Below are 72,089 nucleotides of genomic sequence, written 5' to 3' on the forward strand. Positions count from 1 at the left end.
CACTCCTCTCTCCTTATTGTCTCATTATTATCCAGTATGTTAGTAGCTTGTGAGTCTATTTATTTTGTGCCCTTATCTTCATTCTCACATGCTATGCCTTGCTTCCATTCTTAGTGATTAATCAGTTTGTTGCAAGGAATGCCTCGTCTATAAAATCTAGGGGGAGTGTTTTCCCATATTGTGTGCTTTGCAGTCCATGGCTTTTCTCTAAATATGCAGACATCAAGGGGGAGACTATCTCTAATTAATAGATTTTAAGTTTGCATATGTTATTTTTTATCCTTTTGTGCAAATCATGTATTGTCATCACTCCACCAAAAAGGGGGAGATTGTTAGGGCATATTTCTCCCTAAGTGGTTTTAGTGATTGATGACAATGCATGTGCAGACTAATCGTGTGCATTGAGCATTTCAGATAATTCATGACTAGGCACAAGACGATTTGGTGCCCCTCGGAGTATATCAAAGACGGTTGTTTTCTAAATTTCTCTTTGGTGGATTTGAATCATAGGAAAGTCGTACTATTAAGAGGGGGTCCGCTTCGAAAAGGTTTGGGTGGAATCAACACGTACACATATGTTCTATTGCACCGCCTTTACCTCGCTTCAATGGAGCTCAAGCTTGTTTCCCCCTGTCTGTGCAAAGTGCCAGCGGTAGTACCGCAGGTGTCTGCGGTAGTATCGCAGGTGCCAGTGGTACTACCGCTCTGTGGGCGGTAGTAGTTTTTTTACTACCGCTCTATCGGACTTTTGCACAACCGCAGCCTCAGCGGTGGTAGGCACGAAAGTAATTTTTTACTTTCATGGTTGGTTGATCTACCGTGCGGTAGTAGCGCTCCTAGTAGCGGTAGTACCGCTTTGCTCGGGCTGTGAGTGGGGGTAATGGTTGGATTCTTTCCCCCACTATATAAAGGGGTAATCTTCTCCAAGAAGACTACCTCTTACGTCCCCAAGCTCCATTGTTGCTCCAAAGCTCATTTTCGCTCGATCTCTCTTGCTAGCCAATCAAACTTGTTGATTTCCTAGGGATTGGTTGAGAAGGCCCTGATCTACACTTCCACCAAGAGATATTTGATTCCCCCGAGTAATCCCTTGTGGATCTTGTTACTCTTGGGTGTTTGAGCACCCTAGACGGTTGAGGTCACCTCGGAGCCACATTCCATTGTGGTGAAGATCCGTGGTCTTGTTGGAAGCCTCCAAGCTTTGTGTGGAGATTGCCCCAACCTTGTTTGTAAAGGTCTGGTCGCCGCCTTCAAGGGCACCACTAGTGGAATCAAGGCATCTCGCATTGTGTGAGGGCGTGAGGAGAATACGGTGGCCCTAGTGGCTTCTTGGGGAGCATTGTGCCTCCCCACCGCTCCAATGGAGACGTACTTCATGTCAAAGGGAAGGAACTTCGGCAACACATCCTCGTCTCCACCGGTTCCACTTGTGGTTATCTCTTACCTTTACTTTGTCCTTATTATTGTTGTGGTGTATTCCTCGCTTGCATTAGTTGTTGTTGTTGTTAGCATCATATAGGCTGCTCACCTAGCTGTTTATCTAGAGAACCTTTTGTTGCTAACCCTAATTTGTTAAGAAGAGCTAAAATTTGTTAGTTGCCTATTCAGCCCCCTCTAGCCAATCATATCGATCCTTTCAATCTGACTCATCAACCTCGTCGGCCTTTAGATTGTCGGTGGTGGTCCGGATCCAGCGCATCCAGGCCCGCCAACACCAGCTCCGATGCAGCTAGAGGAGAGCATGACACTGGGGAAATTGAAGATTTTTATGAGGACGGGGGAGCTTGGGGAGGCAGGCGAGCGGCAACTGCGACGGTGGATCAGGAGGCAGCTGCGGTGGTGGACCCGGGGAGCAGGGCAGCTGTAGCGGGTAGAGCACGACGGCTGCGGCGGCAAGGGGCAGGGAAGCTGCAACTGTGGGGAGCAGCGCAACTGGGGCTTGTGCCGAGAGAGGACGACGAGGAGCGTGGGTTTGGTCGGGAGAAACTAGAGGGGCTTTTGCAAAATTGCCCTCATGATAAGAATTACGAGAAGGATTGAGTAGGTTTTAGTGATAAAGACATGTTTTGTGCATTTTGAATGTTTTGTTCAAGTTTAAATGAAAGATTTCTCCATGGACAACTCCGTCATGTACTCTATTATCCATAATGTTGTTTCCCTGCATTTTTCATATGTTTTTTCATGAGGTCAGAAGGATGGACTCATCTATGAAAAAAGATGTCAGAAATCTCAACCATTTTTGCTTGTATAACTTGTCATCACCACAAATATCTAGTATCATTTTTTCATGATTTTTCACCCTTTTTCATTTACGCGGTATATTTCTAGTGGCGGACTAAACCAAGGAACCTTTAAGATTAACTTGGCAGAAATCTACAACTCAAGGTAATGTTTTAACACTCCTTTTCACACCAGTCCTTTTTTTATTTGTTGTCTATAGTTGCTATATTTTTTAATGCATGCGTAATTAGAGTTTGTTTTGTCGGCATTTTTACTGCCACACATGGAGTTGCCTAAAAAGATATATGGAGAACTATCTTTAGGATTACAATAAACAAGGAACTCCAACTAAGAGTTTTGACCAGTCGTGCACATACATGATTTTTCCTGAAGTCACACGGTTGCCTGGTAGGTGTTGGAAATATGCCCTAGAGGCAATAATAAAATAGTTATTATTATATTTCCTGTTTCAAGATAATCGTTTATTATCCATGCTACAATTGCATTGAATGGAAACAAAATACTTGTGTGGATATATAGACAAACAATGTCCCTAGTAAGCCTCTAGTTGACTAGCTCATTGATCAAAGATGGTTAAGGCTTCCTAGCCATAGACAAGTGTTGTCACTTGATAATGGGACCACATCATTAGGGGAATGATGTGATGGACAAGACCCAAACCATAAACGTAGCATGTGATCGTGTTATTTTGTTGCTATAGTTTTCTGCATGTCAAGTATACATTCCTATGACCATGAGATCATGTAACTCACTGGCACCGGAGGTATGCCTTGTGTGTATCAAACGTCGCAGCATAACTGGGTGAATATAAAGGTGCTCTACAGGTATCTCCGAAGGTGTCCGTTGAGTTAGCATGGATCAAGACTGGTATTTGTCACTCCGTATGATGGAGAGGTATCTTGGGGCCCACTCGATAATACAACATCACAAACAAGCCTTGCAAGCAATATGACTAAAGAGTTAGCCACGTAATCTTGTATTATGGAACGAGTAAAGAGACTTGCCGGTAACGAGATTGAAATCGGTATGGAGATACCGATGATCGAATATCGGGCAAGTAACATGCCGAAGGACAAAGGGAATGATATACGGGATTAACTAAATCTTTGACATAGAGGTTCAACCGATAAGATATTCATAGAATATGTAGGATCCAATATGGGCATCCAGGTCCCGCTATTGGATATTGACCGGAGAGTGTCTCGGTCATCTATACATAGTTCTCGAACCCGCAGGGTCTGCACACTTAAGGTTCGGTGACGTTTCGGTGTAGTTGAATTATTGATGTTGGTAACCGAATGCAATTTTGAGTCCCGGATGAGATCCCGAACGTCGCGAGGGTTTCTGGAATGGTTCAAAGACAAAGATTGATATATAGGAATGTTGCATTTGGCTTCTCGAAAGATTTCGGGCATTACCGATAAAGTACCGGGGTGACGAATGGGTTCCGGGCTTTTACCGGGAGGGGCCACTCACCCGGAAGATGACCTAATAGGCCCATGGGTGGCGCACCAGCCCTTAGTGGGCTGGTGTGTCCAACCCAATAACCTATTTCGTCCAAGAGTGCAAAAGGGAAAAAAGGAAGGAGGTAGCCATGTAGGAAGGGAGTCCTCCACCAAACCGAATTGGAGGAGGACTCTCCTCCTCTTGGCTATGCCGACCCCTCTCCTTGGAGTAGGAGGCAAGGCAGCTCTCCCTCTTATTCCACCTATGTATAGTGGAGGTGCTTTTGGCACCCCAAGCCATAGTGCAACCCTCTCTCCCTCCACAACTTCTTGACACCTCGTAGCTAGTTCGCTATGGCACGACGAAGCCCTGCCGGAGTAGCTCCACCATCATCACCGCCACACCATCGTGCTACCGGAGAATTGAGCTACCTCTTCGTCTCTCTTGTTGGATCAAGAAGGCGGAGATCGTCATCGAGCTGTACATGTGCTGAATGCGGAGGTGCCGTCCGTCCGATACTAGACCAGGACGGAGTTCATGGGACGTTTGCGATTCGGATCACGAAGACGTTCGACTACATCAACCGTGTTTCTTGATGCTTCTCGCTTAGCGATCTACAAGGGTATGTGGATCCGATCTCCCCTCTTGTAGATGATCATCACCATGATAAGTTTTGCATGTGCCTAGGAATTTTTTTGTTTCACATGGCATCATGAGCTAGGTTCATGCATAGATGATATCTCGAGTAGAACACAAAAGAGTTTGTGCGTGTTGATGTTCAATTTGCTTCCCCCCTTAGTCTTTTCTTGATTCGGCGGTATTGTTGGATTGAAGCGGCCCGAACCAACATTACTCGTAGGCTGACGAGAGACCGGTTTCATCGACTAACATGCAACTTGTTGCATAAAGATGACTGGCGGGTGTTTGTTTCTTCAACTTTAGTTGAATCAGATTTGACCGAGGCGGTCCTTGGAGAAGGTTAAATAGCAATTTGCATATCACCGTTGTGGATTTGCGTAAGTAAGATGCGATCATAGTACATACCCATAGCAGCCACATAAAATTCGCAACAACAAATTAGAGGACGTCTAACTATTGCAGGGTATGCATGTGATGTGATATGGACAAAGACATGATATGATATATTGGATGTATGAGATGATCATGTTGTAATAGTTAAAATATCGACTTGCACGTCGATTCTACGATAACCGACAGGAGCCATAGGGTTGTCTTTAATTATTTTGCGCTTGGTGATGCTTTGCTTTATCGCTAGAAGTAGCTTTAGTAGTAACATCATAGTTAGTGCGGCAACCTTGATGGCAACACGATGATGGAGATCATGGTGTGGCGCTGGTGACGATGGAGATCATGCCGGTGCTTTGGTGATGGAGATCAAGAAGCATAAGTTCATGGCCATATCATGTCACTTATGATTTGCATGTGATGTTAATCCTTTTATGCACCTTATTTTGCTTAGGACGACAGTAGCATTATAAGGTGACCCTCACTAAAATTTCAAGATAAAATTGTGTTCTCCTCGACTGTGCACCATTGCGACAGTTCGTCGTTTTGATACACCACATGATGATCGGGTGTGATAGAATCTACGTTCATATACAACGGGTGCAAAACAGTTGCACACATGGAACACTCGGGTTAAACTTGATGAGCCTAGCATGTACAAACATGGCCTCAGAGCACAAGAGACCAAAATATCTAGCATGAATCATATAGTTGATATGATCAACATGCAGATGTTCACCATTGAAACTAAACTCAACTCACGTGTTGATCGGACTTGAGTTAGTGAATTTGGATCATGCGACACTCGAATGACTAGAGGGATGTCAATTTGAGTGGGAGTTTATTAGTAATATTATTAGCTAAACTCAATTATCTTGAACATAGTCTAAGTAATCTTTGCAAAATTTTATGTTGTCGATCAATGGCTCGCACAGTAGAAAACCCTGAATTTTAATGCGTTCCTAGAGAAAGCTAAGCTGAAAGATGATGGAAACAACTTTGTTGACTGGGCCCGTAATCTGAGGTTTATCCTCATGGCTGCCCTAAAGCAATATGTCCTTGATGTTGTGCTAGGTGATGCACCACCCGAATCAGTGACCCAAGACATTTAGAATGTGTGGCAGTCGAGTAAGGATGACTACTCATTAGTGCAATGTGCAGTTTTGTATGACTTAGAACCGGGACATCAAAGACGTTTTGAACGTCATGGAGCATATGAGATGTTGCAGGAATTGAAGTTTATCTTTGAGAAGAATGCCCAGATCAAGAGGTATGAAACCTTTGATAAGTTCTATGCTTACAAAATGGAGGAGAACGGGTCTGTCAGTGAACACATACTCAGAATGTCTGGGTACTCTAACCGTCTAGCTGAGCTGGGGATTGCTATCCCTCAAGAGGCTATCACTGACAGAGTTCTTCAGTCACTACTACCACCTAGCTATAAGAGCTTCGTTTTGAACTATAACATGCAAGGGATGAATAAGTCACTTGCCGAGCTGTTTGCGATGCCGAAAGTCGCTGAGTTAGTAATCCAGAAAGAACATCAAGTATTGATGGTCAAGAAGACCACTAGTTTCAAGAAAAATGGCAAGGGCAAGAAGGGTAACTCCAAGAAGAGTGGCAAGGCTATTGCCCCTCTGACGAAGAAACCCAAGGCTGGACCCAAGCTAGAAACTGAGTGTTATATTGCAAGGGGACTGGTCACTGGAAGCGAAACTGCCCAAGTATTTGGCCGATAAGAACGCGGCCAACGCTAAACAAGGTATATTTGATATACATGTTATTGATGTGTACCTCACCAGCTGTCGTAGTAGTGCATGGGTATTTGATACTGGTTCTGTTGCTCACATTTGCAATTCGAAATAGGAACTACAGAATAAACGAAGGCTGGCGAAGGATGAAGTGACGATGCGCGTGGGAAATGGCTCCAAGGTTGATGCGATCGCCGTCGGCACGATCTCACTTCAGTTACCATCGGGATTAGTGATGAATCTAAATAAATGTTATTTAGTGCGTGCGTTAAGCATGAACATTATATCTGGATCTTGTTTATTGCGAGACGGTTACTCATTTAAGTCGGAGAATAATGGTTGTTCTATTTATATGAGTAATATCTTTTATGGTCATGCACCCAATGTGAGGGGTTTATTCATGTTGAATCTCGATAGTGATGATACACATATACATAACACTGAGACCAAAAGATGTAGAGTTGATAACAATAACGCCAAGTTCTTATGGCACTGTCGCTTAGGTCATATTGGTGTAAAACGCATGAAGAAACTCCATGCTGAAGGAATTTTGGAGTCACTTGATTTTGAATCACTTGACACATGTGAACCATGTCTTATGGGCAAGATGACTAAGACTCCGTCATCTAGAACAATGGAGTGTGCAAGTGACTTATTGGAGATCATACATACTGATGTGTGCGGACCTATGAGCATAGAGGCGCGCGATGGATATCGTTATTTTCTCACCTTCACTGATGATTTGAGTAGATATGGTTATATTTACTTAATGAAGCACAAGTCTGAAACGTTTGAAAAGTTCAAGCAATTTCAGAGTGAAGTTGAAAATCATCATAACAAGAAGATCAAATTCCTACGATCTGATCGTGGAGGTGAGTATCTGAGTTACGAGTTTTGTGCTCATTTAAGACAATGTGGAATTGTTTCACACTTGACACCGCCTGGAACACCATAGCGTAATGGTGTGTCCGAACGTCGTAATCGTACTTTATTAGATATGGTGCGTTCTATCATGTCTCTTACCGATTTGCCGTTATCGTTTTGGGGCTATGAATTGGAGACAACTGCATTCACTTTAAATAGGGCATCATAAAAATCCGTTAAGACGACACCATATGAACTATGGTATTGCAAGAAGCCAAACTTGTTGTTTCTTAAAGTTTGGGGATGTGATGCTTATGTCAAAAAGCTTGAGCCTGAAAAGCTGGAACCCAAAGCGGATAAGTGTGTCTTCATAGGTTACCCAAAAGAGACAGTTGTGTATACCTTCTATCTCAGATCCGAGGGCAAAGTGTTTGTTGCTAAGAACGGAGCTTTTCTTGCGAAAGAGTTTCTCTCGAAATAATTGAGTGGGAGGAAGATAGAGCTTGATGAAGTTGTAGAAACTTTACTTCAACCAGATGATGGCGTAGGACATAAATAAGTTTTTGTTGAAGCTACACCAGTTGAGGAGGAAGCTAATGATGATGATCATGAAACTTCAGATCAAGTTGCTATCGGGCCTCGTAGGTCGACAAGGGCACATACTGCTCGAGAGTGAATCCTGTCTTATAAATCTTATTGTTAGACAACAATGAGGCTACGAGCTATGGAGAAGCAATGGTTAGCCCATATTCCAACAAATGGTTAGAGGCCATGAAGTCCGATATAAGATCTATGTATGAAAACAAACTATGGACTTTGGAAGTATTACCTGAAGGCCGAAAGGCCATTCAGAACAAATGGATCTTTAAGAAGAAGACAGACACCAACGGTAATGTGACCGTCTATAAAGCTTGACTTGTGGCAAAGGTTTTTTTTTCACGAGTTCAAGGAGTTGACTACGACGAGACTTTCTCACCATTAGCGATGCTTAAGTCCGTCAGAATCATGTTAGCAATAGCTACATTTTTCGATTATGAAATCTGGCAGATGGATGTCAAAACAGCGTTCCTTAACGCGTTTCTGAAGGAAGAGTTGTATATGATGCAACCGGAAGGTTTTGTCGATCCATAGAATGCTGACAAAGTTTGCAAGCTCCAGCAATCCCTTTATGGACTGGTGCAAGCATCTCGGAGTTGGAATCAGTGCTTTGTTGAGGTGATCAAGGCGTTCGGATTTATACAAGTTTTTGGAGAAGCTTGTATTTACAAGAAAGTGAATGGGAGCTCTATAGCGTTTCTAATATTATGTGTGGATGACATATTGCTGATTGGAAACAATGTAGAACTTTTGGAAAGCGTAAAGGATTACTTGCATAAAAGTTTTTCAATGAAGGACCTGGGAGAAGCTGCTTACATATTAGGCATTAAGATCTATAGAGATAGATCAAGATGCCTAATAGGACTTTCACAAAGCATATACCTTGATAAGATTTTGAAGAAGTTCAAAATGGAACAATCCAAGAAGGGGTTCTTGCCTGTGTTACAACGTATACATTTGAGTAAGACTCAATGCCCAGTAACTGCAGAAGATAGAGAAACGATGAGTGTCGTCCCCTATGCTTCAGCCATAGGGTTTATCATGTATGCAATGTTGTGCACTAGACCGAATGTCAGCCTTGCCATAAGTATGGCAGGCAGGTTTCAAAGTAATCCAGGAATGTAGCACTCGACAGCGGTCAAGAATATTCTGAAGTACGTGAAAAGGACTAAGGAAATATTTCTCGTTTATGGAGGTGACGAAGAGCTCGTCATACAGGGTTACGTCGACGCAAGCTTCAACACTGATCCGGATGACTCTAAGTCACAAACCGGATACATATTTATTCTTAACGGGTGTGCGGTAAGCTGGTGCAGTTCCAAGCAAAGCGTCGTAGATGATTCTACATGCAAAGCGGAGTACATAGCTGCCTAGGAGGCGGCTAAGGGTGTCTGGATGAAGCAGTTCATGACAGTTCTTAGAGTTGTGCCGAGTGCACTGGATCCAATAAATCTGTGTTGTGACAACACTGGTGCCATTGCTCTAGCCAAGGAACCAAGGTTTCACAAGAGGAGCAGACACATAAAGCAACGCTTCAATGCCATCCGCGATAACAACAAGGAGGAGGACATAAATATCTGCAAAGTGCACATGGATTTCAATGTTGCAGATCCGCTGACTAAGCCTCTTCCACGAGCAAAACATGATCAACACCGGAACTGTATGGGTGTTAGATTCGTTACATTGTAAATCACGTGAGATGTGATGACTCTAGTGCAAGTGGGAGACTGTTGGAAATATGCCCTAGAGGCAATAATAAAATAGTTATTATATTATGTCCTGTTTCAAGATAATCGTTTATTATCCATGCTATAATTGTATAGAATGGAAACAAAATACATGTGTGGATATATAGACAAACAATGTCCCTAGTGAGCCTCTAGTTGACTAGCTCATTGATCAAAGATGGTTAAGGTTTCCTAGCCATAGACAAGTGTTGTCACTTGATAACGGGATCACATCATTAGGGGAATGATGTGATGGACAAGACCCAAACTATAAACGTAGCATGTGATCATGTTATTTTGTTGCTATTGTTTTCTGCATGTCAAGTATACATTCCTATGACCATGAGATCATGTAACTCACTGACACCAGAGGAATGCCTTGTGTGTATCAAACGTTGCAACGTAACTGGGTGACTATACAGGTGCTCTACAGGTATCTCCGAAGGTGTCTGTTGAGTTAGCATGGATCAAGACTGGGATTTGTCACTCCATATGATGGAGAGGTATCTCGGGGCCCACTTGATAATACAACATCACAAACAAGCCTTGCAAGCAATGTGACTAAAGAGTTAGCCACAGGATCTTGTATTATGGAACGAGTAAAGAGACTTGCCGATAACGAGATTGAAATAGGTATGGAGATGGCGACGATCGAATCTCAGGCAAGTAACATACCGAAGGACAAAGGGAATGATATACGAGATTGACGAAATCCTTGATATAGAGGTTCAACCGATAAGATATTCATAGAATATGTAGGATCCAATATGGGCATCCAGGTCCCGCTATTGAATATTGACCGAAAAGTGTCTCGGTCATGTCTACATAGTTCTCGAACCCGCGGGGTCTGCACACTTAAGGTTCAATGACGTTTGGGTATAGTTGAATATTGATGTTGTAACCGAATGTTGTTCGGAGTCCCAGATGAGATCCAGGACATCACGAGGGTTTCCAGAATGGCCCGGAGACGATGATTGATATATAGGAATGTAGCATTTGGCTTCCGAGAAGATTTCAGACATTACCGGCAAAGTATCGGGAGTGACGAATGGGTTTTGGTGTTTTACTGGGAGGGGCCACTCGCCCGGGAGAGGACCTAATAGGCCTATGGGTGGCGCACCGGACCTTAGTGGGCTGGTGCGGCCAGTCCAATAACCTATTTCGGCCAAGAGTGCAAAAGGAAAAAAAGAAAAGGAAAAAAAGGGAAGGAGGTGGCCAAGTAGGAAGGGAGTCCTCCACCAAACTAAATTGGAGGAGGACTCTCCACCTCTTGGCTCGGCCGACCCCTCTCCTTGGAGTAGGAGGAAGGCAACCCTTCCTCTAGTTCCACCTATATATAGTGGAGGTGAGAGAGGCTTTTGGCACCCCAAGCCATAGTGCAGCCCTCTCTCCCTCCACAAGTTCTTGACACCTCGTAGCTAGTTCGGTACGGCATGACGAATCCCTGCCGGAGTAGCTCCACCATCATCACCGCCACGCCGTCGTGCTGTCAGAGAATTCATATACCTCTTCATCTCTCTTGCTGGATCAAGAAGGCAGAGATCGTCATCGAGGTGTACGTGTGCTGAACATGGAGGTGTCGTCCGTTCGGTACTAGACCGGGACAAAGTTCGTGGGATGCTTGCGATTCGGATCGCGAAGACGTTCAACTACATCAACCGAGTTTCTTAACGATTCCCGTTTAGTGATCTATAAGGGTATGTGGATCCGATCTCCCCTCTCGTAGATGACCATCACCATGATAGGTTTTGCTTGTGTGTAGGAATTTTTTTATTTCGCATGCAACGCTTCCTCATAGTAGGTACACATGTTGTTGCTAAAAAATCAACCTCAAGTTGCTCATTTTTTTAAGCACTAAGTTGGTTGCTGCGATGACTATGTATGAAATCATTCACCTCTAAAAATCCGCTTGCCGTTACACAAATCAGGAAATTAATCTATAAAAGTTGGTTTCTATCACATAGTCGGTTGCTTGCAAGTTTATCAACAATTGCGGCAAACCTTTAGAGTTTATAGCATAAATTATCAGCCAATAGTTGCTTACCATCCGAACTATGTTTCTTTAAACGAAGCAATCTATTTTGCTTGGCATTTGTTACTGTTTTCTATCCATGTACCAGGTCTATTTTCTTACATCACAACTTCCATGTGCACTATTTTTGCTTAACCATTGCACTACAATTGCCTACAAATCTGACAACAATTGCTATAAAACATCCGTAATTGACAACATCCGTTTGTAACAATACAGTTGCTCACCAGCCGCACTACTTTTGCTTAACTATCGCACTATAGTTGCTTAATTATCAATTTTTTCTTTAAAAAAAGGTACGTGTAACAATCCATACTGTCCTAAAGATTCAGGTTTAACAGATGGGAGGGTAGGAGAAGCACAATGAAAAAGAACGGGGATAAGAGTAAAAAGTCGCACCTCCTTCCTCTTGTTGACGACAACATATCTTTTTTATGTGTGTTACTACTGCTTTTGGAAGCAGTTTTCGATGCTCTAATGGTTTAGATCCATGACGATTTGGTCCTCACACGTAACTTGAGAGAGAAGAAGATGTGAGAGGGGGAAGGGGCAGGTGAAGAGATGAGGAGGTAGAGTCACGCGGTGGGGGGAGGGGAGCACGTGATTTGTGGGGAGGGATCATCTCAGCCTCTCAGTCGCGGGCGAGAAGCGCTTGGGGGTTGATCACGAGCGCAACTCGCTCTCCTTCCTTTTTTGTACGGGAAACCAGTACTTACCTAATCTAACCGGTTACCAGAAATCTTTATCCAACATTGAGTTGCTGCCTAGCCGTGTCCTTATAATTATATATTATCTAATATCAATATGCAAATTACATGCAATTTAGATCTTGCCAAATACTCTTAATGTGTTAGCAATTAATATGTTGTTTAAAAATATTATAAAATATTAACATGCATTGCCAGTAAAGAAAAGCAAAGCAATGTCTTGCATGCGATTGCCCTTTCAAAATATGGAAGTAGCGCAATTTTTATTTTTTTTTGAAAAAAGCCATTGACGTGATGATCGAATGGCTGTGAGGGCGTTCGTGGGACCTCTTCAAGTTTTTTTTAAGGGGAGACCTCTTAGAGTTATTATTATCATTAAAGAAAAATTGGGATCTTTGCACATGTGGGTCCCTACCAAAAACCTTCCCGGCCCCACCAACTCTAAACCCCCCAAACCCTCTCCACCCTCCTGCTCCGGCGTCGCCACCAACGAGCTCCACGCCTCCGCCGACGGGGCGCCGACCGCGCCGCCGGCCGCTGATTGAAGGTATGCGCCCCCCCCTCTCCCCGCTCCCGCCCCTCCCGATTCTGTGCGGCGCGTCCTCTGATTGGCATGGCTAGCGCAGCAGGCCTACATGGCGCTACGGTGTGGTCTCGGTTTCCTCGCGGGAATCACGGAGCTCCGTTCTGGGGACGAGTTGCGGGAGCTCGGCTTAGTTGTGATATTCTGATGCTAGAAGGAGGCCCCTTGTTTGGTATAATCGCTGGCTTTAGAGTGTGGGGTTTTAAGCTTGTTCTCATAGTGTTCGCACGCTGCTGCTTGAGATCGAGCGGTGTTAGACCTTTATCAAGTTATGTACTTGATCCTGTATTCTTTATTATGCCTCAGTTCTTGATTTCAGTCTCTATATCGGTAGAAATGTGATTGGCTTAACAGGAAAATCCTACTAGCTGTGACCCATTTATTCCTAGGTTCGTTTATATTGTTGCGCTTTTCTATCTATGCTAGTGGGAATGTGTGAAATGCATAAGTTTTCTTTTCAGTATTGTATTTGTCTTTATCATACGGGATGACCCGACCTTCTGAGATCGATGTAGATAACTTGTGTAATTCTGCAATTTCTTCGGCTTTTCACCCGTTCCCAGACGCAATGATTTGCAACCCGACGAAATTCGCAACACCACACACTTGCGTAAGGATCCTCCGAGCACAAGCAGTTCCCAATTCCCAGCGGAACAATAGCTGACGCCCAATTTTCAGTAGTAAATGCTCCCTATTGAAACAAACTTGGTGTATAGGAATTCAGATGAATGCTTGCGCGGTTCTCTGGAGTTTCACGATAGTCTTAAACGTTGTCTGACCTCCAAGCCACGATTTACAAGGGTATATAAAGACTTCTGGACGGTCAACATAAGGTTGGAGTCGAAAACAAACTGACCTATAACTTTCCTAACTCATATGACTCTGTTTTGGAAACTCAGATTAACACTGACATATTGTTTTGAAGATATCTACATGATCTCTTCGAGTCAAAGGCTAGCAGCATACAGTTTGGAAAGCACACAGATCCAGCTTTCCAAGTTGTATTTTTTTGGCCTTATTTGAAGCATGCATAAACATTCTGCACCTATTTCGGTTTTTGGACTTTCTGGCAGTCAAACCGAATCTCAAAAGGGAATACCGTGTTCCCATCTTGTGTTCTCGTCATTTGATGATGGCACCACTTGCCCCCACGTCTACTCGTGCACACCTTATTATTAGATGACAACATGTTCCACTCCTTGCTCATGTTCTCCGGTGCCTCGAACATGATCATGCAAAGATACAAGGATTTATGCAGTATAAAGTCCTCATCATTTAAATTGTCAAACTCAATTAAGAGAGAATTCAGCTGTTGTGATAGTAACTTGGCACGCAGGGCCGTACCCAGGTTCAACCATAGGGGTGCACAGGAGACCAGGTCCAAGAAATTTCCTTGCTACTCCCTCTGTCCCAAAATAACCGTCTCAACTTTGTACTAGCTCTAGTATAAAATTATACTAAGCTTAAGACACTTATTTTAGGACGGAGGGAGTATATGTCATGTATAGTATAGTGTGTGACACCCCGAAAAATTACATGTGGGACACCGGGTCTTTTTTCGCTAGGTCCACTCCTGTTGGCACGTGCTCTTGTTATTGGTCCAGTACATGGATCATTAGGTTTATCTTGAATAGCGACTTGATCAGCAACATGAGAAGATGGTAAAGAGCTAGGGATGCCCTCACCACTGTATGTTGTGATGCTTCAGTGCTACTGGGAATAGCTAAAGTGCATACAGTTTTTCACTATTGTATTTGTCTATCTTTTGTGATGCTTCAGTGCTTGGTGGGAATGGCTGAGATGCAGAGAAATTCAACAGAGCGGTGGGTTACTCAAATGGTCAGGAAATCTCAGAAGGAAGCTCTTGGGACTGTTAGGGGACAGGACATTACTGATGATGTAGGCCCTGGTGACCATACCACTTGCTCTGCTGATGAAAATAGGTACCCTGATTGGCCTGGAACTACAGTCTTCAGGATGCTAATTTCTGCGACAAAGCTTGGTTCAATAATTGGTTACAAAGGAGAGAGGGTTAGAAGACTGTGCGAGGAAACAAAAGCATGTATCCGTATAATAGGTGGTCATCTTGCGGGGGCAGAAAGAGCTGTAAGTTGCCGATTGAACAGATATCTTATTTCTACTCTGTACTTTTTGATCAACCTAAGGATTTAACCTAATTAATTGGAAAACACACCTTTGTATTCTTTTTTTGTCTAATATATGGTAGAATTTTCTTAATTGTTAGCATGTATATAAAAATCCAACATAGGTGTTTGTTGTCCATATACCTTGCATTATTTTCCGTTGCAACCAAGCCCTTTTTTGGATATTTAGACCAAAAGTGTTTCATGTTTACACTAAAATTTCTGGCCCCATCTGTCATGGCTTAACAATCAACTAGTAATTCATAATGGAGATGTGGACATTATTTTCTCAGCATGCTCTGTTAACACTTAACACTCTAGCATGGAACTGGCTGCTACAGATCAACTAATTCTTTAACTTAATGCTTAGCATTCCATCAATGCTGCATCTTGCCTTTTTTGGGTTTTATACCACACATTCTTTACTTATTTTCCTTTCTTAGTGTATATCAGCATACGGAAGAAGGCATGTTTTGCCATACAGTGGTCCTAAAGCCGATGGACTTCAGTTCATGCAAAGGAGACATGATTCGTCTTTCAGTTGTCCTAAAAATTATTTCACCTTTTTCATTGAAAGGTTATCATTTTCGCAACGGAGCAACCGGATGAATTAATACCTCCAGCTATGGATGCACTGTTGAGAGTATATCAGCACATAATTTATGATGATGGCTTAGACATGGGATCTGATAGTACAGTTGTGGCACGGATCCTTATACCAAGTGAACAGGCAATGAGCCTTATTGGGGAGCAAGGTGTGATGATATATTCTATCGAGGAAGCTTCCAAAACTAACATTTATGTCCTTGGTATGTTGTTTTTTCTGGTCTACCTGTAAACACACTTTTCCACATCCGCTGCTTCCTTGTATCCATACCATTGATTTGCCATAATGTACTAGTATCTGTGCATGTGATTCTGTTGATGATATGCACTTATGGAGTGAAACTGTTAATGTTTGTGTTATGACCGGTACAACGTACCAACGGAGGAGGCCCAATGGGCAGGGTTAGTTACGGGCTTAGCCCAAGTTATCTTAGCTATCTTAGGGTCCAAGTTATATTAGAGTCCAAGTTATAGTAGAGTCCAAGTTATATTAGAGTCCAAGTTATCTAAGGTTTAGTGGAGGCTGTCCTCCTTTATAAACACATGTACCCCTTCGATATTAAGCAGACAATAAACAATATTCTGTTGTTGTCTCCCTCAGGAGACGGGAGCCCCAAACCCTAGCCGCCTCTCTCTCTCTCTCTCACGCCGCGACGGCGCCCAACCGCCGGCGCCGGCGTCCCCAACCTCGCAGCCCGCACTTCCACCCCTACAACCTACGTCCGAGACCTGGTAGAATCCTAGCCTCTACCAATTTGGTATCAGGTAGCTTGGGTTCGATGAGTTTGTCGGACCTTCCCACCACCACCGCCGCCGCCACCACCGCCTTCCCCGCCACCTTGCAGCAGCCGCCGCCGCCGCACCAGTCGCCGCCGCCGGCCACCTCAGGTCCGGCCGCCTCCGGTACCGCGGCCCTGGCGGCCGAACCCGCCCCCGTCCTCTCCCCGGCGGGGATGTCCTCAGCGATCTGCGACCTCAACCTGGCGGTCTCGAACCTCCGGACTTTCCTCCAGGCTCCGTACACAACCCCGCCACCACCGCCTCCGCCGGCGGCGCCCTTCGCGCCCCAGGGCCTGCCAATCACCCAGGTCCGGTGGCCGCCGTCGTCGTCCCCGCTACCGACGTGGATCGACACGCCGACCTACACGACGGCGCCGCTACAGCCGACGGTGTTGCAGCCACCCGCCCCCACCTTCGGGGGGCTCGGCGGGTACACCGACCTGTACGCCGGGAGCTCCATGGTGCTGCAACACTCCTTCCGCCGCGCTGGGTCGTCACGAGGGCGCCTATGCAGCCTCGCCACACGTGCAGCAGCCGCCCCGCTTCACCAAGCTGGAGTTCGCCACCTACGACGGCACCGTCGACCCCCTGAACTGGCTCAATCAGTGCGATCAGTTTTTCAGGGGGCAGCGGACCATGGCGTCCGACCGCACGTGGATCGCCTCCAACCACCTCCGTGGCGCCGCCCAGACGTGGTACTACGCCCTCGAGCAGGACGAGGGCGGGATGCCTCCGTGGGAGCGCTTTTGCGACCTATGTCTCCTCCGGTTCGGCCCCCCATACGTGGGAGCCGAGCCGCCTGGCCGAGCTCGGTCGCCTTCCCTTCACCACCTTGGTGCAGGACTTCGCCGACCACTTCCAGACGTTGGCCTGCCATGCGCCTAACGTCACGGCTCGCCAACGCGCCGAGCTCTTCGTCGGCGGCCTTCCCGACCACATCCGCATCGACGTCGAGATGCGCGACCCCCAGGACCTGCAGACGGCCATGAATTACGCACGCGCGTACGAGCAGCGCGCCAACGCCCTGCAGTAGGCGTTCCCGGGGCGCGGCACGCGTCCCCCGCCCCGCCCCGCCCCGGCAGCCGCCACCCCGACACGCCCCGCCCTGCCGGCCACTACTGCGGCTGCCCCCGCGGCGACACGCACCTTCCGACGCTTGACGTCGGCCGAGCAGCTCGAGCGGCGCCGCAAGGGCCTGTGCTTCAACTGCGACGAGCCGTATCCGCCGGGTCATACATGCGCCCGCCTGTTCTACTTGGAGACCATCGACGACGCGGAGGTGGAGGCCCTCACCGCGGAGCTCGATGCCAGCACACTCTCCGAGGCCGGCGTCACGACCTACGGGCCGGTCGACGCGACCGCCTTCGTCGTCTCCCTTCATGCCATGGCTGGCATCAAGACGGCAAAGACGATGCTGCTTCCGGTGACGATCAACGGGGAGCGTCTCACCACGCTCGTGGACACGGGTTCGACGCACAACTTCCTGTCCGGGGACGCCATGCGTCGCCTCGCACTCCAACCGGCGGGCTCGGAGAAGTTCAGCGTCACCGTCGCCAACGGGGACCGCCTTGCTTGCCAGGGGGTGGCGCGGCAGGTTCCCGTCCTCATCGGCGACGAGCCGTTCTCCATCGACTGCGTCGACATCAACCTGGGCTGCTACGACTTCATCCTCGGCATCGACTTCCTGTCCACTCTCGGCCCCATCCTTTGGGACCTCGATGTGCTGTCCCTCATCTTCTGGCGTGAGGGCGGCCGTCGCGTTCAGTGGACAGGCATCGGCGGCTCCGGCACCGCGACCCCGCAGCTTCAGTTGATGGCGGCGGCACTGGACGAGGCGCATCCCCTCCTGGCCGACCTCCTGCAGCAGCAAAGCGACATCTTCGACGAGCCACAGGGCCTCCCTCCCGTGCGGCCCTGTGACCACCGCATCCACCTGCTGCCGGACACGGCACCTGTCGCCGTGCGCCCGTACCGGTACCCTCAGTTGCAGAAAGACGAGCTTGAACGTCAGGTGGCGGTCATGCTCGCGCAGGGCATCATCCGGATTTCGACATCGCCGTTCTCCGCCCCGGTGCTCCTTGTGCGCAAGCCCGACGGCACATGGCGCTTCTGCATCGACTACGGCGCCCTCAACGCCTTGACGTCCAAAGACAAGTTCCCCATCCCCGTCGTGGATGAGCTCTTGGACGTGCTACACGGAGCGCGCTTCTTCACCAAGCTCGACCTTCGCTCGGGCTACCATCAGGTGCGCATGCACCCTGACGACATCGAGAAGACGGCGTTCCACACTCACCATGGCCACTTCGAGTTCCTGGTGATGCCGTTGGGCCTCTCCAACGCGCCGGCGACCTTCCAGGCCCTGATGAATGACGTGCTCAGCCCATACTTGCGCCGCTTTGTGCTTGTTTTCTTTGATGACATTCTTATCTACAGTGCATCTTGGGTGGAGTACCTACAACACGTGGCCATCATCTTCAACGAGCTTCGAGCGCATCGTCTTCACCTCAAGCGCTCGAAGTGCTCGTTCGGCACGACCTCCGTCGCGTACCTGGGGCACGTCATCTCGGCGGACGGGGTAGCGATGGACGCGGACAAGGTCGCCGCTGTCGCCGCGTGGCCGACCCCGCGGTCACCGCGGGCGCTCGGCGGCTTCTTGGGCCTCGCCGGCTACTACCGGAAGTACATCCGGGACTTCGGCCTCATCGCCGCGCCACTGATGCGTCTCCTTCGACGCGACGCCTTCTCCTGGGACGAGGAGGCGACTACGGCATTCGAGGCTCTCCAGCGGGCGCTCACGACGGGACCCGTCCTCCAGATGCCGGACTTTGATATGCCGTTCGTGGTGGACTGCGACTCCTCTGGCATCGGCTTCGGCGCCGTCCTCCACCAGGGCGAGGGACCGCTCGCCTTCTTCAGCCGCCCCTTCGCCGCTCGCCATCACAAGCTCGCGGCGTACGAGCGTGAGCTTATTGGGCTGGTTCAGGCGGTGCGCCACTGGCGGCCTTATCTTTTGGGGCGGTCATTCCCTGTGCGCACGGACCACTACAACCTCAAGTTCTTGTTGGACTAGCGCCTCTCCACAGTTCCGCAACACCAGTGGATCAGCAAGCTCTTCGGCTTGGACTTCACCGTCGAGTACCGCCCCGGCCGTCTCAACACGGTCGCCGACGCCTTGTCCCGCCGCGACACTGAGGATGTTGCGGACGACGTCGCCATGGCTGGCACTATCATGTGCATCCACTCCGGGCCATCTTTCGCCTTCATCGACGACATTCGCCGGGCAACTTCGACGGCCGCGGATGCGCAGGGCCTGCGCCAGCGCCTTGACGCCGGCGAGCTGGACGCGCCCTGGCGCTTGGACGAGGGGCTGCTCCTACATGGCCGTCGCATCTTCGTGCCCGACCATGGCGACCTGCGCCACTAGGTCCTGACTTTGGCGCACTCTGCAGGGCACGAGGGCGTGCAGAAGACTCTCCATCGTCTCCGTGCTCATTTTTACATCCCCGGTGATGTCGCGATGGTCCGCGACTGGGTGCGGTCGTGCGTGACGTGCCAGCGGAACAAGACGGAGACACTACGACCCGCAGGTCTACTGCAGCCGCTGGACGTACCCTCCCAGGTGTGGGCGGATATTTCCATGGACTTCATCGAGGGCCTTCCCAAGGTGGGCGGTGATGGATAAGTCTATGTACTATGGTCTTTGTGGGGCTGCAGCACATAGTCCTTTTGGGGCTGCAGCACATGGTCCTTGTGGCTGTTAGGATAGAATCCTTGACCATCAAGGACTGGCAGTTAGGATAGCATCTTGGACTAGCATCTTAGCAGCATCTTAGACTAGCATCTTAGCATATGCTTGGCTGGCTAGCAGCCTATAAATATGTATCCCCAACCCCTCAGGTTGGCATGGCATTGTGTGAGAAATAAACGAACGAAAATTGTCCCAACTCTCCTAGTGTCATCCACAACTATCAATGCTCAGGCTGAAAGGTCTAACAAGTGGTATCAGAGCCTCGTTATCTTGTACCCTGAGCATTTCCTGCTCACCTCTCTCACCGGGAGCTGAGCAGCCTAAGCCGGTAGCAGCAGCTGCTCTGACTGCCCCTAGTTACCTCCCTCCCTCAGGACTGTCGAGCAGCAGCTCGTCAGCAACAGCCTCCTCTTCACGCAACAGCCCCCCTGCAGCGAGCCATGTCTGCAGGTCGCTCTCAGCACACGGCTACCTCGAGCATACGGCGCTGGCAGGAGGCCGAGCGCGCCGTGGCAGAGGAGCGTGAGCGAGCAGCTGTAGCAGCAGCTGCTCCGGCAGCAAGGGTGTCAAGGCTGGCTGCAGCGGAGCTGGCAGCAGCCAGAGCGGAGGTAGAAGCAGCCAGGGCGGAGGTAGAAGCAGCAGCAACAGCGGAGGCAGCACGTGAGGCTACAGCGGGTGCCAAGGCACTCCGCGTTGGTTCCGGCAGCTCCAACGGCTCCGCGCCTGCGGACGACGGCGCCGACGCAGACCGCGCCAAAGTGGCGCAAGAGCGGACAGCGCAGTGGGCAGCCGAGCACGCCCGCGCTCCAGGTGGAGGTGCGCACGGCGACGGCGGCTGCAACGACCAGGACCGCGGCCTCTACGAGGTCCGGACTGTGGTCAGGGATGTTGGTCCCATTGTTGGGTGGCCTACCCTCACTAAAACGAACTACGTCGAGTGGGCCGCGATCATGAAGATCAGGCTCTAGGTGCGGCGGCTGTGGGAGGCAGTCCAGGACAGCAACGTCGACCATCAAGAAGATCGACGGGCGCTGGACGCCCTCATCGCCGCAGTCCCGCCCGAGATGCAGTTCTCGCTTTCCAACAAGCGGACTGCCAAGGAGGCTTGGGACGCCATCGCCGCGGCACGCATCGGCAGCGACCGTGCTCGCAAGTCCACACTGCAGGCACTTCGTAAGGAGTGGGAGAGCCTGGCTTTCAAGCCAGGTGAGGACGTTGCTGACTTTGCTCTCCGTCTCAACACTCTACTGCAGAAGATGGTGAAGTTCGGCGATGCCACCTACACCGAGGAGAGAGCTGTCGAGAAGCTTTTCTGGTGCATTCCCGAGAAGTACAAGCAGATGGCTCGCTCGATCGAGTCTTTGCTGGACCTCTCCACAATGACGATCGAGGAGGCGATAGGTCGCCTCAAGGTCGTCGACACCGACGAGCCACAGCCTCCCTCAGGGCCCATCACCACCGGCGGGAAGCTGCTCCTAACTCGGGAGCAGTGGGATGCCAGCCTTGGTGACAAGAAGAAGGGGGAGCCTTCTTCCACGACGGGCGGCCGCAAGTGCGGCAAGCAGCGCAAGGCGCGAAGGGGCGGCAAGGCACAAGGACGTGCCGAAGGTGACGCCCGCGGAGGCGCCAAGGACGGCGTCGCTGGCAAGCCCAAGCCGGCATAGGACAACAGCTGCCACAACTGTGGCCGGCTTGGCCATTGGGCCAATGAGTGTCGACAACCACGACAAGGCCAGGCTCACGTCGCACAGGCGGCGGAGGAGGAGACGGCTCTGTTCATGGCGCATGCAAGCATCGAGCTACCTTCAGCGACACCAGTCGCAAAGGCTCCCCTCCACCTCGACGAGCCGAAAGCACACGCTCTTCTCGGCGATGGCTCCGGGAAGGACAAGACTGCGGGGTGGTGCCTCGATACCGGCGCCACCCACCACATGACCGGTCGAAGGGAATTCTTCGCCGAGCTCGACTCCGACGCGCGAGGCTCCGTCAAGTTTGGGGATGCCTCAGCTATGGAAATTAAGGGCGTCGGCTCCGTCATCTTCACCACCAAGACGGGAGAGCACCGGCTGCTCACCGGTGTCTACTACATCCCTGCGCTAAGGAACTCCATCATCAGCTTGGGACAGCTGGATGAGAACGGCTCACGCGTGCTGATTGAGCATGGGGTCCTACGCATCTGGGATCGCCAGCGTCGCCTTCTCGCCAAGGTACCCAGAGGTGAAAATCGACTCTACGTCCTTGATGTGCAGGTGGCACAACCGGTCTGTCTCGCTGTCCGTCGGGACGACGAGGCGTGGCAATGGCGTGAGCGCTTTGGGCACCATCATTTTGAGGCCCTGAAGCGTCTAAGTGCCAAGGAGATGGTGCGAGGCCTGCCATGCCTCGACCATGTGGAGCAGTTCTGCAACATCTGTGTGCTGACGAAGCAGAGACGACTCCCCTTTCCCCAGCAGGCGAGTTTTCGGGCCAAGGAGAGGCTGGAGCTCGTGCACGGAGATCTGTGCGGCCCGGTGACGCCAGCCACACCAGGAGGTCGACGCTACTTCCTGCTGCTCGTCGACGACCTCTCTCGCTACATGTGGGTGATGGTCCTCGGCAGTAAGGGAGAGGCGCCGGACGCCATCAGGCGTGCGCAGGTTGCTGTGGAGGCGGAGAGCGGCCGCAAACTGCGCGTGTTGCGCACTGACAACGGTGGCGAATTCACGGCGGCTGAATTCGCGTCGTACTGCGCTGATGAGGGCATCCAGCGCCACTACTCCGCGCCGTACAGCCCGCAGCAAAACGGCGTCGTCGAGCGGCGCAACCAGACGGTTGTGGGGATGGCTCGGGCTCTCCTCAAGCAGAGAGGGATGCCGGCTATTTTCTGGGGAGAGGCGGTGCTAACGGCCGTCTACATCCTCAACCGCTCGCCTACTAAGGCACTCGACGGCAGGACGCCGTACGAGGCCTTGCATGGGCGGAAGCCGGCGGTCTCTCACTTGGGGGTCTTTGGCTGCCTTGCGTTCGCCAAAGAGCTCGGCCACATCGGCAAGCTCGACGACAGGAGTACTCCGGGAGTCTTCATCGGCTATGCGGAGGGCTCAAAGGCCTACCGCATCCTCGACCCAGAGACACAGCGTGTGCGCACGGCGCGAGACGTCGTGTTCAATGAAGGGCGAGGGTGGAAATGGGACAAGGCGGTGGACGACGGCTCGACGCCGACGTATGACGACTTCATTGTCGAGTACGTCCACTTCAAGGAAGCTAGGGGAGCAAGCAGCTCCTCTTCGCCGAGCACGTCTACCCCAGCCCCCAAAACTACATCGACTCCGGTGCCTGCTACGCCGACGGCACCACAACCGGCGACGCCGCATACTCCAGCCCCGACAGTCACCACTCCGGGCTCGTCTTCATCAGCACCAGCTCACGCAGAGCACAACCCGATGAAGTTCGCTTCCCCGCTCACTCACGACGAGGAGCGCATCGACGCGTATCATAGCGGCGAACCGCTACGGTATCGTACGATGGATAATCTACTCGGCGACCAGCCGGTGCCGGGACTGGTGCCACGCAACCTGGAGGCGCAGCTACAACTCGCGTGTGAGGACGGCGAACCTCGGTCTTTTGCAGAGGCCGAGAAAGACGCGGCATGGCGCGCCACGATGCAGTTGGAGATGGATGCGGTCGAGCAGAACCGCACCTGGGAGCTCGCTGACCTCCCTCGTGGTCACCGCGCAATCACCCTTAAGTGGGTGTTCAAGCTGAAGAGGGATGGAGCCGGCGCCATCATCAAGCACAAGGCTCGCTTGGTGGCTCGAGGCTTCTTGCAGCAGGAAGGAGTCGACTTCGACGACGCTTTCGCTCCCGTGGCACGGATGGAGTCCGTGCGACTTCTCCTTGCGCTAGCTGCCCAGGAGGGCTGGCGTGTCCATCACATGGATGTCAAGTCGGCATTCCTCAACGGCGACTTGAAGGAGGAAGTCTATGTGCATCAGCCACCGGGATTTGCGATCCCTGGCCAGGAGGGCAAGGTACTCCGCCTGCGTAAGGCTCTCTACGGCCTACGGCAGGCACCTAGGGCGTGGAACGCCAAGCTGGACTCCACGCTAAAGAAGATGGGCTTCGAGCAAAGCCCGCATGAGGCGGCCGTCTACCGACGGGGCAGTGGAGGTAATGCCCTGCTGGTGGGCGTCTATGTTGACGACTTGGTGATCACCGGCATCAAAGATGCAGAGGTGGCGGCGTTCAAGGAAGACATGAAGGCCACCTTCCAGATGAGTGATCTGGGGCTCCTCCCCTTCTATCTAGGGATCGAGGTGCACCAGGATCACTCCAGGATCGCGCTTCGACAGTCCGCCTACGCCAAGCGCATCGTTGAGCTAGCTGGGCTCACCGACTGCCACCCAGCTCTCACTCCGATGGAGGAGAGGCTGAAACTGAGCCGCGACAGCACGACGGAGGAAGTGGACGCTACGCAGTACCGACGCCTTGTGGGGAGCCTTCGCTACCTCGCCCACACACGGCCGGACTTGGCATTCTCCGTCGGCTATGTCAGTCGGTTCATGGAGCGACCGACGTCGGAGCACCAGCAGGCAGTGAAGAGAATCGTCCGCTACGTGGCAGGGACCCTCGACCACGGCCTCCACTACCCTAGGTGTCCGGGGGCGGCACACTTCGTCGGGTACAGGGACAGCGACCACGCCGGCGACATCGACACCAGCAAGAGCACGAGCGGGATCCTCTTCTTCCTCGGCAAGTGTCTCGTGAGCTGGCAATCGGTCAAGCAGCAGGTGGTGGCCCTGTCCAGCTGTGAGGCCGAGTACATAGCGGCCTCCACCGCCTGCACTCAGGCACTCTGGCTTGCTCGATTGCTTGGTGATCTCCTCGTCCGAGACACTAGAACGGTGCAGCTCCTGGTGGACAGCAAGTCCGCCCTGGCCCTGGCAAAGAACCCCGTTTTTCATGAGCGGAGCAAGCACATCCGATTGAGGTATCACTTCATCCGCAGCTGCTTGGAAGAAGGGAGCATCGAGGCGAGCTACATCAACACCACGGACCAGCTCGCAGACCTGCTCACCAAGCCTCTTGGGAGGATCAAGTTCCTCGAACTCTGCTCCAGGATTGGGATGATTCGACTCTCCCACAAGACGACGTACAAGACTTAGGGGGAGAATGATGGATAAGTCTATGTACTATGGTCTTTGTGGGGCTGCAGCACATAGTCCTTTTGGGGCTGCAGCACATGGTCCTTGTGGCTGTTAGGATAGAATCCTTGACCATCAAGGACTGGCAGTTAGGATAGCATCTTGGACTAGCATCTTAGCAGCATCTTAGACTAGCATCTTAGACTAGCATCTTAGCATATGCTTGGCTGGCTAGCAGCCTATAAATATGTATCCCCAACCCCTCAGGTTGGCATGGCATTGTGTGAGAAATAAACCAACGAAAATTGTCCCAACTCTCCTAGTGTCATCCACAAATATCAATGCTCAGGCTGAAAGGTCTAACAGGCGGCAAGTCCGTCATCCTCACGGTGGTTGACCGCTTCTCCAAGTACGCGCACTTCATCGCCCTGGGTCATCCATATACAGCCGCCTCCGTGGCGCGTGCCTTCTTCGACGGCATCGTCCGCCTCCACGGTTTTTCTTCGTCCATCGTCAGCGATCGTGATCCCGTGTTCACGGGACATGTCTGGCGGGATCTCTTTCGACTGGCGGGCGTGAAGCTCCGCATGAGCACGACGTTCCACCCTCAGACAGACGGCCAATCCGAGGTGGTCAACAAGGTGATCACCATGTACCTGCGTTGTGTTACTGGTGATCGTCCACGAGCTTGGGTGGACTGGTTGGCGTGGGCGGAGTACTGCTACAACACCTCCTATCACTCCGCCTTGCGCACCACGCCTTTCGAGGTGGTCTACGGGCGCCCACCTCTGGCGATGCTCCATTACGAGCCTGGGACGGCTCGGTCCGAGACGGCGGGCAACTTACTCCGCACCCGCGACGACATTCTGGCTAAGGCGCGCCAGCGTCTTCTCCAAGCACAACATCTGGCCCGGAAGTACTACGATGCTCATCATCGTGAGGCGGAGTTCGCGGTGGGCGATTGGGTGTGGCTGCGCCTCCTCCACAGGACCACGCAGTCTCTGGACCCGTGCTCCAAGCGCAAATTGGGACCTCGCTACGCCGGTCCCTTTCGTGTGCTGGAGCGTGTCGGCACACTCGCATACCACTTGGAGCTGCCAGCTGGTTCTCGCCTCCACCACGTCTTCCATGTCGGCTTACTGAAGGCCTACCGCGGGGACCCTCCTGCAGCGACGCCGACCCTTCCTCCTACTTCGGATGGCCGCCTCCTTCCAGCTTCCGCACAGGTGGTGAAGGTGCTGCAGGCGCAACAGCGTCGCAGCGTCTGGCATGTCTTGGTACAGTGGACCAGCCTGCAAGAGGAGGAAGCGACTTGGGAGAAGCTCGACGATTTCCGCCAGCAGTTTCCAGATGTTCAGCTCAAGGACGAGCTGTTTGAGAAGGTGGGGAGAGATGTTATGACCGGTACAACGTACCAACGGAGGAGGCCCAATGGGCAGGGTTAGTTACGGGCTTAGCCCAAGTTATCTTAGCTATCTTAGAGTCCAAGTTATAGTAGAGTCCAAGTTATAGTAGAGTCCAAGTTATCTAGGGTTTAGTGCAGGCTGTCCTCCTTTATAAACACATGTACCCCTTCGATATTAAGCAGACAATAAACAGGGAGACGGAAGCCCCAAACCCTAGTCGCCTCTCTCTCTCTCTCTCACGCCGCGACGGCGCCCAACCGCCGGCACCGGCGTCCCCAACCTCGCAGCCCGCACTTCCACCCCTACAACCTACGTCCGAGACCTGGCAGAACCCTAGCCTCTACCAATTTGTCAATAAGGAACATGAATTGTGGCTTACTTAAGCATATACTACCTCTGTACCAAAATATAAGACGTTTTTGTGGTTCAATTTAAACTGCAAAAACGTCTTATATTTTGGTCGGATGTCATTAGTTTGCTTGGCATCTCTGTTGGGGCAAAGCTGAAATTCGGTAAACATATGATGTTTTGTTGCTTTTACATTAGTATATTTTCTCAAACAAGGTTGCATGTGTCAATCATAGACTGAAAAGCAGTTCTGAAATGTTTTTTAGCTGTAGTAATGGTTTGTGCCTTAATGATATATATGTGTGCTACTGGAAAATGTTGGTTTTGCTTCCCTATTAGTTTGGTTATGGAGAAATCAGTCATAGAGAAGTACAAGATGGCAAAGAAGGCCGCAAAGCGAGCTGTGAGTGAAGCAAGGGGTCGGGCGTATGAGGACCTCTACCAACGGTTAGACACGAAGGAAGGCGAAAGGGACATCTATAAGATGGCGAAGATCCAAGAGAGGAAGATGAGGGATGTTGACCAAATCAAGTGCATCAAGGACGGAGCAGACCAACTCTTGGTGAAGAACGAGGAGATTAAGCATAGATGGCGGGATTACTTTGACAAGCTGTTCAATGGGGAGAGTGAGAGCTCTACCATTGATCAGGACGACTCCTTTGATGATACTAGCAGGCGTTTTGTGCGGCGAATCCAGGAGTCGAAGGTCAAGGAGGCTTCAAAGAGGATGAAAGGAGGCAAGGCGATGGGCCCTGATTGTATCCCCATTGAGGTGTGGAGAAGCCTCGGGGACATAGCGATAGTATGGCTAACCAAACTTTTCAACCTCATTTTTCGGGCAAACAAGATGTCAGAAGAATGGAGACGGAGTATATTAGTACCAATCTTCAAGAACAAGGGGGATATTCAGAGTTGTACTAATTACCGTGGAATTAAACTGATGAGCCATACAATGAAGCTATGGGAGAGAGTTATTGAGCACCGCTTAAGAAGAATGACAAGCGTGACCAAAATCAGTTTGGTTTCATGCCTGGAAGGTCGACCATGGAAGCCATTTTCTTGGTACGACAACTTATGAAGAGATATAGGGAGCAAAAGAAGGACCTGCATATGGTGTTCATTGACTTGGAGAAGGCCTACGACAAGATACCGCAGAATGTTATGTGGTGGGCCTTGGAGAAACACAAAGTCCCAGCAAAGTACACTACCCTCATCAAGGACATGTACGATAATGTTGTGACAAATGTTCGAACAAGTGATGGCGGCACTGATGACTTCCCGATTAAGATAGGACTGCATCAAGGGTGAGCTTTGAGCCCTTATCTTTTTGCCTTGGTGATGGATGAGGTCAGAAGGGATATTCAAGGAGATATCCCATGGTGTATGCTCTTTGCGGACGATGTGGTGCTAGTCGATGATAGTCGGACGGGGGTCAACAGGAAGTTGGAGTTATGGAGGCAAACCTTGGAATTGAAAGGTTTTAGACTTAGTAGGACTAAAACCGAGTACATGAGGTGCGCTTTCTGTACTACAATGCACGAGGAGGAGGAGGACGTAAGCCTTGATGGTCAGGTGGTGCTTCAGAAGGATACCTTCCGATATTTGGGGTCAATGTTGCAGAAGGATGGGGATATCGATGAAGATGTGAACCATCGAATTAAAGCCGGATGGCTGAAGTGATGCCAAGCTTCTGGCATTCATTGTGACAGGAGGGTGCCACAAAAGCTAAAATGCAAGTTCTATAGGACGGTGGTTCGACCCACAATGTTGTATGGCGCTGAGTGTTGGCCGACTAAAAGGCGACATGTGCAACAGTTAGGTGTGGCAGAGATGCGCATGTTGAGATGGATGTGTGGCCACACAAGGAAGGACCGAATCCGGAATGATGATATACGAGATAGAGTTGGGGTAGCGCCAATTGAAGAGAAGTTTGTCCAACATCGTCTGAGATGGTTTGGGCATATTCAACGCAGGCCTCCAGAAGCCCCAGTGCATAGCGGACGGCTAAAGCATGCGGATAATGTGAAAAGAGGTCGGGGTAGACCGAACTTGACATGGGAAGAGTCCGTAAAGAGAGATTTGAAGGATTGGAGCATCACCAAAGAACTAGCCATGGACAGGTGTGCGTGGAAGCTTGCTATCCATGTGCCAGAACCATGAGTTGGTCGCGAGATCTTATGAGTTTCACCTCTAGCCTACCCCAACGTGTTTGGGACTAAAGGCTTTGTTGTTGTTGTATGGAGAAATCAGTCAAGTTGCTAGTGAAGGCGGAAGAAGATAGTTCAATCAATGTAGACCAAGAGTCTACTTGTATAATTTGCACCTGTAGTCATCTATATGTAGAGTGTTTCTATAGAGTACAATATGTACTTCTAGTTTTAAGTCCTACCAACCATCCAATCATGTATCCTTTGATTTTTGTGTAACTGATTTGCTTGACTTGTGTGTTAGTACTGTCACCAAAAGATTGCCCGTGAATGCTACGGTTCTACAATGAGTTCACTAAATAAGAGAATAATATATCTATTAAAAATGAGATGAATTACGTTTTCCACTGCATCCATCATTTAGGCAAAAGTGGGTTTCACCCTTATGCCGAGCTCACTCTTATTTGAACAGAAAGTTGCTATTACCTCGAGTTACTATCTTTCCAATACGATGATAAGCAGTTTCAATATGACATTCTTCCAGTTGATGTCTTTTGGATTATATACTACCTCCGTTCATAAATAAGTGATGTGGTTTTAGTTCAAACTGAACTAAAACCACCGTCACTTATTTAGTTATTTATGAAAAGAGGGAGCATTTATTTCGGTGGTTATTCTTTGGTTTATTGTTCAGCATCCAGTGTCCTTTAGCCAGTATGTCATTCCTTGCGTGCTTTGACCATGCAGATTGCGACTTGCCGCCTGTTGCACTTGAAGAAGATAGGATTGTTGAAATATGGGGACAAGCTGCACGAGTGCGGAAGGCTTTGGAACTTGTTGCTTCTCATTTGAGGAAGTACCTGGTTGATCGAAGTGTTATCCCATTGTTTGACCCTCATGTAAGTAGTTGCCACTGTTTTGAACATTACTCTTGTAACAGCCATGCGAAAGCTATGGTAGATTCTTTAAGGGTGGAAAGTGGTAGTGGATAATCCGAAATATCTGACATTTGTATTCGAAAAAAATGCATATTCTTATCTGAAACATCCACGTCCAAACTAAAATGGAAATGGAAATGGAAGATATCCGGGTTTATTTTACATATACAAATACAAATGTGGTACAGGATTTCGACACAAATATGAATATGGAAGTGCATATATCTGTATCTGAATAAAATTCCATGAGCTAATTCAAGCAATTCTAGCCCTAATATGCCAATTATCCAATATAAAAGCCTAATAAGTTGTCAAACTTTTTTGTATGATTAAACTTAGAAATTATTATTAAACTTAGAAATGGAAATGGAAGATATCCGGGTTTATAATAGTATTTATTCATTAACATGTCTATCATTAACTTGTTATATGTTTCAAGTTGATTATTTTGTGTCACATAGCTATTGACTCATTTCATTTAACTAATATGTCGCTAACTCGCTATTATTCGTATTTGTTCCGAATTGTGTAAACATCCGATATGTATCCGTACTCGAGTAAAATCTGATCCGCATTCGTATCTGATAACATTTCTATTCGCATTCGTATTTGTTTTGAAAATATGAAACCCGAAGTGTTAAGAGCACTATCCGATCCGTTTCCACCGCTTTCTACCCTACCCAATATTTGATTCAGAGGAACTTTTATATCTTCAGGTGCCTTTGTCGAAGTTACACGCAGAAATGCCCCCATGTCATTACAGTGACCATCCTGAGGGAATGCCCCCACTTTACTACAGTGACCATCCTGAAGTCCCTCTGGAAGCAGTTAGTCCACTCTGCCATTCTGAGGATCATCAGCATGAACCCCAATGGACTGAAACTTACTATACGAGATGCAGGAATCCTGTGGAAGCTCCTACCTCTTTTGGAAGATATCGATCAGTGACACCTCCACGTCATGGTATAAGTGTGTATAGACAAGAAACATCTTCACCACCCATGGAAACATACCTATCAGCTCCTATTGAATTAGGTTCACACCACAACCTGACAGCATATGAAATACGAGCAACTTCACCAATCGGTGCATCAGCTACTGTTGAAAGAATACGCTCCCTTATATCTGTGCATGGTCACCAAGCACACCCACTGAGGAAGACATGTCAATCAGCTACAATTGGAAAACGTCCACACCTGGGAATATCATTATATGGAAGTGAATCTCATACCAGCAGGGTATCTCCATCCGCAGCTGCTGATCTACCAACAACTCGTGGTATGTCTGAATATGAACTGCAAGCATCTCAATCATTGAGCATGTATCCACCAGCCACTGTGGAAAACCTTCTGCATTATCGTGTGTCTGCGTGTGGCCCAGAAGCACCTTCACATGTGCTTGTGCGTCCATTAACTAGTAAATCACCAGCAATCACTGCACAGGTTTGTATAATTTTTGTTGTAGAGTTTCTGAGATTTCCTACATGTTTTGTTTTTCTTCACAACAATAATTAGTATATATTTGTGATGGTGGATTATTTGACATTTGACAGGTTACTGAAAAGATGCAAGTTCCAATTATCTATGCTGAAGCTGTGATCGGCCCGACTGGTGCAAGAATTGATTACATTCGCCGCGCTAGCAGATCGAGCATCTTGATAAACGATTTGGAGGAGGATGTAATGTCTATTGAAATCAATGGAAGTTCTGCAACAGATGTTCAGACTGCAGAGCAGCTGATAAAGGTAACAGTGTCTTCTCTAAGAAATTGTACTTCTTTTGTGTAACAGTTTTATCTTTTAGGTAGGACTTCACCTTGTTATGGTAGGGAAATTCTTGTGGTTGACTCTGTGGTTTTGTATGTAAAGCATAAGGTGCTGCTTCCAATCCTTTCTTTGGTGAAGAACTGAAGATTACTTCTCTTAATTAGATGCCTGTGTTTGGTGTCTACTGTCTAGAGCTCAGTCAGTCCTCTTGATCATCTGGGAATAGAAGCCATGCTAGTTTTCTTCAAATCCTTACTGACCCGGTCTGAATGCATGGCTAAACAGGCCCGGTGAATACTTCTGGTAGACTATTTCTTCAACTAAATGGTTTCTTTTGGGTAAATTGGTTCAGATGCAGTGTCGGTTTTAGATAACATCAACAAACTTCTCCGCCTCTTTTGCTATCTCTACAATATATTCCTTAATAGTTAGTTTCAGCTATACTTTTCCACTACTCATGTACATAAAAATACACTAGTTAAAGTACTCCATTCTATAGTTAATGTTTGAAATTAAAACTTTGGCATTAGAAACAGATCATCATTTTTCAATTGTGACCATTATAATAAAATGGTGCTGGCTCCCATTTACACCCTCTATTCCTAAATATAAAGCCAAAACGACCTATATTTAGGAACATAGGTAGTACTTGTTTTTCTATCACATCTTGCCTTTTGCGCTCTAGTGTCCTCGGTGGCAAATCTACCAGGGGGCTTCGACAGGCTCGAGGCCCCCCTCCAAAAATTGAAAAATAAAAATTACTAGTATCCCTGTCAAAATTTTGACCTTATTTGCACTAAAGAATTGGTATTTTTTGACTTTTTCTACACACCGTTAGTTTTGACCCCTTCATTTTCTTTCAAGATTCGCCACGAGTGTCCTACTGCTGTTATGTTGGGACTCGAAAATGTGTTGCTTTTGCATCAAATTTTACCTTACAAACATCGTTGTTGCCCTTGTGCTCCCTTGACGTCTGTGTTCCTTTCCAGAACTTCATGGCTGAAGCTGCCGCTGCTTCCCCTGGTCATAAGTTTGACTCCATTCCACCATATTTGCCTGCACCAAGATCTCCTCAACCTGATATTCTAAGGACTTCATACATTGAGAAAGAAAGTGGCGTGGCAGAGCAGCAGCTCCAAACGATTTACTGAAAATTCCCCAGTTTCAGTTCTGCACATACTCCCGATACAGGAAATTCCGTGAGAGTATATTCACCAAAAGTTTTGGTACTCGTCCTGAGATGATCCTATTTTTCCTTCCGAGATTCGTTATGAGAATTGTATCTAAACTGTGTGTTATCCGTGAGTGACAGAGGCTATGCTATAGGACTAGACTAGACAGCTTGGTTAATTTGGATGGATACATGATGTAAAAGAGAGGCGTGAAGATGTCTGAGCTTTTGAGGCAGAATAGTCGCAGACCAGTTTCTGTTTAGAAACGCAGGACAAACAAACTATGTGGCAGTATTATATAATTCAAATCAAATTCACTTGCAAATTAAGAGCAACTCTATCGGAGTCGCCAAAAGGAGCTGATTGGCAAAATAATCGCTTTAATGTCAAAAATACTGGATATAACCTATTGTTCTAGTGAAAACAACTTTCGGTATCCTTAGTAGCGCCATCGTAATCAAGCGAGTGAGGCGTACGTCATCTCTATAGCCAAGCTGGACGTACAACCGACATCATCCATGGTACGTGACATTTTGATCAAAAGAGGACAGATTTGAGATTTTTTCTAGAAGAGGTCAATTATAGATTATGTTTTAGTTACACGTAACCAAAAAAAGGTCAGTTTAAGATTTTTCTAAAATGAGGTCAATTCTAGATTATGTTTTAGTTATAGGTCAGAACAGTAAAATTGTCCTGGGAAGAGGCTAGTTCTATGGTAGGAAGGTAAGAGAGGCAGCCTAGTTCTATGGTTGGAAGGTTTCACGAGGGGGTTGCACAGTCGTTGGCTTTGAGTCGTGCGCAACTCCATGGAATTGTGGCGGCCTAGTTCTATGGTAGGAAGGTCAAGGGAGGCAGTCTAGTTCTATGGTTGGAAGGTTTCGGGAGGGGTTGCACACGAGTGCACAACTTCATGGAATCGTCTCTCGAACTCCTGGCCGAGATCGATCAAGTGGTGCGTGACTCCTCAGCCTCGAGTCTAGTAGCGGCTTGGGGGCTAGGCCCAAGAGCTCTAGGGCCCTCCCGTTGAGTTTATTCAAATGAATGTGTTATGAGACTACATGCCCATGGGGGATGTCGTGGGTATAAGTCTCACAGTAGATGTGTAGGGTACGAAAAGGATGGATAGAACCTTAGCTACGGCAAGGTTATATGAGTTCAGACCCCTCTGCGGTGGAGGTAACAGCCCTACGTCTCAGTGCTCCGGGAGCTTGTTGTCGAGTGGAATATGGAATACAACGAGTTGCTAACCCCTGCACCAGTGGGGCAGGGTGGCTTATATAGAGTGCGCTGCCCTCCACAACGGTTCGGTGCACAGGGATGGAGTAGTGGCGAATAAATGCCTACGTTACAGGTAACGTACGTCTTAAATGCTAATAAAGGCGTGTGGAAACGTATGACCGTTTCCCCCCAGGGGGGTTACGATGCACAGAGTGGAATCCAGTCGGTTAGTTTGATATACTCCGAATGCTCGTCTTCGACTGGATGGTCGAATATCTGTTACCGACTGGATGATGGGAACTTCTTAGTTCAGTCGAAACTGACTAAGTGCCTTGTCCCTTATGAAGGATAGTCCTTGGGTAGGACCTACAGGGCAGGCCTATGACCCTATCCTAGGACTATAACCCCATCATTAGTCCCCGAATGGATTGGGGTTGGAACGACGAAGCGATGCTTGAAGTTTGAATCCGACTGGTACGGATGTGACTTTGACGTTGCTTGCCTTGATCCATTTTATCTTTTCTGACCAACGATCCGAGTGGAAGTATTTGTGAAACAAACTGTCGGAAACCGAGTGCTTCCGTGGTATCTTCTGACGTGACCAGTCAACTGACAGCGGCGGATTTTCCGGGATCCTCAAATTTCGGTCACCGCGCGCTCAGCGGGGATGACGCCATCGCGCTCGAGTAGCGCCTGACGCCTCGATTCTCGCGCCTTCATCCTCTCCACTGATATCGCCGCGGTTGGTCGGGGGATAAGGTTTCGGGGCCACCTGCCAGCGACCCAGTCGGAACCTTACTTAAATCCCAGCGGTGAGGGTTTTTCGTTACGCTCGCCGAATCTTTTGCCTTCGCTTGCTCCGTCCTTCTCGCCACCTCCGGCGCACCTAAACTCCTTCCTCCTCCTTCCCCTCCGCGGATCCGCAGCTTCCGCCATGACCAAGGGTCAGACCAGCAAGATGGAGGCGAGGAAGAAGAAGGGGAAGGCGGCGGCTCCTGCTCAGCGGCGGCAGCGACCGCTGCCGGCGGGGTGGATCCAAGGCGACTTCCTCCCCTCCACGGTGATGGAGGGGGATCTGCTGCAGCTGGTGGAGCACGGGATGATCGTGCACAAGTCGTGGAGGCTGCCGACGTAGAATGAGGTCGAGCCGGCGCCCCGGGAGGGGGAGCGCGTCCTGCTGCTCAGCCATGTCTATCGAGGTTTCTCTCTGCCCCCGCATCCTTTCTTCGAAGGCATCATGAACCACTTCGGGGTGCAGCTTCACCACTTTCCTCTGAATGCTATAGCCCATCTCTCTGCTTTCATAGTTCTGTGCGAGTGCTTCATCGGCTGTCCTCCCCATTGGGGGCTGTTCAAGCATATATTCTCTACTAGATCCCAAACTATCAAACGACTCAGCCAGTCGGATGATAAAACACATCTTCTCCAGCTCTGCGGAGGCTTAGGTTTCCAGAAAAAGAGTCGGAGTAGTTATCCTGCCCTTCAGCTGAGTGAGTCGGTTAGGAACTGGCAGTCGACGTGGTTCTACTGCCAAGACGTTGCCTGCCCGAATGCCTCGACAGGGTTGCCTCCCTTTAGCTTAGATCGACCCGCTCCGCCTAAGCAGCTTGCGCTCACGAAGGCGGAGAAGAACGACATCCAGCCTCTGGTCGACGCACTCGTAGATGTTGTCAGAAGGAGGGTCACGGGCATAGACTTGCTGGAGGTTTTTGAAAGTGCGTTATATCGACTAGAGGGGGGGGGGGTGAATAGGAGATTTTTAGAATTTCATCACTGAGGAAATTCCTTTTGAGGAAATTCCTCACTGATGACTAACTTACAGCGGAAACAGTTAAGGATCAGTTGTGCAATCGTTCACAATAGCAGTATTACAGAGTGAAGATTACGAAAACAGATTGCACAGCAAGCAGGCACGCAAAATACAGATGATGATTTACTCAAGTGAAGAATTTGGGGTTGAGGAAATTCAGAGAAAGTCTTCAGCAAATTCTTCAAACAGTCATAGTGAAAGTCATCAACACATAATACAGAGAATGTAAAGAGTTGAGGAATTAGAACCCGATTCTTGGTGAAGACTGTTGTTGATGACCCAGTTCCAACTGCTGTGACAGTTGTACATCTGGTTTGGAGTGGCTTGGTATTGAAACCAAAGGACACCCAGTCCCGGGACACACAGTCCCTACCGTATTCTCCTTGAGCTAAGGACACACAGTCCTCGCCCAACACTCGTGGTAAGTCTTCAGGGCAGACTTCCAAACCCTCACAAACTCGGTCACCCGGCGATCCACAATTGACTGCTGGATTGCTCTAGACCATGACGCCTAACCGTCTGGAGGATGCACAGTCCTCAAAGGTAAAAGGCTTCAGTCCCACACAGGAACAACTTCTTCAGTGATGCTCAATCACTAGATTTGGTTTGTGGTTTCGGTGGGTGGTGTATTTCCTCACTGATGATTTACTCTCAAAAGCTCTGAGGAATTGGGTTGCTCTTATGACAAGTGTCAGTTTCTAACGGAGCAGCCAACCAGCTAGTGGTTGTGGGGGGCGGCTATTTATAGCCTGGGAGCATCCCGACATGATTTGACATTAATGCCCTTAAATAATATGACCGTTGGAGTGGATAAGATCAGTGACTTGGCGTGGCTTATCGAAACGGTCGGGACTCTCAACTGTGAGAGTCCTCATGTCACTCATATTCCTCACTTGAGGCTTTTGGTAGGATTTGGCTTGGGTTGAGCATCATGAGGAAATCCATTCCATAGTGTTACTTTGACCCCTTTAACAGTACGGTGTTCCTATTCATCAAATTGCGAAGAAAGTAAAACAGAAAACGTAAATCTTCACGCTTCAATTTCTTCAGAACGATTTTCTTCAGGAACCACCGATCTTCTCAATATCAATATCTTCATGAGGAATATCAATTTCATCGCAAATTCTTCGCGATTCATTTCTTCAGCTTCAGACCAATTTCTTCAACTGAAGACATATATTTTTAGGGGTCGATATTCTTCAAATATCTCAAACTCCTCAATGACTTATAGATCCTGTGTACACTTAAAAACACATTAGATACTTAACCTATAAGTCTTCAAACCACCAAAATCACTAAGGGGCACTAGATGCACTTACAGTTTTCCTCGGTCAGCGCATCCAACCCCTGGAGGCTCGCGACCACGCCATCTGGCATTATACGGGGCCCGAAGATTCCACTCGGACCATCGTCGTGGGCGTGACCGAGGAAAAGGTGGCGTCGTGGGTGCTCCAAATCACAGGCGCCTGCGAGAACCCAGAGGATCCCGGCGAGTGAAGCCTTTCTGCGCGGACAATCCTCCTCCGAACCAGGTGAGTACCATTTGTCGAGTGCACGTAACTGTCTCAATTTTATTGCTTGCTTGAATCTCTGTGTGACGTCTGATGTCGCCGACTATATTTTATGCAGAAGTGGACCAACTGGTTTTCTCCCGTCTCGAACGGGAACCCGACCGAGGAGGAGGAGGAGGGCAGCCAGGAGGGCAGCATGGAGAGCGCCGAGTATGTCTCCGACAGCGGGGAAATGGAGGAAGAGACTAGTGAGGAAGAGGAGGAAGACGAAGAGTAGGACTCGCCATCCCCGCAGCTAGAGCATCAAACCAAGCGCCGACATGAACCTGCAGTTCCCTCGGTCCCTCCGGCATCCTCGAGTGCTCCGCCCACTGCTCCCGTGGTCCCGAGTGCTCGGAGCACCAAGAGGGCCAGGGATGTTGCTGCTGAGCCTGCGGGTCAGCCTTCCAAGGCGGCCAAACCGAGTGGATCTAAACCTCGGAAGGCTTTGCCGCGGATGAGGGTTACTGTTCCCGTCACCTCCACGTAAGTGCATTGATCTTTTAATTTCCTCTGATATCCGATTGGACTCCTGTTTATTGGTCGAATGAATTTCACTCGACAGAGTTGCTACCTCCGCCACCTCTCCGGCACGCCAGGAGGATGACCCCATGGACACGGACAACGTCGTCTCGTCCCAGCCAGGTGCGTTGTAGTGACTCCGAGAGTTTTATATTATCGCATCGCGAATTCTATCTTCGGTCTTGCCTCTTTCTTTTTCTGAGATCTCGCGCCGTTCGCTCTGTCAGGGGCGATTTGCGTGGACGAGGGTGACCAGGGGAAACCTGAGCAAGCTGCGGAGCCTGTTCTTGAGGCTGCTCCACCAGTTACTGCTCTCGCCGCAGACGTGCTGCCGACTGAGGCGATGCCGCCGACTAAAACGGCGCTGGTGGCTGATGAACCGACTGGAGCGGGCCTTGGGATGCCCAAGGAGCTTCCAACGATGCCAGGCTCGTCGAATGTCGAGTTCAACGTCCAGCGCCTCCCGGAGGAGCAGGTGGGAGCGGCCAAGGGGGCCATGGTGCAGGCGGAGCTGATGGCGGGAGAAGCCAAGAAGGCATACGACTCCATCGCATCCCTGTACCAGCGGAGCTTGGAGCTGCGGGACGATATCCGAGTAAGTGGGCTAGTAAGTATTTACTTTTCTCTTGTAACCCACTAGGTGTTCTCGGATACCGTATGATTTTTGCAATGGGTTCACTCTGAGTGAACCCAGTGGGTGTAGTCCCCGAGACTTCTGTCGAGTGCTTGCACCGGCAGTTGTCTTTATACATATTGTCTTTTACTTGGTCAGATCCATAAATAATATGGTCGACTGCGAACAGTTGTGGCACTTGGGGTGCACTTACTGTAAGAGTCCCCAAGAGTAATTTTACTCAGGTCGGGTAGTATTAGCCTCGTAGGCGTAGGAGTTATCATGTATCTCAATAGGGCGGACCTGCTTGAGTTTCATGCCGGTGGGGTCACTCTCAGTGAACCCACTGGGTGTAGTCCCCGAGACCGCTGTCGATTGCTTGCGTCGGCAGGGGTCTGAAGAACTTAGACTTTTTATTGTTGGATTGTCTGATTGTCTCTTGGTGCTGGCTGGCAGAAAACTTGTGAAATGGGGACATCATATGAGACTCTCAGGGCTGAGAAGATTCAATTTGCTGGTGAGCTGGATGCGACACTGCTTGCAATGGCTGGTATGAAGGACGTTCTGGCAGAACGAGAGAAGTCGTTGGAGCAGGCTCGTGAAGAGAACAAGGCGCTGACTGCTGAAGTTGAGAAGATGGGGAAACAAAGGACTGCTCTGATGGGACAAATGGACGTGCTGAACAAACGGTGTATAGCCCAGGAGAAATACGTCAGTGACTGGGCTCGGCAGATGATGACGCGTCTGGCTGGTAAGTCCTGCTTTTTCCGAGTGCTTGTGGTATGTGCGTCACACTCGGCGCTTATTGTTTGCTTGTCCTGTTGTTGCAGATTTTTGCATTGACGCTGAAGCTGAAGCAGCTGACGTGGAGCGGTCGATTCGCGAGAACATTCCACTCGGCGAGGACGCCAATCGAGATCTGCTCCGAGCGCACATTCGCGTGGGCAAAGTTGGTCCTTTCATCGGTCGACTGAGAGAAGTCGTCGGCCGAATCGACAAGGAGCTTTGGCCTGAAGATGAGTCGCGGCAGGAGATGGAAAACTTGATGACTCGACTGGAGGAGATCCCCAACCGAGTGTAGTCATGGAAGAAATCTGCGGCTCGCTGTGGTGCAGATGTTGCTCTGTCCCTGGCCCGAGTCCATTGTAAGGAGGTGCGCGAGGAGAAGCTGAAAGCATTGAAGGTCGCCAACACGAAGAAACTTTGATTCGAAGACTTCATGGAAACCTTCCTTGAGAGTGCCACCCGCATCGCCGACGGGATCGATCTGGACACATTCGTAGAGCCCTCCAGTCCTGGCGCTAATCCGGATGACGCTTAAGAAAACTTTATCCTCGGTATGCCGAGTGTTGATTTGTAAGGAACTTTGGCCACTTCTGTTGGCCGTCACATTCTTGGATCGGTGCGGGTAAACTTGATCCGCACCGAGTGAACTATCTTTGTTTGAACTTTGAATCTGAATCAAATCGTTTTCCCTTGTGTTGCAATTTTGCCTCGAGTTTTTGTTTGGCGTTTCTTGGCGAAGCCAATGGCAAACATGCGGAGCATGTAAGTGTCAGTTGTCTTGACATCTGCATGAGCCTCTGTGAGGGTCTTGCGGGGTCTCCGAGTGGATCTGTAGGGTACACTCGAAGGCAATAGAGAACTTAGGCGATTCATGATCGCATCTAAGTCGTCGAGTGCGTCGGACAGGCCTCACTCGAAGCGAGTTGGTACTCGTGTAATTGTCAGTGGTCTTGACATCCACATGAGCCTCAATGAGGGTCTGCTACTCATGTAATTGTCAGTGGTCTTGACATCCACATGAGCCTCAATGAGGGTCTGCTACTCATGTAATTGTCAGTGGTCGTGACATCCACATGAGCCTCAATGAGAGTTTGGTGAGTCTCTGAGTGTATCTGTAGGGCACACTCGAAGGTCAAAAAATACTTGGGTGATACGGGATCGCAGCTAGGTTGTCGAGTGCGACTATGAGGACGCACTCGGGGTGATGTGTTAGTCATGTAGTTGTCAGTTGTTTTGACATCCACATGAGCCTCAGTGAGGGTCTGCTACTCATGTAGTTGTCAGTTGTTTTGACATCCACATGACCTTAATGAGGGTCTATTACTCATGTGTTTAGGCGATTCTGTACCGCAGCTAAGCCCCTGAATGCACACTCGGAGAAGGTCAATACTTAGGCGATTTTTGATCGCAGCTAAGTCCCCGAGTGTGACGTTAAGTGCACACTCCAAGAAAGTTAATACTTAGGCGATTCTTGATCGCATCTAAGTCCCCGAGTGTGACGTTAAGTGCACACTCGAAGAAATTTAATACTTAGGCGATTTTTGATCGCAGCTAAGTCCCCGAGTGTGACGTTAAGTGCACACTCGAAGAAAGTTAATACTTAGGCGATTCTTGATCGCAGCTAAGTCCCCGAGTGCGACGTTAAGTGCACACTCGAAGAAAGTTAATACTTAGGCGATTCTTGATTGTAGCTAAGTCCCCGAGTGCGACGTTTAGTGCACACTCGGAGAAAGTTAGAACTTAGGCGATTCTTGATCGCAGCTAAGTCCCCGAGTGCGAAGTTTAGTGCACACTCGGAGAAAGTTAGAACTTAGCGATCCTCGATCGCAGCTAAGTCCTTGAGTGCGACGTTAAGTGCACACTCGAAGAAAGTTAATACTTAGGCGATTCTTGATCGCAGCTAAGTCCCCGAGTGCGACGTTTAGTGCACACTCGGAGAAAGTTAGAACTTAGGCGATTCTTGATCGCTGCTAAGTCCCCGAGTGCGACGTTTAGTGCACACTCGGAGAAAGTTAGAACTTAGGCGATTCTGGATCGCAGCTAAGTCCCCGAGTGCGACGTTTAGTGCACACTCGGAGAAAGTTAGAACTTAGGCGATTCTGGATCGCAGCTAAGTTTTTTTTTGAGACCGGAGTCTGTGATCGCAGAAGAATTCTGAATCTGCAAAAGCTCAATCTGCTTTATATTATTTCATCAATACTTGTTCTTTACATTGCTTCAGTCGACGGTCACGTGTAGAAGCGCTTCAGGAGATCTCCGTTCCATGCTCGCTGCTCGTCTGTCTCCCTGTTGATGTTGTAGAGTCTGTATGCTCCGTTGTTCAGCACCTTGGAGACGATGAAGGGTCCTTCCCAAGCAGGAGCCAGCTTGTGAGGTCTTTGCTGATCCACTCGGAGCACGAGGTCGCGTGCTTGGAACGTGCGACTCCTGACGTGGCGTGCATGAAAGCGCCGCAGATCTTGTTGATAAATGGTTGAGCGAGTCAGTGCCATCTCGTGCTCCTCCTCTAGAAGGTCCACTCCATCTTGCCTTGCTTGTTCTGCTTCAGCTTCGGAGAAGAGTTCGACTCGTGGAGCATTGTGAAGCAAGTCACTCGGAAGGACCGCTTCTGCTCCGAAAACGAGGAAGAATGGTGATCCCCCTGTAGATCTGTTCGGGGTTGTGCGGATACCCCAAAGCACTGAAGGTAACTCGGTGACCCATGCGCCAGCGGCATGTCCCACCTCTCGCAGGAGTCGGGGCTTCAAACCTTGCAGAATAAGTCCATTCGCCCGCTCCGCTTGTCCATTGGATTGAGGATGTGCCACGAAAGCAAAATCCACTCGGATACCTTGGCTTGCACAGAAACCTTTGAATCTGTCTGAGTCGAAGTTTGTTCCGTTGTCCGTGATTATGCTGTGAGGCACACCAAATCTGGAGATGATGTCCCTGACAAACTTGATGGCTGTTAGGGTATCGAGCTTCTTGATGGGTTTGGCTTCAATCCATTTTGTGAACTTGTCGACTGCCACCAACAGATGTGTGTATCCTCCTTGGCCTGTCCTGAATGGACCGACTGTATCTAATCCCCATACTGCAAACGGCCACACAAGAGGGATTGTCTTCAACACAGATGTCGGCTTGTGGGACTTGTTGGAGTAGAACTGACAGCCCTCACATCGGTCGACCATATCTTTAGCCATCTCGTTTGCCTGCAGCCAGAAGAAACCAGCTCTGAATGCTTTGGCGACGATTGCTCTTGAAGAGGCGTGATGACCGCAGGTTCCCGAGTGAATATCTTCCAGGATTAGCTGCCCCTCCTCTGGGGAGATGCATCGTTGAAGAACGCGTGAAACGCTTTCCTTGTACAATTGGCCATCAATGACAGTGAATGACTTCGACCTGCGGACTATCTGCCTGGCCTGGACTTCGTCTTCTGGTAATTCCTGCCTCAGGATATATGCAATGATCGGCACAGTCCAATCGGGGATGACAGCAAGAATTTCCATGACCAGATCAACCACAGCGGGTACATCGACTTTAGTCGGATCTGTTGAACTCTTTGGTTGTACTGGTTCCTCTATGAAAGGATCTTCTTTGACTGAGGAAAGGTGGAGGTGCTCGAGGCAGACGTCACTCGGGACTGGTCTCCGAGTGGATCCGAGTTTTGCGAACTCATCAGCTGCTTGGTTCTTCAGTCTCAGAACATGGTGAAGTTCTAGACCTTCAAACTTCTTCTCAAGCTTCCTCAGTGCATTGCAGTATGTGGTCATGGTGGGGTTCCTGACGTCCCACTCTTTCGTCACTTGATTGACCACCAAATCCGAATCGCCGTAGACCATCAGGCGACGGACGCCGAGTGAGATGGCCATGCGCAATCCGTAGAGGAGAGCTTCATACTCTGCCTCGTTGTTGGAGGAATCAAAGTGTATCTGCAGCACGTACTTGAGTTTGTCGCCCTTTGGTGATATGATCACAACGCCAGCGCCGGAGCCATTCAACATCTTGGACCCATCGAAGAACATTGTCCAATGAGCCGAGTAGATGTGGGTCGGTTGCTGTTGTTCTACCCATTCTGCTATGAAGTCAGCCAGAGCTTGAGACTTAATAGCTTTCTTGGCCTCGAACTTGATATCGTAGTACAACATCTCCATTGCCCACTTCGCCACTCGGCCTGACGCGTCCCGATTGTGGAGGATTTCCGACAACGGAGCATCAGAAACGACAGACACCGAGTGGTCTTGGAAATAATGGGCCACCTTCTTCGCAGTCATGTAAATCCCGTAGATAAGTTTTTGATAGTGGGGATACCTCTGCTTGGAAGGAGTCAGGACTTCAGAGACGTAGTACACTGGCCGCTGAACTTTGTATGCTTTGCCTTCTTCTTCTCGTTCGACTGTAAGAACAGTACGGACGACTTGATTTGTAGCCGCGATATACAGAAGAAGGGGCCCTTTACTGAGCGGAGCAGTAAGAACTGGTTGGGTGGAAAGTAGGACTTTGAGGTCGTCGAATGCGACTTGGGCTTCGTCTGTCCACTCGAAAGTATCTGATTTCTTCATGAGTCGGTGCAGAGGAAGTGCTTTCTCCCGAGTCGACCGATGAACCTGCTCAAAGCTGCTAGGCAACCTGTGAGTCGTTGAACATCGTGTATTCTGACCGGCCTCTCCATTCGGACGATGGTCCCGATCTTTTCGGGGTTGACATCGATCCCTCGTTCGGAAACGAAGAAACCGAGTAACTTTCCGCTGGGAATGCCGAATGAACATTTGGCGGGGTTGAGCTTGATATCGTACCTACGAAGGTTGGCGAATGTTTCTGCCAAGTCAGTCAGCAGGTCGGAACCTTTGCGTGACTTGACTACGATATCATCCATATATGCCTCCACATTCCGACCGATCTGGTCGAGAAGGCATTTTTGGATCATGTGCATAAAGGTAGCTCCTGCATTCTTCAAACCGAATGGCATAGTGATGTAGCAGAAGCACCCGAACGGGGTGATGAATGCTGTCTTTAATTCATCGGGGGCCATACAGACGGATCTGATGATAGCCCGAGTAGGCATCAAGAAACGACAAATGCTCGCAACCTGCAGTCGAATCGACAATTTGATCTATGCGGGGGAGCGGAAAATGGTCTTTCAGGCAGACCTTATTGAGATGCTTGAAGTCGATGCACATTCGGAGCGACTTGTCCTTCTTGGGCACCATGACAACATTGGCGAGCCACTCGGAGTGGTGAACCTCGCGAATGAAGTTGGCTGCCAGCAGCTTGGCCACCTCTTCCCTGATTGCCTTCCTCTTGTGCGCGGCGGACCGGCGCAGGCGCTCTCGGACGGGCCGAGCGGTGGGATCCACATGCAGTCGGTGCTCAGCCAACTCCCTGGGTACACCTGGCATGTTAGAGGGTTTCCATGCGAAGATGTCCTAGTTCTCACGGAGGAATTGGGTGAGCTCGGCTTCCTATTTAGGATCGAGGGTGGTGGAGATGTTTGTCGGGGCAGCAGTGTCGTCCGTCTGGTGGATGCTGACCTTCTTCGTCTCTCCCGCCGACTGGAATGCAGACTCTGAAGCTGGCTTCTTCGAGCGCATCAGGTCGGCGGGTCGACTGTTTTCTTGTACTCGTCGAGCTCGAGGACGACCATCTGCTGGTCGGCGATTCTTGATCCCTATTGCACACACTCTTCGGCCCGCTGTCGATTGCCCGTGATGGTGATCACGCCTTTTGGGCCTGGCATCTTCAGCTTGAGGTATACGTAACATGGACGGGCCATGAAACGGGCATATGCTGGGTGGCCCAGAATTGCGTGGTAAGCGCTTTGGAAGTCCACCACTTCGAACGTCAGCTTTTCCTTGCGGAAGTTCTTATCGGAGCCGAAAACGACGTCCAACGCGATCTGGCCGAGTGACTTGGCCTTCCGTCCAGGGACGACTCCATGGAACTGCATGCTGCTCTCGCTGAGTTTGGACATCGGAATGCCCATCCCCTTGAGTGTGTCGGCGTACATGATGTTCAAGCCGCTGCCGCCATCCATGAGGACTTTGCGCAGTCGGACTCCTTCCACCACCGGGTCAACGACCAGAGCCTGTCTCCCTGGGGTGGGTACGTGTGCTGGATGATCCGACTGGTCAAAGGTGATCGCAGTCTGAGACCATTTGAGGAACTTGGGGTTGCTAGGGATGCCATGTTCACCTCCCTGTTCACCAGCTTCAGTCGACACTTGCTCTCAACGTCAGCAAAAATCATGAGTGTTGCATGGACTTGGGGGAACAGATCCTCCTTATCCTCCTCATCCTGTTCATTGTCCTTTTCCCTCGGTTGTCCTTCGCCGAACCCCTGGATCAGGAGGCGACACTGTCGAGTGGTATGCTTTGGATATATGGGGTTGCCCTCTTCATCCATCTTCGTATGAACCGGACATGGCTGGTCCGGGATGGGATTATTGAACTGCTTCTTCTTGGGGGTAAACTGCGCCTTCCCTTTGCCCTTGAACTTGGCATTGGTCACGGCTGCAGCTTCTGCCTGCGGAGTGGACGGAGCTTTTTTGCTTCTGCTTCCGAGTGTTACTCCCGTCTCTGTCGCCGACTGTCTTGTGCTTGCCACTTCGGATGCGGTCCTCTTCTTCGCCATTTGCATAGCGTGCTGCTATCTCCATCATCTTGCTCATGGAGATGTCACCTGTTCGGCCGAGCTTTAGGTACAGATCCCTGTACCGCACGCCTGCCTTGAAGGCACAGACTGCTTGATGCTCTGTGACGTTCTCCACCGTGTGGTAGAGAGTCGTCCAACGCTGAATGAAATCATGCAGGGGCTCATTCTGCTTCTGGACGCAATGCTGGAGCTCCACGAGGCCCGCAGGGCGCTTGCACGTCCCTTCGAAGGTCTTGATAAACACTCGGGCCAGATCTGCCCAACTGTAGATGCTTGAGGGGGCCAACTGATTCAGCCACGCTCGCACCGAGCCGTCGAGCATCAGAGGGAGGTGCTTCATGGCGACATGGTCGTCCCCTCCTCCGATCTGGACTGCCACTCGGTAGTCATCTAGCCATGTTTCTGGCTTGGACTCCCCTGTAAACTTGCTGATTCCCGTCGCCAATCGGAAGTTGGGCGGGATGTCAGCCGAACGGATGGCTCGACTGAAACACTCGGGACCAGACACGATGGTCCTGCTTCCACTCGGACGGTCCATATCGTAACCATCGCGGTGGGCTCGGCCCCTGTCGACCCTTCGCTGGGCGATACGCCCTCTTGCGTCGGGCCTTGGGTCGTAAGTGTCGCTGACTGAACGCCGATCATCGTGATGTCGGGGCCCGTAGGGCCCACCCGGCGGAGGGGTGCGTGAACAGCGGCGATCTTCGTGATTTATGGAACGGATGCCTCCCCTGTGCCGCTGATGGGAACCAGGGCTGTGAACCGATCGATGCGTATTCGCATGAACAGAACTATTATGGATCCTGTTGTGCGACTGGAAGACTGCCGAATTCTGCTGCTGCGCCGTGTGCAACAGGGCGCGGATTTGCTCGATCCCTCTACCAGCCTCTGAATCAGTCGGCTGAAGGGAATCGGCTATCTTGGCAACCGCAGCCAAGTTGAGGAGGGGTGTGCGGAACAACTCCATGTTGCTCCTCCGAGTGTGCCGACTGGCAGAACGGCGAGGCGGACGACGCGCGCCGGACGTTTCGTCGATCTCGTGCTTGTTCCGGCCAGCTTGACGGGGATCTTCATGGGAGTTGGCCATGTGTACTTCTGCTGCAGGCCCGCGACCCGCATACTCGGAAGGAAACTCAGTCGGAACCGAGGCCGAGTGCTGGGAAAGCGGGGCAACCACAACAGACTCTAGAACCGCCACTTGTGAAGACGCGTTCTGGCACGCCTGGGCGTGTTGCACCCAACGCTGGAGCCGCGGATGGTGGGACCGCTTGCTGCGGCGCGTGACGGCGGTGTAGGTCGAAACCGGAGCCGACTGCTGGAGAAGAAGAATGCCGCGGGCGCCGGCACGAAAGTGCGTAGCCCCACGACGGGGAAGCGCCTCGACGTCGAGAGGGGCGTCCCGAAGCCATGCCGAATCGTCGACGATGAAGGAGAGAGCGCCGAAGAAGATCTGGTGACCCATGCTCGAATCTCCACCGGACGACATGACGAAAGGAAGTAGTCGCAAACTCGCCGGAAGTCGCTTAGACGCCTACCCCACGGTGGGCGCCAACTGTCGTGGGTATAAGTCTGACAGTAGATGTGTAGGGTACGAAAAGGATGGGCAGAGCCTTAGCTACGGCGAGGTTGTATGAGTTCAGGCCCCTCTGCGGTGGAGGTAATAGCCCTACGTCTCAGTGCTCTGGGAGCTTGTTGTCGAGTGGAATATGGAATACAATGAGTTGCTAACCCCTGCACCAGTGGGGGAGGGTGGCTTATATAGAGTGCGCTGCCCTCCACGACGGTTCGGTGCACAGGGGTGGAGTAGTGGCGAATAAATGCCTACGTTATAGGTAACATACGTCTTAAATGCTAATAAAGGCGTATGGAAACGTATGACCGTTTCCCCCCAGGGGGGTTACGATGCACATAGTGGAATCCAGTCGGTTAGTTTGATATACTCCGAATGCTCGTCTCCGACTGGATGGTCGAAGATCTGTTACCGACTGGATGATGGGAACTTCTTAGTTCAGTCGGAACTGACTAAGGGCCTTGTCCCTTATGAAGGGTAGTCCTTGGGTAGGACCTACAGGGCAGGCCTATGACCCTACCCTAGGACTATAACCCCATCAGGGGCCTTATATGAGTGAGGGTGCCTTGAAAAATGACCAATGCTACTAATACATGGCAAGTCGCTAGGATGACTGACCTTTGCTAATTGGAGGTGGATTGGAGCGAAATCACATGAGAACACAAGGGAAATTGAGCAAGAACAACATACCAAAGGTAAGGTCTACAACTAAATCCACTCGTAATCGAAGATTAATACATGATGAATACTTGGCCACAACAAGGGAAATAAAGGAAATCAAAGGTAGTTCGTCCCTTATCCAAAGAAAGTGAAAGCATTGAGAAATCAAAGGCACTTCATCCCTTATCCAAAGGAAGTGAAGGTGTTGACAAATGTCTTCTTCAAAGATGAAGTTCTTCAGATAGTCGATTCTTCTTAGAATATGATGTCTTGATAATCCCAATGGACTGTTGCCCAAAGACGTAGGTCTTGATCCCACCAGGGGAGGGTGGTTGAGCAAAGCTCCCTCAAGTAATAGTTCAATACTTTGCTAAACCTAGAAATTGGTGTACGTATAAAATATATAGGTCCTAGGGGGAGAGGGGTCAATTAGGGATATAAGGGACTTTCCTGAGTGAATCCTAGCAGGCACGCGAAGGTGAATGAAGTAAATCCGACATATCTCGGGTAGGGGTACTAAGCTAAGAGTCTAGAGATGATGGCAACAAGCACATGAGTTTTTAGCCAGGTTGAGGCTTTCCTTAGAGATAAAACCTCGCCTTTCTTGTGTTTCATTGCTTTTGGGTGGAGTATAGACTAAAGATGATCTACCCCGAGAATATTGTGTGTCTCCTATGAGCCCTACCCCTCGGTTTATATAGGGATGGGGGGGGGTGTCTAGGGTTACATCATAGTCGGTTACATACAAGGAGAACGAGTTGTAGACGATTTCTAACATCTTGGAGTATATGACAAGTCTTTGAAAACATTTCTTTCATACGCCATGGTCCACTCAATGTGGCCCACTGGTGAACCAACATGGGGGGTCCTTAGCCCGTCCAACCAGGCTGAGAGACGACAGATTGAGGGCTCCCCAGTCTGGGACACCATCAGTAGTCCCTGAACCGCTCTTCAAGTCTGGATACACCTTAGTTTTTCCAAGTTCTTCTTCTTCATCGGTCGCTGGTCTTGAAAACTGGTTGAATGAATCCTTCGTTTACATCCAAGTCTAGATTGTTGAATGAAATTCGAGGTGCTGAAAATCACCTAGGTTTCTGATAAGCACCTCACTATCTCCGTGTTGCACTATATGCATGAATCCTCCCGCGCAATTGTTCCTTAGCCGCGATGTATTCCCGCCCTTGGTTTGTGATGACATATCGCTTGGCTCTAACAACACAGATCGATCCCATCTACGGGCACACGTGGTTGCAAGGTGCCTCTATCTCGCACGAGCAACATAACGTGCAGATGTGGGTCAGGGCACCACGTCGTCCTGTCCCATCAAAAAGGCGATCATGCACCTCGATACATACGACAATTAATCAACTTCCTCCTCGATTCTCGCACATAATGCATGGGAAAACGTGGATTTAATGCTATATGGCTTGGTAGTGCCGCCGCGTGCATTTTTACCCTTGTATAAAGGGTGTGAGGTCGCGAAGACGAGAGTTTTAGAGTCTCGCTCCATCCCCTGCCTTCATCTTCTTCCTCGAGCTTTACCGCCCTAACTCTTCGTCCGTACCTTTTCGTTCCCCTAGCTCTGCTCCTGCCACTGCATATGGTCGGTGGTCGTCAGCAAAGGCGATCTGCGGCCGTGGGTGTCGTTGCTGCCTCCTATCGTGTCATGGATGCCTTAAAGGGAGAGTGGAAACACTACACTGTATCGCAAGGCCAACTGGACCGGCTCTCTAAGGTCGGGTACTTGCGGCCACTGGTGGCCGCATATGCGTGTTCATGTCTAATCGTTATCGTCCACGGCGCCTTCTAAGAATCAAGCCAGAATCGTTAGGCGAATGAGCTTTGTTCCTTTTCTTATCCGAGGCTTGGGTTTTCCAACTCTGATAGGAGCGAAGGTGTCCCGATCTTTCGATGAGATGACAAATATTGATTTGGTGGAGACGACTTTGATGATCCAACTACAAACGTGCACGACGTTGCGCCTTGGCAATCACTAAACCAATCTCCAAGAGGTTATGACCATGCCGGAGCACAATCAACCTGACCACGAAGGTCTATTCCTGCAAGAAATCGAAGAACAAGCAAGAATATGATATTACAATCTGAATATTGCGAATATAGATGAAGTATTGATAAAGGTGGGGATCCGAAAACGGTCTTGGTCTAGTCGTTGGACACAAACGAAGTACACGAAGTTGCAATGGCTAACTTTTAACTAAACAAATCCCAAGCAAAAAGCTACTAGGTTGATCTACTTATATAGGAGCAAGGGGTGGCGGCCAAGAAGGTGGGAGGACGTCGCAAGGCAAGCTAAAACTAACCCTAGGTCGTACAAGGCCTATGGGCCCAAGTGGAGGTGATGCAAGACCTTTGGACTTGTTGTTTGACTCGGATTTTGCAGCCCAAAAAGAATCGCCCAATTCGGAGTCCGGATGTAAAAGTTGAAGGCGTTTTGGTACAGGTGTGTGTGTGAAGTCCGAATCTGAGTCCAGAACGTGAAAGACTTGGATTCTATCTTCTCTGGGGCTAAAAGTGATGTGAGAGAACTTTTTAAACAACAACTAATTATTTCCTTTGACATGAGAGGACCTCTTGAATAGCACCCAACCATTTCCTCTTCCCTTGTCATCACACGTGGTTTATACAAGTGTTCGGTCATTCTGCATTTAGGCATAAAATAAAAATAGGTGAAGTATTTTTGTTCCGGATAATATAAATAAATTATTGCATGGCTTTTATCAGAAATCACCTCAAATAAATACGTATATGCAATGATTGTGATAATATTCAAGGTAGTCATGTCCTCATCAAACTCACCCTTCCCGCCGGGCCTTCTTCATTTTCACTGCCTTCAACTGCATCATCTATCCGCCAATCCAGTCCTCCAGATAGCGTGTTATCTTACACCATGTGAAGCCTTACTCGGATGTTTACCACACTTCTTCTTGTGGCGCACATATTTCTGTGTCCAGCCACACAACAAGTGACACATTGTTAGAATGTGGTGGCGTCGTTGTCGGTAGGGTGGCCGAAGCGGGTCATCTCAACGGTTCTCCCGAGGAGATGAACAAGAGTTGGCATGAGGAATGGTTTATCTTCTTGACGTGCCCATCGAGGATCCTTCTTGAGCTGGCCTAGTTACCCCCTTGACACCGATCCCACCCAATGAGAGGTACTCCTAGCGGTAGAAGAGCCGGCCTCAGGGAGATTCTCTGGTGATAGCCCGTCTAGCCGGGCTAGTGATGCGGCTACATCAGAATGGCGTCACATTGGCTGACGTGATGATGGTGGCACTTAGCCAAGTGTACGATCGAAAATATGTCTAGAGGGGAAGGGGAATGTGATTAGACTATTTGATAAGATAATTTTTTTACCCTTTTCCCAATTTTACTCGAGGGATAGCTACGAAAGTTATAACAAGTCAAGTACAACCTACACATGCAATTCTAATAGTATAACATCGGAAAGTAAGACATGCAAGTGTAAAGTAGAGGAGTAAGGTAGGGAGATCAAATACATGAGGTTGACACGACGATTTTTGGCATGGTTCCGATAGGTGGCGCTATCGTACGTCCATGTTAGTTGAGACTTCAACACACGAAGGGTAACGGCTCCGAGAGTCCACGGAGGGCTCCACCCACAGAGGATCCACAAAGAAGCGGCCTTGTCTATTCCACCACGGCTTCCGTCCACAGAGGACTAGCCTTACTCATGGTATATCTTCACGAAGTAGGTGATCTCCTTGCCCTTACAAACAACTTGGTTCAACTCCACAACACGAAGTAGGAGGCTCTCAAGCGACGCCTAACCAATCTAGGAGGCACCACCCTCCAAAAGGTAATAGATGTGGTAGATCAATGAACTCCTTGCTCTTGTGATTCTAAAGATAGTCTCCTCAACACAAATCACTCTGTCACGGGATATGCATGGGTAGGAGAGGTTGATTTGGTGGAAAACAGTTTGGGGAGGCTAGAGATCAAGTTTCAAATGATAGGATTGGAATATCTTGGTCTCAACACATGAGTAGGTGGTTCTCTCTTAGAAAATGTATCTCGTAATGAAGTGTGTGTTCTGAGTTCTTCTCCCACGAATGGGAGGTGGGTGAAAGGGTATATATAGGCAGCAGCCAAAATCCAACCGTTACACACAAAAGGGCAAACTCGGTCGTACCGATTAGCACTAAAAGTGTGAACTTTTGAATCTCGGTGGGACCGATATACGAAACTCGGTGGTACCGAAAATGTGACCAACGGTCGGATGGCCAAACTCGGTGGCACCGATACTCAAACTCGGAAATTCCGATTTTGTGTATCTTGGGAATACAATGTTGATCACACTGAACTCGGTAGCATCGACTTGGTTTCGTTTGCACCGATTTGGTGAGAATGGCTAGGGTTTCTGTCTGAGGTCAAACTCGGTAGGTCCGATATGGAAATGTTGGTGACACCGAATTTGTGTATGTGGATCTTGACAGAGTGGATATGTGGGAAAAATGACTGAGTGTTTTGGTGGCTAACTTTGAGCATTTGAGCAATCAGTTCATTTTACTACCTCACCCCCTTCTAATAGTATTGGCTTTCTTATGGACTCAAAAGTTATTTCTGACAAATATAAATTGAAGAGTCTTCTAGCTTGAAGCTTGAGCCAGCATTGTTCCTTTCTTGCATCCAGGGACATCTCCACATAAACCTTAAGCCATAACATGTTTTGAAGTTTTTCTGAAACATACTTGGAAAACATATTAGTCCAATGATGCATATGTTGTGATCAATTATAAAAACAACCCTAGGGAGCAATTGTGCTTTTAATATCCCCCTTTTTGGTAATTGATGACAACATGTGGATCAAAGCTTCGATAACAGATATAATCAATGATTAGCATCGACGCTTTGAGAAGTATGTGAAAAAGCAAGAGCTCCCCCTAAATTTGTGCATTATTTAAAATTTGCGTTTGAATGCAAATGCACAATCAATTAGGATCATGGGTCACTCTTCCATGTCACATACATCTTGGTGGTGCGCATACAAAATAGGAATGAATAGCAATGCACATGGCACCAACAAGATAAGTGAATGATCATCACAAAGATAGCTAAGAGATAATAGTGTAGCATCAAACAAGCAAAGCGTATGATCAATCACATAGATAATATAAAGTCATCCAAAAGACCAAAGTTTTTAAAAGCAAATGAGAGCAAATAAGGTCAAAAGCTCTCTCTCTCTCTCTCTCTCTCTCTCAAGTGTATGATCTATACATTTCTCCCCCTTTGACAACAAGTTACCAAAAAGTTCAAAAGTATAGAACTACTCGTCTCTCTGGGCAGCTGATGACGGAGTCGACAGAAGAGCGTCCGCGGAGGCTTCTGCTGAATGTCCTGGAGCTGGAGGAGTTGATACTGAAGGTGCTTGAGCTGGAGTTGGTGCTGAAGGTGCTGAAGCTTGTGCTGAAGATGTGTGCCTTGTCTCCTGAGCAGGTACAACAACTGACCTTGGCCTGGTGCTGAACTGAGTAGTAGTGGGAGGAGGAGACTCTTCCGCATCGTCATCATGATCATCGTCATCTTCCTCATCTAAGCGCGGGATCTCCATTGAGTCAACTTCATGTTGAAGTTGTTTGACTATAATTGTCAACTCAAAAACCTTCACATCTATGTCATGGAACTTAGTTTCCACGACTCTCTCAAGGCTTTTCTGACTTTGCGGTATCTCCTGGATGTTCTTCTCCATGCCTTGGACAGAGCTAACTAGAAATTCCATTTGCTCAGCTTCAGCTCTGAGCTGTGGAACTGGTGGTGGCCTATTTCTACCAGCCTCAGCTTCTGCTGCCTCAGCTGCCATTCTTGTTGCAGCTGAGTTGGGATCATTGTCGTCCATTACCACTTCATTGTCTTCAAACTCTGGCTGAAGAGGTAGATGGGGACGATCAAGTAGATATGCATGCTTTCCTAGCTTGGCATTGATAATCATTTGAATGTAAGGAGCATATCCACATGATCTCTTCTGATCCACAGCAGTCCTTCGGATAGTCTCTACTATCAAATCCATCACTCTGAATCTGGTATGGGTGTCTATCAGGTGCAACAGGTTGATGGAATGTCCTCTGAACATCTTTTCATCTCCTGATTTAGGCATGAGGGTGTGTCTCAGAATAGTGTTTGTAGTAGGAATGCCTGCTTGCAGAAAGTACACAGAACCCATCTTGTGACTAGCCAAGTACTTGTGTGGAATTGTCTTGTACATATTGGCTATTGAGTTGTGACTCTGCTTCGCTTCTGAGTACACATTTACATCTCGATCTTCCTGCTTGGGGGCACCAATGATAGTAGCCCATTCATCAATTGTGGCTTCATACTTGTAACCATCAGTCATCCAGACTAAATAACCATCTCCATAGAAATGAACAGTTGCATAGAATTGCATGATCAACTTGTCATTCCATGGGGTCATCTCTTTGCCAACAAACTTTTCAATGTCCACTAGCGTGAAGTTTTCTTGGACATGGGGAAAGAAATTTTCATTTTCCTTGATATATGCCCAGTCGACATACCTCATATCACTAACAGCAGGACACTTGTCAAACAGGACAGTCTCATACAAATCTTGTTGTTCCTTGGTGTGAAACCTTGCATCAACAACAGTTCTTCTCCTGACAACATATGGATCATTAGTTCTCCACTTTCTTAGTCCGACATACTTCCTCTTCTTCATATCTTCTGCTATTGGATGAGAAGCATTGTGAATAGGCAGGGTTGGTCTGAGCTTCCAGAGAATTGGCGCATTCTCATCTTCTACCTCCTCTGCAGCATGGGCACTAGATGCTGGGCCTTTGCTCTTGGCAGCTGCAGGTATGTCCTTGGTAGTCCTTGTGGGAGCTACAACCTTCTTTGCTTTGGCAGGAGGCTAAGGAGAAGATTTCATAGCATCAACCATCAACTTCTTCTTCTCGGGAGGAACTGGGATCTCCTAAGGAGCTTCTTCCTCAACAGCTTCCGGGTCTTCATACATTGCAGTCTTTCTTCCAACAAGATGAATAGTTCTCTTCCTGGGCCTCTTCACACCAGCCTTCTTGGCAGGTACATCACTGGTAAGTGTTGTGCTCTTCCTGGCATATTCACATGCTCTCAGATCAGCACGGGTAGCAGTTACCTTCCTGACAGCCTTCCTTGGAGGAGCTGAAGTTTCCTCCGGCACAAAGTCTGAGTCCTCTTCATCAGAATCCAGTTTCTTCGTTTGCCTGGTGGCTGCCTTGGGCAAACCATGGGAGCTCGGAGAACTTGGGTCATAGGCAGACTTCTATGGACTAGTGCCTCAGTCCATCTCTATGCTGTGCTCTCTGAAGTCATTTTGACTATCTTCTGAACCAGACATATCTGACAGGCAAGCAGAAATTGAGCAGCAAACATCAAAACCTGTGAAGTGGATATAGGAAAGATAGAAAGGATGAGCATCACAAAATTCAGATGTTTTTGAAAATTTGAACAGAACACATATCGGTTGAACCGAGTTTGAACTTTTGGAGTCACCGAGACATATGAACTCCTTAACAGAAACTTGGTCATCATTTTGGTGGAACCAAAAACAACAACTCGGTCTCACCGAGTTCATTCTCAGTGACCCTAGGTCCAAAATCGGTAGCACCGAGTTTTGCAACTCGGAGGCACCGAGATGGGGTATGTGTACAGTTAACCCTAAAAATTTCCTCGTTCTCTTCATCTGGTGGATGCAGAGGATGCACACGGTGGCTTGTGGATAAATCTTCCAATTGCGTAAGAATTAGATGGAGAAACACAGAGGGGATCCAAACCATACCCTAACTCGGTGGTGGTCCGGCTACGGGAGCGACGACGGTGAGGAATCCGTTGGCGGTGGCGATTCCGAGCGGCGGAGATGCTCGGGGATTCAAGGGCGACGACTAGGGGTCTAGAGGCAGCATAGGGTTTTGGGACGAAACGACTTTGACGAAGTGAAATCAAAGATTCGGTCAGCTGGAATATATACCCATTCGCTGTCGGTGTCACCGAGATTACGAAATCGGTGTCACCGAGTTCCTCTACTGTCAGTTGACAAGGAACTCGGTGGAACTGAGTTTGTGATTCCGGTGGTACTGAGATGTAAAACCTAGATCAACTCTAGAATTCAGTGGAACCGAGTTTGTGAAGTTGGTTTCACCAGATTCATTAAGAGAGAGGTTTTGGAGGTCAGCTATTGACGATACAAAACTCCGAGTGCACCTTCACACAGAGGGATCGACAAGTGCTTGTTCAAGTTTTGTGATGAAGCATGAATAGAACTTGAGATGGGAAAGCATAGATAGCTAGAGAAGGGCCCTAGGCATTCTTGTCCATCCAATTGGCAAAAGATAAATCAAGAGCCAAATAACAACAATTGGATGTCCTCGAATGATCAAACACATGCATACCAACATGCCGACACAATAAAAATGATAGAGAAAAACATGGTGAACATGCACAAACATCCTAGCAGCTATCAAGCACTTGGGTGATGACAAAGTCATCTATATATGAGTATATTGACATAGGAGCCAAGTAAGAATACTTGATCATAGGTCATACTCATCGTTAAGCACAAGTGGGGTTACCACTTTTACATACGCATTAATGTGTTCATATCATTAGGATATGCTTATACTCAAGTTTTAGAGGAAAGCTCCCACTTGATATGACATCCCCACTAAGAGGGATCAACTAACCTTGTGTTTTGTCATAGAAGACTTCAAGTAGGTGAAGTAGTGGTGGGTGCTCCATGTTGATGAAGATCATCTTGAGTTGGGAGCAATCCTTGTTGTTTTCATACTCTTCTCACCTATATGGTTTAGTCCCAAAGCACGAGGAACATATGCAAGAATATCTATGGACATGGAGTGAAACACAAATGGGATGATGTCCAAATATGCATTAATTACCTTGTTCCTTGCTTACCTTTGAGGGAATGCGTGACTCCTTGAAGTAATGCATATGGTTGAGGTTGATTGCAAATAGTTCTTCCCAAAATGAATAAGAGTGAATTTCATTGGTGGAGTCATCCCTCAAGAACTTACCTTGTTCTCCCTCTTGGGGATACACATCAAATTGAAGGGAATCCTTGGAGTTGTGGTAGCACTTATTGAGGTAGAGCTAGTAGTGTCCTTGGGAACCCACTTGACCTTGGCTTGGGGTTCTTCTTCTAATAGGTCAATGTCATCTTGAAGCTTTCTCTTGCCTTTGTAGTCTTGTGGTAGAAGGCCATATTGTGAGCTTGTTCCTTTGGGAGGAGTGGGATCACACTTCTCCTCTTGGGAACAAACTTAGGAGTGGGATATGGACCTTCTTCCGAATCATCTCCGTTGATGTTGAAGTAGCCAACACCTTGTTTCTTCCGATGTCCTCCTTGCTTGCGCACAATTTCCTCGAATTGTTTACTTCCGACAAGGCTCTTGAATATACCTTTCTCTATAATCCCTTTCAATAGATCATTTTCTTGCTCAAGTGTAACTTGGCTAAGAGAATCATTAGTGGAATCAATAGAGCTACTAGCAACAACATTATTGGTTTTAGCTTTAGCATAGTTGTTACTAGATCAAGAAACCTTCTTGCCTTTGTTGCTAGTGTTCCTAGGCTAAACTTGTGGAACAAAGTTGGACAAGAGTAATCGTTTGGCTAGATAAGAAGAACTCTTCTTTTGAAGATCATCATTGGTCGCTTTTAAGAACTCATGCTCTTGCTCCAAGTTGAGCTTCTCAAAGCGTAGCTTCTCATGGGTTCTTGCAAGCTCTCTATGATCTTCTAGAGTAGTCTCATGAGCTAACTTAAGAGTTATTAATTCTTGAGTTAGTCATTCAATTTTTTTCTTATCATCATCATTCGATTTCTCTTGACTAGCATAATAATTAGCAAGTTCATTTTCAGTGCAATCACTAGTTTTATCAAGAAGCAAGTCATCTTCTCCTAACAAGTCATCCTCATCACTATTAGAATCAAGATACTCGGGATGTGATACCTTGAGGCCTTTAGCCATGAAGCAGTTTCCGACTCCCTCATTTGGTGAATCAAATAAGTCGTAGGAGTTGGTGGAGACAAGTGCAATCCCGGAAACACCTTCATCTTGACTGTAGACGGAGTTGGAGTGATAGCTTCTCTTGGAGTGGCGATCAGACTCGGAGCCAGACACCCATTCACCAACATGAGCTTGATGTCTTCTTCTTGAGCTGCTCTTGGCGTATTTGTCCTTCTTCTCCGATTCCTATCCTCTCCGTGAGTGTCTTTGTTCATAGTGATCTTCTCTACTCGTCTCTCTCTATGAGGTGACTCATCTCTTAAGCTTCGTCTTTGAGGTGACTCTTCCCTTCTTTTGTAGGGAGCCGAGCACTCATTTGAGTAGTGTCGGGGCTTCCCACAATTGTAGCAATTTCGGTCATGACTGGACGAACGCTTCTCTTAATGTCTCGAGCTTGAGCTTCTCTCTTTGCCTCTACTCTTATAGAACTTGTTCAATCTTCTGACCATGAGTCTTATCTCTTCATCAGTGACAAGATTGTCCTTTGAAGTAGCGGGAGCATCAAATGAAGTTTTATAAGCACCGCTTGACTTGTTGTGCATCTCATCTTTGTCCTTGAGTGACATCTCATGAGCAATAATCCTACCAATGACTTTAGTTGGCTTGAGATCTTTGTAATTTGGCATCATTTGGATCAATGTGCACACTGTGTAATACTTGCCATCTAGAGCTCTAAGTATCTTCTTGATGATGAATTTGTCGGTCATCTCTTCACTTCCTAAGCTGACAATCTCATTGGTGATGAGAGCTAGCCTAGAGTACATTTCAGCGACACCTTCATCATCCTTCATCTTGAACTTGTCAAGCTGACTTTGAAGCACATCCAACTTAGATTCTCTGACAGAATCAGTAGCTTCGTGCATATCAACCAAAGTATCCCAAATTTCTTTTGCATTCTCAAGACGACTTATTTTGTTGAATTCTTTGGCGCATAGACAGTTGAAGATGATGTCGCAGGCTTGAGCATTAAGTTGCAACTTCTTCAGTTCATGAGTTGTCGCATCACGATCTAGCTCATGCCCTTCTCCAAAGAAGTTACCTTGCACACCAACACGAATAACAGCCCAAACATGAGGATTAAAGCCAAGAATATGCATTTTCATTTTATGCTTCCAACTGGCAAAATTATTGCCATTGAAATATGGACCTCTATGATGATAGTTTCCCTCACTTGATGCCATACCCTCATAGGTTTTTAAGCCAATGGAATGGAGACCAAAGCTCTGATACACTTGTAGGATCGAAAGTATGTATAGAGGAGGGGGGGGGGGAGTGATTAGACTACTTGACAAGATATTTTTTTGCCTTTTCCCAATTTTACTTGAGAGGTAGCTACGACAGTTATAACAAGTCAAGTACACCCTACACATGCAATTCTAATAGTATAGCAGCGAAAAGTAAAACATGCAAGTGTAAAGTAGAGGAGTAAGGTAGGGAGATCAAACACATGAGGTTGACACGGCGATTTTTGGCATGGTTCCGATAGGTGGCGCTACCGTACGTCCATGTTAGTGGAGACTTCCACCCACAGAGGGTATTGGCTGCGAGAGTCCACGGAGGGCTCCACCCACGGACGGTCCACGAAGAAGCGCCCCTGTCTATTCCACCACGGCTTCCCTCCACGGAGGACTAGCCTTACTCACGGTAGATCTTCACGAAGTAGGCGATCTCCTTGCCCTTACGAACATCTTGGTTCAACTCCACAACACGAAGTAGGAGGCTCCCAAGCAACACCTAAGCAATCTCGGAGGCACCACCCTCCAAAAGGTAATAGATGTGGTACATCAATGAACTCCGTGCTCTTGTGCTTCTAAAGATAGTCTCCTCAACACAAATCTCTCTCTCACAGAATATGCATGGGTACGAGAGGTTGATTTGGTGGAAAGCAGTTTGGGGGGGGGGGTAGAGATCAAGTTTTAAATGATATGATTGGAATATCTTGGTCTCAACACATGAGTAGGTGGTTCTCTCTCAGAAAATGGATCCGGCAATGAAGTGTGTGTTCTGAGTGCTTCGCCCACGAATGAGAGGTGGGTGAAAGGGTATATATAGGAAGTAGCCAAAATCCAACCATTACACACGAAAGGGCAAACTTGGTGACACCAAAGTTGAAAACTCGTTGGTACCGATTAGCACTAAAAGTGTGAACTTTTGAATCTCGGTGAGACCGTTATACGAAACTCGGTGGAACCAAAAAGGTGACTAAAGGTCAGATGGCCAAACTCGGTGGCACCGATACTCAACAACAACGACAATAACAAAGCCTTTAGTCCAAAACAAGTTGGGGTAGGCTAGAGGTGAAACTCATAAGATCTCACGACCAACTCATGGTTCTGGCACATGGATATCAAGCTTCCACGCACTCCTGTACATGGCTAGTTCTTTGGTGATGCGCCAATCCTTCAGATCTCTTTTTATAGACTCTTCCCATGTCAAGTTCGGTCTACCCTAGCCTCTTTTGACATTATCCGCATGCTTGAGCCGTCCGCTATGCACTCGGGCTTCTAGAGGCTTGCGCTGAATATGCCCAAACCATCTCAGACGATGTTGGACAAGCTTCTCTTCAATTGGCGCTACCCTAACTCTATCTTGTATACATTCCGGATTCGGTCCTTCCTTGTGTGGCCACACATCCATCTCAACATGCGCATCTCCGCCACACATAACTGTTGCACATGTCGCCTTTTAGTCGGCCAACACTCAGCACCATACAACATTGCGGGTCGAACCGCCGTCCTATAGAACTTGCTTTTTAGCTTTTGTGGCACCCTCCTCTCACAAAGGATGCCAGAAGCTTGGCGCCATTTCAGCCGTCCGGCTTTAATTCGATGGTTCACATCTTCATCGATATCCCCATCCTTCTGCAACATTGACCCCAAATATCGGAAGGTATCCTTCTGAGGCACCAGCTGACCATCAAGGCTTACATCCTCCTCGTCCTCGTGCATTGTAGTACTGAAAGTACACCTCATGTACTCGGTTTTAGTCCTACTAAGTCTAAAACCTTTCAATTCCAAGGTTTACCTCCATAACTCCAACTTCCTGTTGACCACCGTCCGACTATCATCGACTAGCACCACATCATCCGCAAAAAGGATACACCATGGGATATCTCCTTTTATATCCCTTGTGACCTCATCCATCACCAAGGCAAAAAGATAAGGGCTCAACGCTGACCCCTGATTCAGTCCTATCTTAATCGGGAAGTCATTCGTGTTGCCATCACTTGTTCGAACACTTGTCACAACATTATCGTACATGTCCTTGATGAGGGTAATGTAATTTGCTGGGACTTTGTGTTTATCCAAGGCCCACCACATAACATTCTGCGGTATCTTGTCGTAGGCCTTCTCCAAGTCAATGAACACCATATGCAGGTCTTTCTTTTGCTCCCTATATCTCACCATAAGTTGTCGTACCAAGAAAACTCAGAAATGTGGATCTCTCCATAATTTGTGTGTCACACCCTGTTTTTACTACCACTTTCTTTGTAATGCAAAAATCTGAGCTTGTTAAAACTTTTTCAAAACTAATGATGTGAGTGCCATGTTTGTCATTGAATGACTTGTGTGATGATCATGTGATGATAAAACTCCATTTCACAATATTGGATTATTTTCAAAACCTTCTTCTTGTTTCTGATCATGGTAAAACCCTACTTTGAGTTGCACTACTTGCCCTTGATGGCAATGTTGGTATCTACCCAAAGTTGGTGATCTGATTTTAACTTATTTTAGTATTCTAAAACCACAAAATAATTATTTTTAGAATTGTTTTCTTAATTTATTTACATGTCCATTTCTGAGGCCAGAAATGGTATTCCTACATGGAAAAATACTTTTCTGCCTTAGAAAAATCTGATTAAATTTGGAGATGATCAGAAGGACATATATTTTCCATACATAGGATTTTAAACCCCTATTTGTATTATAATTATTTGAGTAAAACCCCGAAATCCATTTCTGTCTGTTTTGACCTTTTGAAATATTTCCAAAGGAAATATTCTCAATAAAATCCTAGAAAATTCCAGTGGTATCCCTAAGCCATATTTGGTGTCCACATAAAGTATCACCTTGATCCAAGGTGATTAAGGACCCCAAATAACCCAAAAACCCCTTCTGTCCAGATTGAAGTTAGAGCAACTCTACATAGCAAAGTTTGTCCAATGATGCTGAAACTTTTCAGGAGTGCCTAATACCTCAAATGAGGGTTCCACACCAAAAAAGGGATTTGTGGGACTAAATTTACCCACACTCTCTTTGGAAGGGACATATCTGGTCAAATAGTGGTGTTTTCATGTTTACAAAGCTAAACTTATCCAATGGAGCTCAAACTTGGTGAAACCCCATGTTTTAGCACCAAACCCAAACCTGTTAAGTTGCAGCACTAGTGGTGGGGTGCAAACCACTGAAACCACTGTCGAGCACCTTCTGACAGATGGGTAAAAGCCCTCTTAGTCACAGCTAAACCCAAACCCTTTGCTCCAAACTCATAGATTAGGTGGCCAGTATCAATGCCCAACCCAAGTCAACTGGCCCCGCACTGGTTCAAAGTACAAATTCCGAAAGACCCAATCTAAGCTTCAGTTCAAGGCTGACAACACCAGTTTTCCTTGTCTCCCTTGACCAGCAGAAGCTCCCACGAGACCCAAACGACTAGCCTCACTCCCAGCTAGTGCCAGGACATGCTAGACACGTCCGAAGTGCCTCAGAGCGCACCAGCATGCCGTGGCATGCCAAAACTGCGCTCTAGGCGCGCTACAGGAAGCCACCGAGGTGGGGGTGACACTCTCGGCCAGTTCCAGCCTCCCCTGAGGTGTACAACCTCTTTCCCGACAACCCCTCTGCATTGAGAAACCCTCAAGGCCCCTACTCTCCCGCGCTAGAGCTCGTGTGAAGCGTGCCCGCACGCACCAGAATCGGCCAAGGTTGCGCGGCCACGGATGCTCGACTCCTCTCTCTCCCTCTGTTGCAGATGGTTCTGGTAGTCCAAAACTACGTCCCGAGACCGTGGTTTTGACCCCAGCTCCTCCCTGCACCCCCATGCGCACCACGGTGAGTCATCGGCGCTCCCGAATCGGCTCACCATCGCGGGCCTATTTATAGCCCCCCTCGCTCCAGCACCCCTCAGACAACTTCACCACGACCACTAGCACCTCCCTAGCCACCCCAGCAAACCAGCAGAGCCCCGGTGCTCGAGATCGACCGAGGCCCGTCCGCCTCGGAGCTCTGGTCGATCTCCGGCTACACGACGACTCCTGCGTTCCCCGACCCACCAAAGTGATCCCCTCGACCCAGGAAGCTTTCCCCAACTTCCCCGAGCATTTTCGCGCCCCTAGCTACCTCCTCGACCACCTCCCGAAACTCCTCCGCCACGGCCTCCTCGTCGTTGGCAAAACCTTGCCTCTCCAACATTGTTCCGACCACCAGCAGGTAGGCGGCGTCATGCCCCTAGCTTGAGAACGTCGGCAGCCTCACCGGCGTGCTCCTCCTCCTCTCTAGCCAGAGGTAGGAGACGACCCCGACAGGTGTGCCCCACCTGTCGGTGGCCCGACCCCGACAGGTTTGAACCTGACCGCAGGGCCCCGCACGTCAGGTTCAAACCTGACGGCGCGTGTGCCTGGGCAGGCTGTCGGCTGGCCTTGGGCCGACCCAGTTCCAGGCCGAGCCAGGCCAGGGACTTAGCCCGTTTTTCTTTTGTTTTTAAAACCTGATTTCTAAGATTTTTATAAAAATATTTAACCAGTGTAAAAATATAATTTTTCCACTGTTATTCTTCTAAAAATATGTAGTATTTAATAAGACCTCGAGAGGAATTTTTCTACAACTATTCCGTTTTACAATAATAAAAAGGACTAAATTGGAATAGTTTTGCTTTTGTTTGGCTGGTTTTAAAAATGTTTCTTCATTGGAAACAAAGGCAAATATTTTTCAAAATAACAACTTAGATTTATCAGTAATAAGGAACATTTTTAAAATGAATTTATGATCTGTTTTGGAGTGAGCTATTTCTTATTTATTCTTTTGACGACGATAGAAAATCCGTGTGACGAGGCGGAGCGGAAGACCTCGAAGACCCCGGATACCTAGCTGACCAAGGCAAGCAACCCTTTGACCATGACTGAGCATATGTTATATTGCATGTTAAGATAGCATATGATCATAAGTGTCGGTAAATCACTAAGATGATGTTACCGATGGCTCCTCCGGAGCACATGCATTGAGTTTGATCCTACCCCTTTTGAGGATCATGCTATTATCATGTTGACAAGTAATACTAGAATAATTAGCATGAGCATGTTGTTGGTATAAACCAAAGATTTATGAAAACCCCGTCGGGTGCCACTAATGCCCGAGGGTGATGATGAGTTAGGTGGCCACTTTTGGTGAAGTGGTGCACCAGGTATTTGTGTGAGTATGGTTTCGGAAATGGGAATAGATTTATGATGTGTCGACCGTCCCAACCTTACCAGTACGACCACGTTACCCCTTATGTGACGGGGCTATGTTGATTACTCTGGTCGGTGCTAGCAAAGAGCCATATTACTAGTGGCGGGAGTGATGTCTGGTCACTCTCGTGATGGGGTCGTGCCAGTTAGGACGACTATGCCATTTTTATGAGTTCCAGGCACACCGTTGGTCGCCGCATAGTTGATACTGTCCAGAGTTGGTGCTCGTAAGACGTACAACATGTGGGCTGGGTACCAATCGAGTGGACCTCTTTGTCTAGTATCGTCAGGGGAAAGGCATTGATCGGGTACTTACGTCGGGTACGTTATATACCGCGAGTCGTGGATGACACGGAAGTTTCTCGGATCTCGTGAGTCCAGCGTACTACCTCTACAGAGTGTAAAACTATTCGAATAGCCGTGTCCACGGTCAAGGACAGTTGGGTGGTGCTTCTTAAACTACGTCTAGTCGTTTCCGCATAAATCATGTGTGTGTGCGTATGAGCTACATGGAAATTGCTATGAAAGTAATGATATGACCAAGTTTGGTGACTTGGCATATAGGGTGAGCCGGGATGGTTTAGCCCTCGACAGATATATCGATATATGTAACCTGTTCTTCAAAAGTAATTCTTTAACTTGATGCATATTCATGATCATTCCACCAAGATGAATTCCACCAAAGATGCATGTTATTGTTATCCTTCACTTTCAATGTTCATATCATGGGCTGTTTGCGAGTACATTCAAAGTACTCATTGGCTTGCCACTGGTTATATTATTGACCAGACATGGAAGGACTGGAGTTTGGAGATGAGTACGTCTTTGGAGACGCCCCTGCGAACTAGGACGCTTTCGAGTCAGAATGCTTGTCGGTGTAGGCTTGATGGCATGGGCACCCACTTGGCCCCTATGATTTCCGCTGTTAGTTGTATCAGTATGATTTGGCCTTAGGCCCAACCTTGTGAACTTGACCATTCGGTCATGTGATGTAATAATTTGGTACTCGGATGTAAGACTCTTATTATTCAGTATCTGTGTGTTCGGTGAGTATTGATCTCTGGGATCACTGCGCACGTTCATTCGGCGATCTCGACTCGTAAGTCGGGGTCCCCACATTGTGTATGTGGATCTTGACAAAGTGGATATGTGGGAAATATGACTGAGTGCTTTGGTGGCTAACTTTGAGCATTTGAGCAATCAATTCATTTTACTACCTCACGCCCTTCTAATAGTATTGGCTTTCCTATGGACTCAATAGTTATTTCTCACAAATATAAAATGAAGAGCCTTCTAGCTTGAAACTTGAGCCAATATTGTTCCTTTCTTGCATCCAGGGGCATATCCACATAAACCTTAAGCCATAACATATTTTGAATTTTTTCTGAAATATACTTCGAAAACATATTAGTCCAATGATGCATATGTTGTGATCAATTATCAAAACCACCCTAGGGAGAAATTGTGATTTCACCGTGGAATCTAGCTTGTTTAACAATGGGTCCATCCGATGTGGGAATACAACGGCTTGGACGACTACGCGGGCCAACCGATGCTGACTTTATGAAGATTGGTCCATTAAAGACGCGCTCGCCTCCAATGTTCAAAGGCTAGGTGTCGGATTTTGAGGAGCTTCAAGACATTGGCCTCTTTGACCTTATCCGAGCAATAAGCACTTGTAATTTTACCGTCTTCTAGCGACAAGTATTCCATCTTACTGATGGGCAACAATTGTTTATTTTGTTCAATATAGCAGTGGAGGATGTGGTTGATTAAGCTCAACTATCCATCCCCATAGCCAAGTGAGGTAAATCTAGAAGGGCTAACACTCCTTAGGTCCAAGGACCCTATTGTGAGAATTGTGAGTCATGGCGGTGCTACTTATCATGTGAATATAGATGGCAAGGACGTCCTCATAGATGATGACCATCAAGAGGGAGCCCCGTCCCATACCGATGTCACGATGACCAGGCATCACGGGTCATAACATCATGCTCCAAGTGCAGCCCCTCCGAGTTTTGAGGACAACATTCAGGCCTCATCCGAGGATGCCAGGCGGGTGAAAAGCCCGAGCACAATACGTGGAGTGAAACGGCGCGGTCTCGGATAGGTTCGAGGAAGCTCCTTCTCTGGCCACATGAGGTCAAGGAGTATCGGAGGAGAGAGCGCCACCAGACCAACCTACACCTACTCGGTGAGTAGATGCATGTCTTTGGCGGGGCGTGTATATTGATTACTATGTTATGGCTCTAAATGTGAATGACCTGCAGGCCCCCGGGGGCATTTAAGGAGGACATGCATGATGTGTTGCCGAGGCCGACCGCCGAGTCCATCTTCCCCCAACCTTCTATCGCTCGAGCCAACACACCGGACATGTCCCCAAAGAAAGGCCCCGAAACGTTAGTGACATCATCTGATGTTCTATAATGTGTCGTCGTGCAAGCAAAGCCTCGTGGAACAACTGAGTGTTCACATCCGTATAATGGGATGCTCTTTTGGCCGCCGCGCCTCGACATTGTACACCTCAACATCAAGGGCATGCTTGATCTCTTCACATGTTACATGGAGGTAGGAAATTTCATATCCGAGGCAGGTACGACAATAAAAACAGTAGCCCCAAGGTGTGTGCCGCCTCAATATCTGGTTGCACCGAAAGGAAAATACATATAATTTTTTAAACTGTATTTTTCAGGATCGAAGTATATACTTAGAACAAAGCGTGAAGTGAAGGAGCCCCTAAGACTCAGGTTGGATGCTCGCAACCAACTTGAGGACTGAATCCGAACTTTAGTGCTATTATAGGAAAACACGATATGTAGTAGCCCCCGAGGCTCGGGTTGAACGCTCGGGGCTGATCTGCGGATCGAATCTCCTTAGTTGAACTTACATTGTATTTCCATAAACAACAATGAAGACTTGCCCGCCAGAGGAGTTGGAGGTAGCCAAGCGTCAAGTCGATCAATCTGAACACGAGGTCCATGGAATGAAGCAGAGCAAATATGTTTAGTGACATGGTCATATTATTACTACCTACCTTAGTCTCCACAACTATTTCATTTTTCCAACGTCTTTGAATATGTCCTGTAGAGCAACATGTAGCTACCCTAGAAGTCGAACTAAGGGACGTGATACGTCCATTTTGCATCATGCTTTCATGTTGATATTTGTTGCTTCTGGGGCTGTTATATCCCTTGTGGTACCATATTTATGCCTTTTCTCTCTTATTTTGCAAGGTTTATTTGAAGAGGGAGAATTCAGGCAGCTGGAATTCTGGACTGGAAAAGGAGAAAATCCTAGTCCACTATTATGCACATCTCCAAATGCCCTGAAAAGTTACGTGGATTTTTTCTGGATTATATAAAAAATACTGGGCGAAAGTACTACCGGAGGGGGGCTGCAAGGGTGCCACAAGCCGTGACACCGCCACTCGCTGGTGGCGGAGTGGGGGCTTGTGGGCTCCCTGACGGCCCACTAGCCCCCCTCTTTTGCTATATGGAGCGTCCTGGTCCAGAAAAAAAATCAATCAGGAGGTTTTTCGTGGTTTCGCCGCCGCCACGAGGCGGAACTTGAGCAGATCCAATCTAGAGCTCCGGCAGGACGATCCTGCCGGGGAAACTTCCCTCTTGGAGGGGGAAATCGTCTCCATTGTCATCACCAAGACTCCTCTCCTCGGAGGGGAGGCATCTTCATCAACATCTTCATCAACACCATCTCCTCTCCAATCCCTAGTTCATCTCTTGTAACCAATCTTCGTCTCGTGACTCCGATTGGTACTTGTAAGGTTGCTAGTAGTGTTGATTACTCTTTGTAGTTGATGCTAGTTGGATTACTTGGTGGAAGAGTTTATGTTTAGATCCTTGATGCTATTCATTACACCTCTGATCATGATTATGATTATGCTTTGTGAGTAGTTACTTTTGTTCCTGAGGACATGGGATAAGTCATGCTAATAATAGTCATGTGAATTTGATATTCGTTCGGTATTTTGATATGCTGTATGTTGTCTTTTCCTCTAGTGGTGTTATGTGAACGTCGACTACATAACACTTCACCATATTTGGGCCTAGAGGAAATCATTGGGAAGTAGTGAGTAGATGATGGGTTGCTGGAGTGACAGAAGCTTAAACCCGAGTCTATGTGTTGCTTCGTGAGGGGCTGATTTGGATCCACTAGTTTAATGCTATGGTTAGACTTTGTCTTAATTCTTCTTTTTTAGTTGCGGATGCTTGCAAGAGAGGTTAATCATAAGTGGGATGCTTGTCCAAGTAAGGGCAGTACCCAAGCGCCGGTCCACCCACATATCAAACTATCAAAGTAATGAACGCGATCATATGAACATGACGAAACTAGCATGACAGAAATTCCCGTGTGTCCTCGGGAGCGTTTTTCCTCCTATAAGACTTTGTTTAGGCTTGTCCCTTGCTACAAAAGGGATTCGGCCACTTGCTGCACCATTTCTACTACTTGTTACTTGTTACTTTTTGCTTGCTACGTTTCACCTCGCTACACAATCACTTGTTACTGCTACTTTCAGTGCTTGCAGTTATTACCTTGCTGAAATCCGTTTATCAGAGCCTTCTGCTCCTCGTTGGGTTCGACACTCTTACTTATCGAAAGGACTATGATTGATACCCTATACTTGTGGGTCATCAAGACTATTTTCTGGCACCATTGCTGGGGAGTGAAGCGCCTTTGCTAAGTGGAAATTGGTAAGGAAACATTTTTATACTGTGCTGAAATTTATTGTCACTTGTCACTATGGAAACTGTTTCTTTGAGGAGTTTGTTCAGGGTATCTTCACCACGAATGGAAGCACAAGGAGTTGCTCCTCAACCTGAGGTACCTACTGAAAGTATCTTTTATGAAATTCCTTCAGGTATGCTTGAGAAACTGCTGGCTAATCCTTTCACAGGAGATGGATCTTCACATCCAGACTTGCATCTAATCTATGTAGATGAAGTTTGTGGTTTATTTAAGCTTGCATGTTTGCCTGAGGATGAGGTAAATAAGAAAGTATTTCCTTTATCTTTGAAGGATAAGGCGTTGACATGGTATAGGCTATGTGATGATACTGGATCATGGGGCTACAATCGGTTGAAATTGGAATTTCATCAAAAGTTCTATCCTATGCATTTAGTACATCATGATCGGAACTTTATTTATAACTTTTGGCCTCGTGACAGGGGAAGCATAGCTCAAGCTTGGGGGAGGCTTAAATCAATGCTATATTCGTGCCCCAATCATGAGCTCTCGAGAGAAATCATCACTCAAAACTTTTATGCTCGGCTTTCTCATGAAGATCGTACCATGCTTGACACTTCTTGTGCCGGTTCTTTTATGAAGAAGGATATTGATCACAAGTGGAATTTATTGGAGACAATCAAACACAACTCTGAAGATTGGGAGATGGAGGAAGGTAAGGAGTCATGTATGAATTTCCAGTTTGATTGCGTTAAATCTTTTGTGGAGACAAACACTTCTAGAGATTTTAGCGCTAAGTATGGACTTGCCTCTGAGATAGTAGCTTCTCTATGTGAATCTTTTGCTGCTCATGTTGATCTTCCCAAAGAGAAGTGGTTTAAATATCATCCTCCTGTAGAAAGCAACATAGCCAAAACCAATCTAGTTGAGGAGAAAGTCATTGCTTTTAGTGATCCTATTGTTCCTTGTGCTTACACTGGGAAACCACCATACCCTGCTAGGATAAAGGATTATTTTAAAGCTCCAACTGTGATACGTAGGGGTTACATTAGATCACTTGCACCCCCCTGAGGAGATTAGAGTTGAACCTAGTGTTGCTATTATCAAAGATCTCTTAGCCAAAGACATAGACGGGCATGTTATCAAATTCTGTGAGGACTCCGCTAGAATTGCTAAACCTCACGCGAAAGACAAACACAGACCTGTAGTTGGCCTGCCCGTTGTTTCTGTTAAGATAGGAGATCACTGTTACCATGGTTTATGTGATATGGGAGCTAGTGTTAGTGCAATACCCCGTTCTCTATATGATGAAATCAAAGATGAGATTGCACCTGCTAAGTTAGAACCCATTGATGTCACTATTACGCTAGCTAATAGAGACACTATCTGCCCTCTGGGAATTGTGAGAGACGTAGAAGTCTTGTGTGGTAAGACGAAGTATCCTACTGATTTCCTCGTCCTTGGTACTGCACAAGATAGCTTTTGTCCCATCATATTTGGTAGACCCTTTCTCAACACTGTCAATGCTCACATTGATTGCATTAAGCAGACTGTCACAGTAAGTTTCGAGGGTGTGTTGCATGAATTTAACTTCTCCAAGTTTGGAAGACAAACCCATGAAAGAGAGTCGTCTGGTAGAGATGAAATCATTGCTCTTGCCTCTATTGCCGTACCTCCTACGGATCCTTTAGAGCAATATCTGCTTGAGCATGAAAATGATATGCATATGGAGGAGAGAGATGAGATAGATAAAATTGTCTTAGAACAATATCCTATTCTCAAAAATAATCTGCCTGTTGAACTGCTTGGGGATCCTCCCCCACCAAAGGGTGATCCTCTGTTCGAGCTTAAACAGTTGCCTGATACTCTTAAGTATGCCTATCTTGATGAGAAGGAGATATATCCTGTCATTATTAGTGCTCTCCTCTCAGAGCGCAAAGAGAAGAAGTTACTAAAAACTCCGAGGAAGCAGTGCGCTGCTATTTGATATACTCTTGATGATCTTAAGGGTATTAGTCCTACTCTATGTCGGCACAAGATTAAAACCGATCCTGACTTTAAACTAGTTGCTGATCATCAAAGGAGATTAAATCCTAAGATGAAAGAGGTCGTTAGAAAAGAAATATTAAACTTCTGGAAGCAGGAATCATTTATCCTGTTGCTCATAGTGATTGGGTAAGTCCAGTACATTGCGTACCTAAGAAGGGAGGTATCACCGTCATTCCTAATGATAAGGATGAACTAATCCCACAAAGGATTATTACCGGCTATAGAATGGTGATAGACTTCCGGAAACTGAACAAGGCAACCAGGAAAGATCATTATCCTTTGCCGTTTATCGACCAAATGCTAGAAAGCCTATCAAAGCACACACACT

At 48.1% G+C, this 72,089-nt stretch overlaps 1 protein-coding gene across 1 annotated transcript; it reads left to right on the forward strand.

Annotated features, from left to right (window-relative positions):
• The first annotated feature begins 12,836 nt into the window (after positions 1-12,836).
• LOC123429333 (flowering locus K homology domain-like) lies at positions 12,837-33,476 on the forward strand. Its single transcript, XM_045113387.1, has 7 exons — positions 12,837-12,938; positions 14,754-15,080; positions 15,696-15,927; positions 30,024-30,175; positions 30,931-31,656; positions 31,767-31,958; positions 32,969-33,476. Exons 2-7 carry the CDS (start codon positions 14,766-14,768, stop codon positions 33,128-33,130), a joined length of 1,779 nt encoding a protein of 592 aa, XP_044969322.1. The 5' UTR covers positions 12,837-12,938; positions 14,754-14,765; the 3' UTR covers positions 33,131-33,476.
• Positions 33,477-72,089: the final 38,613 nt, after the last annotated feature.

This window comes from Hordeum vulgare, chromosome 1H, assembly GCF_904849725.1.
Source record: "Hordeum vulgare subsp. vulgare chromosome 1H, MorexV3_pseudomolecules_assembly, whole genome shotgun sequence".
Taxonomy (NCBI): domain Eukaryota; kingdom Viridiplantae; phylum Streptophyta; class Magnoliopsida; order Poales; family Poaceae; genus Hordeum; species Hordeum vulgare.

What these genes read in the sequence shown, in the direction of transcription:
- LOC123429333 (XM_045113387.1), top strand. Translation starts at nt 14,766, where the DNA reads ATGGCTGAGATGCAGAGAAATTCAACAGAGCGGTGGGTTACTCAAATG. An exon ending in CACCAGCAATCACTGCACAG is followed by an intron (nt 31,657 to 31,766) that starts GTTTGTATAATT and finishes GACATTTGACAG; the next exon opens with GTTACTGAAAAGATGCAAGT. An exon ending in CTGCAGAGCAGCTGATAAAG is followed by an intron (nt 31,959 to 32,968) that starts GTAACAGTGTCT and finishes GTTCCTTTCCAG; the next exon opens with AACTTCATGGCTGAAGCTGC.